At 38.8% G+C, this 64,663-nt stretch overlaps 2 protein-coding genes across 3 annotated transcripts in view; one reads left to right on the plus strand and one right to left on the minus strand.

Annotated features, from left to right (window-relative positions):
- The first annotated feature begins 10,186 nt into the window (after positions 1-10,186).
- Positions 10,187-60,733, plus strand: LOC114473262 (membrane-associated phosphatidylinositol transfer protein 2). Its single transcript, XM_074783823.1, is given in 28 exon segments — positions 10,187-10,314; positions 15,374-15,571; positions 19,560-19,774; positions 23,520-23,641; positions 27,359-27,382; positions 27,385-27,591; positions 29,715-30,044; positions 31,434-31,529; positions 31,608-31,748; positions 35,229-35,234; positions 35,588-35,766; positions 35,768-35,805; positions 35,807-35,830; positions 37,634-37,823; positions 37,956-38,075; positions 38,813-39,030; positions 39,290-39,462; positions 42,828-42,998; positions 44,776-44,916; positions 45,180-45,341; positions 48,024-48,172; positions 48,918-49,034; positions 53,271-53,387; positions 53,453-53,601; positions 53,670-53,819; positions 55,929-56,112; positions 56,177-56,305; positions 58,307-60,733. Coding segments are annotated over 27 exon segments (3,987 nt in total). The 5' UTR covers positions 10,187-10,314; positions 15,374-15,493; the 3' UTR covers positions 58,664-60,733.
- A 3,231-nt stretch (positions 60,734-63,964) lies between these two features.
- The window catches only part of LOC114473567 (kinesin-like protein KIF2A), a 23,470-nt gene continuing 22,771 nt past the window's right edge, over positions 63,965-64,663 (minus strand). For both annotated transcript variants that reach the window (XM_028463284.1, XM_028463283.1), the window contains one exon: positions 63,965-64,262. In XM_028463284.1, the coding sequence (XP_028319085.1) occupies positions 64,177-64,262 (86 nt within the window). In that variant the 3' untranslated portion in view covers positions 63,965-64,176. The remainder of the gene's footprint in view (positions 64,263-64,663) is intronic.

Consider the following 64,663-nt stretch of genomic DNA (forward strand, 5'->3'; position numbering starts at 1 on the left):
AATATTACGATTTAAATCTGTTCAATTGATTTTATTAAGGTTCAACTTAATTGTCATAAAATTACAACTTTAATCTCGTAGTGCCCAAATTTAAATACAATTTTAATGTGACCCTAAAACGTCGTCGTATTTTGACTCTTTTTTTTCTACATTTATTTTGAAGTGAATCACGATAGAGACGTTACATGTTCCTCTCCTCTGATGAGGACTTTGCTTTGGAGCCCCCTTGTGGCTCATGGGGGGGCGTGGTCAGCCTATAGGCAGAAACGGTGATGATGATGAAGGTGATGTCACTGTGTCAGATGTATTGTTGTGGGTACGAGCACTCAGAGTGATTACAGGCTTTGTTCCAGATCATTCAGGCGTCCTCTCATTAAATATTCAACCAGCGTAGAACCAGCGGCTCACCTTCATCACTAGTAGAACCGTTCTAGATCATTCTGGTTCTGTTTGCTCCTCATCATCACAGAGATCATTTCACTCGTTCAATATTAATTCATATTTTCTTTCAAACGGATTTGATTTAAAGTGCTTCACATTTTTTTAAACAAACACTTTATAGAGAAGTTTTTTTCATTGTTTGAATTTGTCCAAATGGAGCAGTTTGTAATCATTTAATTTCAGTCTTGATTTCATGTTTTTTTTGTGATGTTTTCATTCTGTGAAGATTTAAAGATATGGTTTTTTTAATTCCAGTTTTGTGTAAAATCTTTATGTTTTGTCTTTTTTTATTGCCTTTCCTCTCATCGTCTGTGTTTGTGATAGTTATGAATCTTTTAGTTGCAGTTTAATCTGTTTTAATGTTGTTTGGTAACGATGTCCAGCAGATTAAATCACCAAACTTCAGACGTTAGTAGTTTAAAGAACAGGTTTTTAAAGCCAAAAACTATGTTCTAAAATGTGCAAAGCTCTGATTATTATCAATGAATCATAGAAAATAAATGTAGACATGAACATAAAAGCAGAAAAGTCAGTATTTGTGTGATTATTTGATGAGGTTGTGATTTCCTGTGAGCGTGGTGAAGACAGTGTAACGTGATGGATGTGAGTAATCAATAGATCTGTGTGATCAATGAAAGCTTCTCCACAATGACCTTCTCACTCTTTATCTGACACACTTCCTCAAGCTTCCTGATCTACAGCTCATTAACGTTAGCTTCTGCTCATCTATGAAGGAATGAAGAAATATCACATCTGTTAGCGTTTGCTTTAGTCTGTGTTTGAGCTTTTATTTGTTTTGTGTTGGTGCAACAATGAGTTCATGTGATGGTTTAGGTCAGTGATTTTTTAAGAAAATAAGATTATTTTATAAACAATTTCAGCCCGTTTTTGCTTATTTTTTTCCCCTTTTCTACAACTTTACCAAACTCACCATATTTTAACCTATTTTCATCACTTTTTCTTGCCATATTTTTGCTCCTTTTAATGTATTTTTGCTACATTTCTCCCATTTCTGACACTTCTACATCACATTTTAATGACTTTTCTACACATTTTTTTCTACTTTCCAGACATGTTCATCACTTATAAACCATTTCTACCACTTTTACACCTAATGTTACATATATTGATCCATTATTGTCACTTTTAACCTCTTTTCACCATATTTCATGCCTATTTTTGCCAATTTAACCACATTCACCATTTGCCACGCCCATTATTTATCAGTTTAAAGTAATTGTTCCAATATTAACACTTTGAACCCTTTTTAAAACTGTTTTTATCCACTCTAATTCACTTTTAGCCAATTTCTGTGGGTTTTAAATCACATTTCACCACCTTTTCCACCATTTTTGGTCCCTTTGAACCATTTCATTAGTGATTAAAACCAGGAATCTCCTGTAATTACAGCGTTTTGTTACTGTCGCTAATCTGAAGCAAACAAACTAGTGATGCACCATATTATCAACACGTTATCGCTATCGATAAAATAACAGGCGGGAGGCGGGACTAAGCACTGCCATCTAGTGTGGGAGGAGCAAACCACAGGAGTGTTTGTAAACCAATGGAGGTACGAGCCAATCAACGATCTCAGAGTAGAATTATTTACGGTGGTTTATTCTTCATATTTAGTTCTGACACAGAACGTAAAAATACAGTTTTTACCCTTAAATACAAAATGTGAGTAGATAAGTAGGTAGTTACTGTTTAAATATCAATGTAATAATTCAATTAAATTCAATTAAAGTTTAGTCTGTAGAATAATTTGTTAATTCACTACAGAAACTACATAATCTCTGTAATTATGTGTGAAAAATATTAGTATCGCTAACTCAATTATGTATGAAGCATTATTGGAACTAATATAGACGTTTAAAAGTTATTTAATAATTGATCGATTTTTGTTTTGTTTCAATAACAAAAAATACTGTTTTGTTTGTATTTTTAATTGAAAATCAATCAATTAATTTGAATTGTTTTGTAAATAAAGGGGGCAGAGGACTAGAAAAGGGCCACGGACCACAGTGTGTGACCGTCAGTATGTGCAGCTAACTCATTAACTAACCTGACTGTAGCTCCATCACACACACACACACACACACACACACACACACACACACACTGAGCTATAAATAGCCTGGGTGAGGTCAGGGCTGTGCTGCGCTCTGATTGGCTGCCTCTCTCAGTGTGTAGTGATGCTGTCAGGTGATCACATTCACTCACACTGAACATCCATCAATGAACAACCACGATCTCTCTCTTTATTTACCCAGAATGCCTCTGGGCTGAGGTTTCTGACTCGTCGTCGTCGTATGTTCTGCTGCTGACGTGAGGAAGGAACATTTGGAGAAGAAGGTAATTCTGTTTTTATTCTCTATGTTCTCACTGTACTGTCCTTCATGCTTTGATCTGTTTTTATTTTATTTATTTTCTGTGGCAGGTCAAAGGTCAAAGGTCGTTGATGGGAATGAAACACAGGTCAGTGGTTATAGATTTCACTTTAAACTCAAAGTGTTGATGAACTGTGTTTGATGAAGTCATTATTTTTCTACTGTAACATTTAAAACACATCGTCACTATCAGTGGAAACTAAACGTGTTTCACGAGCACATTCTTTAAAAACACATCTAATGGATAATTCTACAAAGACCAAATCTCCATGAAGTGTTTCACATCCAAGCATCATAAAACCTCGTTATATTTACTACATCTTTCACTGCTTCCTTTATTTACAACCATGGAGATATGAAACAATCATAATTAACCTTCAATAATAACTTCTTCTCGTCGTTAAACAGTCGTTGATGTTTCGTTTGATCACGTTGGTTTTTCTCTTTAATGCAAAACATTTTAAATCTTTGTGTATTTGTTGTTAAAGCAGCAAAATAAAACTCTTAATAATAATATAATACAATAGATACTAGAGCTGAGTAATATATGGAGATTCAAGATATACCGAGGTTTCATTTTGGCAAAGAGAAAATTTAAATGATATATTTTTATTTGATGGTTTATTTTAAATATTGGTTTTAGTAATCACTGCTTTTTCTATTTCTGAGAAGAGCATGAAATTATCTTTCTGGTGAAACATTGTTGAGTTAAAAATACCAAGATTTATATCGTATATTAACATTTTGATAAAAAAAAAAAATTGAGATATAAATGTTGGTCCATATCACCCAGCCCTAATAGATAGACTCTAAGATAGATAATCTATGTATAAAGAAAGGAATCACTGTGTGTTGTGTGTTGTGTGTGTGTGTGTTGTGTGTGTGTGTGTGTTGTGTGTGTGTGTGTGCGTGTGTGTGTGCGTGTGTGCGTGCGTGCGTGCGTGCGTGTGTGTGAAATGTCTCTGTAGATCAGGCTCAGACAGTCATGAGACTTTCAACATGGCTGCTGCTTGGTTCAAAGGTGTGCGCTGTTGGATTTATTTGGACTGCAATGATACCATTAAAAAATTACAACTATTAATAAATTATTTCATAACATTGTCCACCGTGAGCGGAGCCAGCAGAGTCACTTGCGCGCCTGAGCCAATCACTGGAGAGCTGGGTCTGATGACATCATCACTGTGGATGAGCCTTTGTTGACTTGCATCCAACACTGCACTGTTAAAGTACTTCACACATTCAGATTTGTACCTGCGGTGTGTGTCATTCTCTATCTATTTTATCAATTTCTGTCTTAAAACCAATTATTCAAAACTTAAAATGTTTGTTTAAACATACTAAAGGTTTGTGTTCATACTTATTACAATATTCAACCCAATAATTCTTCTCAGAACACGTCTAACCAGATTTATTCTTCAAAACACTTTCAAATTTCATGTTGTTGCTTTTTCCAAAGGCTCCGCCCACCTTCCTTCAAACATAACCTAATTTAACCGTCCACGAAAAAGCTTCTGAACCCTAACCCACTCTATTATAGATATACATACCTCCTACGGACACTGACCTACTAACATAGACACTAACATAGACACTAACATAGACAATAACATAGACACTAACATAGATAATAACATAGATACTAACATAGATACTAACATAGACACTAACATAGACACTAACATAGATACTAACATAGACACTAAGATAGATAACATAGACAGTAAGATAGACACAAGCATAGATACTAAGATAGATAATAACATAGATACTAACATAGACACTAACATAGACACTAACATAGACAATAACATAGACACTAACATAGATAATAACATAGATACTAACATAGACACTAACATAGACACTAACATAGACACTAACATAGACACTAACATAGATACTAACATAGATACTAACATAGACACTAACATAGACACTAACATAGACAATAACATAGACACTAACATAGACACTAACATAGATAATAACATAGATACTAACATAGACACTAACATAGACACTAACATAGATACTAACATAGATACTAACATAGACACTAAGATAGATAACATAGACAGTAAGATAGACACAAGCATAGATACTAAGATAGATAATAACATAGATACTAAAATAGACACTAACATAGATAATAACATAGACACTAACATAGACACTAACATAGACACTAAGATAGACACTAAGATAGACCCTAAGATAGACACTAACATAGACACTAACATAGACACTAACATAGATAATAACATAGACACTAACATAGACACTAACATAGACACTAACATAGATAATAACATAGACACTAACAGACACTAACATAGATACTAACATAGACACTAACAGACACTAACATAGATACTAACATAGACACTAACATAGACAGTAAGATAGACACTAACATAGACACTAACATAGATACTAACATAGACACTAAGATAGATAACGTAGACAGTAAGATAGACACTAACATAGATACTAAGATAGATAATAACATAGATACTAAAATAGACACTAACATAGATGATAACATAGACACAAAGATATACTGACACGAACACTGTTTTTAAGTGTATGTTCAAAAATATCCTGTATTGTTATCGTGAGTTGAGTATTGTATATCTTTAGATATCGTCTCAACTCTGATAGACAGATATATGTACAGATAGATGGATAGAACAATGTGAGTGTAAAATGGAAACATAGATCAAAGAGAACATATATCTCAACACTATTCTAATTTATCTCTACATATTTATATCGCTAGAGATGTAGACAGAGAACATAGAGATGTAGACACAGAGAACATAGAGATGTAGACACAGAGAACATAGAGATGTAGACACAGAGAACATAGAGATGTAGACAGAGAACATTGAGATGTAGACACAGAGAGCATAGAGATGTAGACACAGAGAACATAGAGATGTAGACACAGAGAACATAGAGATGTAGACACAGAGAACATAGAGATGTAGACAGAGAACATTGAGATGTAGACACAGAGAACATAGAGATGTAGACACAGAGAACATAGAGATGTAGACACAGAGAACATAGAGATGTAGACACAGAGAACATAGAGATGTAGACACAGAGAGCATAGAGATGTAGACACAGAGAACATAGAGATGTAGACACAGAGAACATAGAGATGTAGACAGAGAACATAGAGATGTAGACAGAGAACATAGAGATGTAGACACAGAGAACATAGAGATGTAGACACAGAGAACATAGAGATGTAGACACAGAGAACATAGAGATGTAGACACAGAGAACATAGAGATGTAGACAGAGAACTTAGAGATGTAGACACAGAGAACATAGAGATGTAGACAGAGAACATAGAGATGTAGACACAGAGAACATAGAGATGTAGACACAGAGAACATAGAGATGTAGACACAGAGAACATAGAGATGTTGACACAGAGAACATAGAGATGTAGACACAGAGAACATAGAGATGTAGACAGAGAACTTAGAGATGTAGACACAGAGAACATAGAGATGTAGACAGAGAACATAGAGATGTAGACACAGAGAACATAGAGATGTAGACAGAGAACTTAGAGATGTAGACACAGAGAACATAGAGATGTAGACACAGAGAACATAGAGATGTAGACAGAGAACTTAGAGATGTAGACACAGAGAACATAGAGATGTAGACAGAGAACATAGAGATGTAGACACAGAGAACATAGAGATGTAGACACAGAGAACATAGAGATGTAGACAGAGAACATAGAGATGTAGACAGAGAACATAGAGATGTAGACACAGAGAACATAGAGATGTAGACAGAGAACTTAGAGATGTAGACAGAGAACATAGAGATGTAGACACAGAGAACATAGAGATGTAGACACAGAGAACATAGAGATGTTGACACAGAGAACATAGAGATGTAGACACAGAGAACATAGAGATGTAGACAGAGAACTTAGAGATGTAGACAGAGAACATAGAGATGTAGACACAGAGAACATAGAGATGTAGACACAGAGAACATAGAGATGTAGACACAGGTGGAACTATGAGTGAATAATGTGTCTGTAGATCAGATCTGGTGTTTATCACCAGAGGAGCACGAGGTGAGGACAGCAGCATTTAACAGCTTCATTTATTAACACACACACACACACACACACGCACACACGCACACACACACACACACACACACACACACACACACACACTGATCATGTTAGCTGAGGCTCTGCTGATGTTCACAGCATCTGTCAACAAGCAGGACTTAACCATAGAGAGAGAGAGAGCTGGGCTTTTATTTTGAAAAGGTTTATTTAGTCATCGGTTCATACACATTAGGTTTTTATTCAATCAAGTCTTTATTTTAATCAAACTCTAACTGGTTGTGAATGTGACTCTGGTGTTGGCGTTTGGCGAGCTGTGGGCTGTGGCATAACGTCTCTGGTGCTGATTGAAACGGCGGCGTGTATATCAGATATTTTTAGCCTGGAACCCACTGAGCTGCGTCGGCTGGATGTAATTTAGGAGACATACGTCTATAAATCAGACATGTGACTCACTGAGTTTATCGTGCTCTGCACTCTCTGTCAGTCACATCAGGCCTTCATCACACACACACACACACACACACACACACACACACACACACACACACGCACGCGGCGTGCACTCTTTATTTACATGCACTAATGTAATAATGTACAGCTTTAATTTTAATAAATAAAGTAAACTCACAAAATGACTCAATAAAACTCAAGTCAACTACAGGTATACACAAAAATAACAGTAAAATTCATTAAATAACAGCAACAGTTACTCCTAAAAATCATGTACCTTCAATAGATAGATACTAAGCTTTCATTTTAATGGATAAGGTAAATGAACAAAATGACTCCAAAAACTCAAAAATAACAAAAAAATACACAAAAAACTGAAAAAGACACAAGTCATATACAGATATAGACGAGAATAACAGAAATACATTAACCAACAACAAAAATGACACCTAAACAAACAAAACAACCAAAAAAAATCCCATATCTCCAATAACACACAAAATAAAAGAAATATAAAAAAAACAAGACCAAAAACACACAAACTAGATAGTAGATAGACACCAGTGTAGATAGGTACAGGTTTACAGGTAAACTGTAAACTGAATTGCCTTTCGGGGATCAATACAATCATCTGAATTTGAATCTGAGATAGATAATAAAATAGATAGAAGTATAGATAGATAGACTAAGATAGATACTACAGTAAAATGGATTTAAGATAGATAATATCATAGATTGACACTAAGGTTGATAAATAAATATTAAGATAATAATTACAGTAAATGAATGGATACTAGTATAGATAGAAAAATAATAAAATAGATACTAAGCTTTCATTTTAGTAAATCATGTAAACTGATAGATTAATTTTACAAACTCACAAATAACAAAATACACACAACAGATGTATTCCAAAATAAACACAGGAAATTGCAAAAGAAATTCACATAACTCCAAAAACAAACACACAAAATGAGCAACAAAAATATAAAAAACAACAACAAAAACACAAACTCTTTGTAGTTTCCTGTGTTCATTCTCTGATTGGTCAATATTCTAATGTTGACATGAATGTAGATCAAAAAATAACTGCAAATACCACACAAAACCACTTAATCACCCCAGCCTGTCATATGATCTGGTTAGATCTGTGAAGATCAGCAGGTCTGGTCCTGGTCAGTAGATGATGGAGATCACTGAGAGTTCCAGGGGCCACAGTAGGGGACAGTCACTGCTGTGGTATCTGTCATTGTGTCCTTGGGCAAGGCACCTCACCCACATTGTCTAGTATGAATGTAGTGTGTGAGTGAGTGAGTGTTGGTGGTGGGAGGGGCCTATGGTTGACTATGGCAGCCTCACTTCTGTCAGTCTGCCCCAGGGCAGCTGTGGCTACAATAGTAGCTTACCACCACTAAGTGTGGAGTGAAAGAATAATGCCTTAATTCTGTAAGGTGACTTTGAGTGTCCTATATAAAATGTATTCATTATTATTATTATTATTAGAAAATGGCTTAAAAATACACAAAACACCCATTCTATTTTATTTTTTTTTCACACACACATGGAACATTTTCACTCAAACACTTAAAGTGGCATGTACTCATGTGAAAGTTAGGGTTGGTCAGGTTTTTTCACGGTTAAACAATTTTTAATGTGAGAACTTAAAACATTTAACATGACTACGTCAAAGTTTCACACGCACTCACACAGGCCGTTAATATCACACAGAGCCACACACCTCTAATCTAACGGCCACATTATTAACACCCGTGTTAGCATTAGAATAATACTAATCTGAGCATTAACACAGCAAAGAGGAAAAGGTTTTCTTTATTTTATTTAACAATTTGAAGGTTTTGTAGTCAATTTGTGTTTTGTAGGTGGTTTTGTGTATTTTTTTTTTTGTGTCATCTTCTGCATTATTCTGTTGTTTTTATAGTTATTTTTTGTCTTTTGGTTCTTTCTCTATTGTTTTGCGCATTTTTCTGTGGTTTTGTGTGTTTATGGAATTATTTGGTGTTATTTTTGGTTCTCTTGGGTATTTTTACATTTTGTCCTTTTTTTCTCGCTTTGTGTGTATGTGGAGTTATTTTGTGTGTTTTTAAGCACACATTCAGTGTTTTTTGGGGTATTTATTTGTTGTTTTGGTCATTTTTCTGTCGTTTTGTGTGTTTGTAATTGTGGATACCGTTTTGGGGGTCGTATTTCTTCCACCTTCTTGAATGTCTGTTTGAAATTTGTTTTTTTTCTGATTTTATTTTCAGTTTTTTGTTTGTGGATTAGGATTTAGTTTCATCCATAAACAAGCCTTTCTAAAGATTATGTTTTGTACATTTTAATTTTTAAAACATGAGTTTGTTGATTTTTAGGGTTATGAATTGAAGTTAAGTTTGAGCTTTTTAACGCATAATAAACACAATATGTAGTTAATTTTATTCCTCATTTATAAAACAACAAACAAACGACAGTAAACGTGTAACATTTCTATCATAAACTGTTAAAGACCGTTAAACTGATGAGGTTTCCTCCTGTCCTTTGATGTTTTGCCTGTGTGTGTGTGTGTAGTTGTAGTTCTTTGTTGTTATTGTATTATTGTGTTACATTCCTGTGTATAACACACACGCGCACACACAGAGCTCAGTGTTACACAACAGTGGATTAATCTGGCGGACTGCACCTCCAGCTCCCTGCATCACAACAAAGCCGACCAACCGGGCTGCAGCCTCGTGCGTCTCCATAGTAACAGCGACTTTGAGAGGCGGGGAGAGCAGGGGAGGGATGAAAAAGGGAGGATAGATGGATAGAGGCAGAGAAGATCGATACGGGCTCTGGTTTCACAGCTGGATTAAAGACGTGCACGAGGCATGAGGTGCACGGACCGGACCCCGTCCCCCCCCCTCCTCCTGGAGCTGAGCCAAGGTAAAGATTTAGATTCACAACGTTTATATCTCTACGTTAGGAAAAAACCTCCCCAGGTGGAGAACGAGATTCATGGCTGGGAGGGCAAGGACCTGCAGTTGGCCACGGCTTTTTAATCTTAATCTGAGCTTTATTATTAACGCACGGTGTGATGTGATGAAGCTGCAACAAAAACATCATAAGTGAATTTCACTCTGAGGCTGGGATATGATGCATAGCTCTGTTCTATGTGTTCATGTCTATGTGTTCATGTCTATCAGCATGTTAGAGCTAAACTACAGCAGAGATGCAGAGAAAGGCCTCACGTTACAAGTTTATCTTAATCTGATGCAAAACAAGATCAAATCAGCTCGTTTTGAATCTACTTTAAGTCGTTCACATTTAATCTGGAAACCTGTGTTAAAATAAATCATCTGAAAACCTAACAATATATCCATTTATCATCTATACTGTGTTCTATATTTACGACATTTCTATATTTACTATAGTTAAATATTTACTGTATTTCTATATTTAATCTATTTACTATATTTACTCTGCTCTTATATTTATTATAGTTCTAATGACCAAATCTATCTATCGTGGGTGTCGGAGGAAGGTGATGGCGTGGACCCAATTGCAGAGAGAGATGGAGGAAGCAGCAGGTGTAGCGTTGATTGTCGTCCATTTAATAATAAAACTAAACAGGGAAAATGGGAGCAGGGAACAAAACGCTGCAGGACACAGGAGGAGGTTGACATAAGACAATGAACCAGCAAACATTCACTGTTCAAGCACTCATAAATAGTGGAGGAGGCCTGATTCGGAATGGGCCACACCTGGGTGGAAACATGAGGGAGCTAATCAGTCACAAACCAAGCACACATACGTCACTGGGGGGTGGAGCCACAAGCAGGAATCCCTGGAACACAGCGACAAGCGTTAACACTAGATAACAGAATAAACAAAGACACAGAGGAACACAAGGGCAAAACACAAACTAAACAGAACCTGACAATAACCCCCCTCCACCTCAAGGAGTGGGTTCCAAACGCTCCTAACAAAAAAACAGAACTTCACAAACACCCAACCAGGGTGGGTGGACGGGGGCCCGGAGGAGGGTTGAAACAGAGGGTCCGGCGGCCTCCCATGAGGCGGCGCAGGCGAGGCCGAGGAGCAGGAGTCTGGCGGCCTCCCATGAGGCGAGGCAGACGATAACACCTCCGGCGAGCCAGACGAGGAGGGATCCGGCGGCCCAGACGAAGGGGACTCCCCTGGCGAGACAGACGGGACAACCTCTGACGAGACAGACAAAGAGGGCTCCGGGAAGCTGGATGTTGGCGGTTGGGTGCGGGGAGACTCAGGAACACTAGTCAGGAAACCAGGTGACTCAGGAAATCTAGCCTGGAAACTGGTAGACCCTAGCTTGGAAGCTAGGAGACTAGCAAAGCTGGGTCTTTTTCTTGGACCGACCCTTCTTTCGCAGGCTCCGATGTCCTCCAAAGGCCAGTCGAGCATGTACGTTATCCTACATTTAAGTACAATTTTCGTACAAACAGATAGCGATACAATTATTTTTTGGGCTAGACTCAGAACACTAGAATTAACTCAAGGAGTGGAGAGTAAGACACTGAACACAGTTCTGATTTTTGGTGATACCTTATATTGTGATAATGAAATTGAAACCAACCAACATTTAGTTTAGTTGAGAAGAGGGGAATGTATGTGATAAGTGTGTGGGCCGTTAATGGGTTGAGAAGAGGGGAAAAAACCAAGAAAAAGAGCGGCTGCTCAAAGGAGCCTCCTACCAGCCCTACCAGAGCAGTGGAGGGTCAGTTTGTTTGGTCCGGGCAGAATCTTCAGCTTAGTGCCCAGACTAGGCTCTAGCTCATCATCAACTGGCCTATATGACAAACAAGTCCAATTAAATATCCAGTGTGGTACACACATTAAAAACATGCAAAAATATTGGTGCTCCATAACACAAGCTGCATTATATGGTTTAAAGTGCTCAAAATGCATTCATTCTCATCAATACAGCCATAAGAATAAACTATAAACCCAACATTTCAGTCAATAGATCATAATTAGAGAAACAAGGCATACAAGATGTTAAATGTGCCAACCAACGAGCAGGGTTAGCAGCTAAGCTAAGCTAACCAATCCTGTGGTTCAGTCATCCTATGGTTGGACATTTGCTGCCTTTAGTTTCAAGATGTTCAATGCTACACTAAACAAACAACACCAGAACATACCTGCAGCAAACATCTCCATTGTGTGACCCTCTCACTCCTACCGGCATTCAGCCACAGCTGTGTTTATACAGTGAGTTGGACGCGCTCCAAATCAGTGATTTGCGACGTAACGTAACACGGTGATGTGGTGACGTAATACGTAAATATGCAGTATTTTATATAAAGGAAGGAAAATTAGTAAATTGATTAAGAAATATTAAAAGTTTCACCCATGTTACACCAAGTACGGGGCCCCTGACAGGATCCTCCCCCAGTTGGGATGCGCTGGGTCCTCGGCTCCTTGGGGCTTTCTCGGATGTGTGTGTGGGGGGGCGGTGGCTGTCTCTCAGCTTGGGATCTTGGAGGCATCTGGGGGGCTGCTTGGTCATGGGGGGTGGCCTGGGGCGTCATGGCCCCCGCTCTTTCTGCTTGTCTGGCTGCATCTCTGCTGCAGTTTGTTCCACTTCTTTGCAGCATAACAACTAAAAGCAGCATCACCATGGTTACTGTGAGCTCTGGGCTCCACTATCTGACCTGTGTCCATAGATCTCAGAGACCTGCTGGGTTCATACCTGACTAACATCTCACTGATATATTCTGGACCAAACCCATTCACACATTTATAACCAGCAGCAGAACTTTACAGTCTCCTCTGAGGCTGACTGGGAGCCAGCGTAAAGACTTTAAAACTGGACTAATGTGTTCTGACCTCTTTGTTCTGGTTCAGACCTGAGCTGCAGCGTTCTGAACCAGCTGTAGATGTTTGATGAAGACCATTACAATAGTCCAGTCTGCTGGAGATAAAAGCATGGACCAGTTTCTCCTGATCTTTCTGAGTCATTAAACCTTTCACTCTGGAGATGTTCTTTAGATGGTAGAAGATGTTTTTGTGATAGATTTGATCTGATGCTGAATGTAAGATCTGAGTCAATCAGGTCTTTATCTTCTAAAGATCCAGACTCAGACACTTGCTGACAGCAGTCCTCTTTTCCTTGTTACCAAAGACAATCACCTCCATCTTGTCATGGTTTAGTTGAAGGAAGTTTTCACTCATCCAGCAGTTTTCCTTTTCTAAACAGTCACACAACACCTCAATGGGACCATAGTCATCTGGGTTCAGTGATAGATATAGTTGTGTGTCATCTGCATAGCTCTGATAATCAACCTTACAGTTGTGTAAAATGTGTCCTAAAGGAAGCATATAAAGGCTAAACAGAAGGTGTCCAAGAACAGAGCCCTGAGGAACCCCACAGGACATTGGTAATCTGTCAGATTCAATGTTTACAATGTTTACAAAATAACTTTGATCCTCCAAGTAGAACTTAAACCATTACTTTAACATTTAGTCCAACCCATGTTTACAATCTGTGCAACAAAATTGTATGATCTACAGTGTCAAATGTAGACTTAGATCCAATAGAATGAGAACAGATACTTTTCCTGAATCAGTGTTCAACCTTATGTCATTGATCACTTTGATCAGATCCGTTTCTGTGCTGTGATGAGAACCAAAACCTGACTGAAATTTATCAAATATTTTGTTGAATGTTAAGAATTCACTCAGTTGGTTGAAGACCACCTTCTCAATGATCTTGGCCATGAATGGAAGGTTCTGATTGGTCTATAGTTAGCCAGTATAGAGGCATCCAGTGTTCTCTTTTTTAACAGAGGTTTCACAGCAGCTACTTTCAGGGATTTTGGTACGGTGCCTGATTGGAATGATCAGTTAATTATCTGACACAAATCAGTGATAATTGACTTTACAACAGTTTTAAAGAAGTTTGAGGGTGTTGTGTCAAGGCAACATGTTGATGGATTCAGCTGCTGAACAGTTTCCTCTATTGTTTTTGGGTTCACTGTAATAAACTCTAACATTGTAGTTGACTCCTCCCTCAGTGGTTGAAGCTGTTCAAGCTTTTTGTGATTTTGCTGTTTGTTCTGATGTTTGACCTTATTGATTGTATTTTTTCATTGAAATATACAGCAAATTCATTGCATTTTCCAGCTGACAGTAATTCAGGGGCTATCTGATCTGGGGGGGTTGTGAGCTTTTCAATTACAGAAAACAACGTGCGAGAGTTGTTGACAATTTTGGCAATAATTTCAGAAAAGTATTGCTGCCTTGTTTTGAACAAGCCATCACTGAATTTTCGCAGACTTATTTGTATAGTTCTAGATGAATTTTAAGTTTTGTTGATCTCCATTTACACTCAGCTCTTCTACAGTCAGATTTCAATTTCTGCATTATCTCAGTCCTCCTCCAAGGTGTTTTCTGTGTGTTTGGTTTTCTCTTAGTTTTGATTGGAGCCACCACATCTATGACATTACAGACTTTTGTATTAAACTCATCCAGAAGATCATCTCCCACAATACACCAGTTATTTAAAGTCACAGGTCGTGACGATCAACCAACGTGTGTCATATCTTCTATATTTCTATAGTTTATGATTCAAGATATAGAAACGTTCTAAAAAGTCCTTTTAATGTGTTTTTTTTTTTAAAAAAGGTAAATATATTTAGTTTATTAGTAATACATTTAACATATTTTTTGTTTTAACATTTACACTACGAGTTCACTTTAATGTGATTGGCTATAGAATAATTGATTGATAAAGATATTGATTTAAAGGACACATTGACTACAATCAGTGTGTCTTGGTGTTCAGGCAAAGCTGGGATTTAGGTTTGCTGGGGATTTCAGGCCTGGTTGCTGGGTCAGTGGATTACCTGGTAATAGATCTACACACACACACACACACACAGACCACGTGTTGTGCTTTAATTCCTGAGACAAACACTGAAGCTCCTCCCCCTCTGCTGTGGTTGATGTATCTTCTCCTCCTCAGGTGAGGACCATGTGTGGTTCTGGTTCTGGTTCTGATTCTACTACCTGAACATGCTCAGCTGACCCTGACAGACCACCACCACCGTCGCTGTAACCATCAGGGACCCAGAGCAGCGTCACCATGCTGATTAAGGAGTATCGCATCCCCATGCCTATGAGTGTGGAGGAGTACCGCATCGCTCAGCTCTACATGATCCAGGTGAGAACTTTGATTTATGTCCACATTATTGTACGCCACATGTGTCAAACTCATGGTTTGGGGGCCAAATCTGGCCCTTTGGATCATCTAATTCAGCCCACAGGAGAAAGTAAAGATGACAGAGAAAACATGAATCATTGTGTAAATGAAACTCAACAATATTTGAAGGTTCTCACAGTTTTCCCATCAATATATCACATGACATTTTTAATGTTAAACTATTGAAAAAACTCATAATTCTTACTAAATCATTAAATTTTCCTGCAATTATGACACAATATTTCCCTTAATTAAATAAAAGTTGGTCACAAATCTAGGAAGTGTAGATCCTGTTGGGACTGATATCTGTCACTTATTGATTGGATATTATTAGTTTCTTACATATTTAGTATTTTATGTATACGTAGAAGTGTAAACTATGGAACAATAATGTTGAATAAACTCGTTTTCTGCATAAGTCTGTGGAAACACTTCAGATTAAACTGCTCCGTATTTGGCCCTTGAACTAAAATGAGTTGACGCCCTTACAGTAGATGTTTTACTTCAGTGTTTTTTCATGGTTTTGTGAATTTGTAAATTTTCTAATACTTTCATGAGAGTTTAGAAATTTGTGGAAAGTAAGATTATGATCTGACCTGAAGTGGCTGCTCCTCCACATGTTGTTGTTTGTTTGTTTGTTTGGTGCTGTCGTGATTCTTTTCCCTACCCCACAATGCCGTGCGTTTTACACAACCTTTGGTTTACTTCCCATGTTTGTTCTGAGTCGGGATGATTTGTTCTCTGCTCAAAAAATACACAAATCATTTACAAAAACACACAAAATGATGAGAATAACATTCAAAATGACAGAAAAATAAACAAAATAACAAGAATACACAAAATGACTCTAAAACACACAAACCTGCAACAAAAATACATAAAACAACAACAAAAACACACAAAATTACTCAAAAACAACACAGAACAACAACAAAAATCATACATAAACTCTGTATTATTTCCAGTGTTAACGCTCTGATTGGTCATTATTGCAACGCTGACATGAATGTTAATCATGTGACCCTCAGATCAGATACAATCACATGTTTGTGGCCCCGCCCCCTGTTATAAAAGTTGCCATCCTGGCTCTAGACCAGTGGTTCTCAAACTTTTTTAGCTCTAGTTCCTCTTTCTCTAACTTTTGAATCCCAGTCCCTCCTTATGTACGACGACTGCATTTTACTCAGAATTCTGTGTAAAAACATCTATAGATCATAATGATGGAATGAATGAGTGATAACACACATTTTAAAGAATCTTTTTTTTGTAGAAAAGTGAATGAAACAGTATTTAGGCTTGAATAGATTTATTTCTATAGTTTTGATCATTTCCAGTCATCTCCTTCCTGATGTAGAACCAATGCTGACCTTTATATTTTCACTTCATGTTCCAATCAAAATCATTTCTATCATCATTATGTGTCATTTACTTGTATTTTGTTGTTGTTTGTCTTTTATTTTTACTATTCAGTATATTTTTTCTCCATTTGTTATGTGTTTTTGTTGTCATTTGTGTGTTGTTGTTTGGTATTATTTAAATTAATCTCTCTCCGTGTGTGTGTTTTTGGTGTCGTTTCTATATTTTTGTGTATTTTGTAGTGATGTTTGTGTATTTTTCTCTCATTTAGTGTCTTTGTTGTCGTTTTATGAGTTGCTGGTGATATTTAGTAAGATTATCAATTTAACTAACAGTAAAACTTTATCAAACCCCACATTGTTAATTTGAAAGCATTGAAATGAGTGCTATCGCGTACTCCTTGGGGTACACGTGTGTGTGTGTGTGTGTGTGTGTGTGGTGTGTGTGTGTGTGTGTGTGTGTGTGTGTGTGTGTGTGTGTGTGTGTGTGTGTGTGTGTGTGTGTGTGTGTGTGTGTGTGTGTGTGTGTGTGTGTGTGTGTGCGTGCGTGCGTGCGTGCGTGCGTGCGTGCGTGCGTGCGTGCGTGTGTCCTACAGAGTAAAACAGATGGTGCTCCATATGTCCATCGTTTGTGTTTCCCTTCATAAATACAGAGCAAACACACACTCACACACTAACACACACTTTAACACACTTTAACAGGGAGTTCACATGTCCCCTGGGTTAGTTTTTATTGAGCCGATCTCAGAGAAAAACACGCACCATGTTTTAGTTACATTAGCATGTGAAAGGTGGAGTCAGCAGCAGGTTAATGATGTCATAATCCACACATGGAGCAGAAATAAGGACTAACTAAAGCCATGTCAGTGATTGGACGTTATTTCCAACAATTAAACAATGAGCAATTACTTATGAAGATAAGCCTGTATGCTACAACATGGGTCGGACGTAGAGATTAAGGATCTGTGGGTAGATCCATTCAGCATTTAATTTTGGATAATTGGATTAAGTCTAATTATGACCTATTATCAACTGCTCACGTATCACTTCCTGTTTACAACAGATGCTGTGACTGTATGTTGCATTGGAAAGAAAAGTGTTTAATACACAACACGTCTACACACACACAACTCAAAAAAATAGAAAAAACTCCCAAAAACAAAAACTTATTGAAAGAAAAGGAAAGAGAGAAAAAAAATGAATAATAAATAAAATCTACCACATGACTAAAAAACAACAAAAACTCACAGAAAATATAAAAATCCAAAAAACAAAACAAAAAAACACAAATAGAGTAATACTGAAGTATATATAAAAAATATTTAAACTTTATTACATTTTTTGTAGTTTACCAAAAACAGTTTTTCTGTAAAAAAAAAAAATAAAAACACCTGTATAATCTTTATATTTAGAGTTTTAAAAACATAGTTGTGCATTTTAAAAAAATGCTTAACTTCATTTTAATCCCAGTTGTAAATGAGCACCCGTTATTAACATCCTTCAGAGCTAGCTCCTCCCCCTTTATGACAACGTCACAGCTGGGCGCCGGTTGCTGCGGTAACCACTGACATCAGCTTGATGTTTATGGAGGGTGAGCAGGTGCAGGTGGCGTCGCCGTGACAACGTGGTGTCCATCTCTCTGACTGACGGCTACACTCATGATTTTATTCATTCAATGTGATTCAGTTTATTTGTATCACAACAACATAAAATGTGTTTCATCTGTTACTGTTACACACAATATGTTCTCTAAAAACACAGATTTAAAGTGCTATTTTATTCTCTACCATAAACTATAATCCATGTGGAGCAGCCATGTTTGGACCGATGTGATGGAGGCAGTGTTTACATTATTTCACACTTGATTTCTTTGATTTTCATCTTTTTTTCAGGTTTATTTTGTGTTTTTTTAGTGTTGTTCTCCACATTTTCTAGAACATGTCTTAATCTATTACTGTTGACAACACTAGGATGTGTGTTAAAGCTCCTTCTGACACGTATAAAGCTCTTATTTTCAGCTGTTGTTGCACATCAGAGCAGCCACAGCCGGCAGTCGCACCCAAACTGATTTTCACAAAAAATATAATTCAAGAAATTCATTTGAGACAAGACAAGACAGAAAAACAGAATAAAAAACTACAACAAAATAACAACAAAAATCATAGTAAATGATTAAAATACCCCAACCACAATATCACAAAAATATACAAAACAACAGAAAAAGACACAAAATATACTACAAATAACAACATAAGCACACAAAGTGAGTTAAAAAAGCACATTTCAAAATACATTAAACCCTTTGTTCTATTCTTCAACAAAAATGCACAAAATAACTGAAAAATTCACCAAAACAACACAAAATACAGAAAAATACATAACAAATTACACAAAACAGTTCAAAAAACACAAAAAAGCAACAGTGTGTGTTGTGTGTGTGTGGGTGTGCGGGCGTTGCGTGTGGTGTGTGTGTGTTACATGTCACGTAGACGGTGCTACATAGTGAAGGTCACCTGATCACTATAGCTTCACTAACAAGGAATTAAAGATGTCTGAATGAAATTGTAATGTTTAATATTTGTGTGTTTTTGCAGAAGAAGAGCAGAGAGGAGAGCTGTGGGGAGGGCAGTGGGGTGGAGATCCTGGAGAACAAACCGTATGAGGACGGCCCTGGAGGATCAGGACAGTACACACACAAAGTTTATCATATCGGTAAACACATCCCCTCCTGGTTCTGTTCCATCCTGCCTCAGGCTGCCCTCAGAGTGGAGGAGGAGTCCTGGAACGCCTACCCCTACACCAGGACCCGGTAAGAGTTCAACTAAACTAAACACTAACCTGAGATAAACTAAACACTAACTAAAGCTAACCTGAGATAAACTAAACTAAACACTAACTAAAGCTAACCTGAGATAAACTAAACTAAACACTAACTAAAGCTAACCTGAGATAAACTAAACTAAACACTAACTAAAGCTAACCTGAGATAAACTAAACTAAACACTAACTAAAGCTAACCTGAGAAAACTAAACTAAACACTAACTAAAGCTAACCTGAGATAAACTAAACTAAACACTAACTAAAGCTAACCTGAGATAAACTAAACTAAACACTAACTAAAGCTAACCTGAGATAAACTAAACTAAACACTAACTAAAGCTAACCTGAGATAAACTAAACTAAACACTAACTAAAGCTAACCTGAGATAAACTAAACTAAACACTAACTAAAGCTAACCTGAGATAAACTAAACTAAACACTAACTAAAGCTAACCTGAGATAAACTAAACTAAACACTAACTAAAGCTAACCTGAGATAAACTAAACTAAACTAAACACTAACTAAAGATGAACTAAACTACATTAGGGAGAAATTGTTTTTTTAAACATAGAAAGAAATAAAAGAAAGAAAAACTTACATAATTCAATGAAAGACTGTTAATTAAATAGTGAATAAATACCTGGTCACAACTCTAGGAAAATATAATACAAATGTTACAAACGTACAAATATGATAAATACAAGTTTCATACAGTGAGCCATCTACCAACTACACTGTAAAATCAAGACTGAGCTAACCTTAGCTGAACTCAGCTAAACTCCGCTAACCTGAGCTAAACTCAGCTAAATCTGATTTAAACTGAGCTAACCTGAGCTAAACTCCGCTAACCTGAGCTAAACTGAGCTAACCTGTGCTAGACTGAGCTAGACTGAGCTAACCTGAGCTAAACTGAGCTAGACTGAGCTAAACTGATCTAACCTGAGTTAACCTGAGCTAGACTGAGCTAAACTAAGCAAACCTGGGCTAGACTGAACTAAACTCAGCCAACCTGAGCGAGACTGAGCTAAACTGAGCTAACCTGAGCCATACTGAGCTAAACTGAGCAAACCTGAGCTAGACTGAACTAAACTCAGCTAGACTGAAATAAACTGAGCTAAACTCAGCTAAACTGAGCTAAACTCAGCTAACCTGAGCTATACTGAGCTAAACTGAGCAAACCTAAGCTAGACTGAACTAAACTCAGCTAAACTCCGCTAACCTGAGCTAAACTAAGCTAGCCTTAGTTAAACTGAGCAAACCTGAGCTAGACTGAACTAAACTCAGCTAGACTGAAATAAACTCAGCTAAACTGAGCTAAACTCAGCTAAACTCAGCTAAACTGAGCTAAAGTCAGCTAACCTGAGCGAGACTGAGCTAAACTGAGCTAACCTGAACCATACTGAGCTAAACTGAGCAAACCTGAGCTAGACTGAACTAAACTTAGCTAGACTGAAATAAACTCAGCTAAACTGAGCTAAACTCAGCTAACCTGAGCTAGACTGAGCTAAACTGAGCTAACCTGAGCTATACTGAGCTAAACTGAGCAAACCTAAGCTGGACTGAGCTAAACTCAGCTAAACTCAGCTAAACTGAGCTAAACTCCGCTAACCTGAGCTAACCTGAGCTAAACTAAGCTAGCCTTAGTTAAACTGAGCAAACCTGAGCTAGACTGAACTAAACTCAGCTAGACTGAAATAAACTCAGCTAAGCTGAGCTAAACTCAGCTAACCTGAGCTAGACTGAGCTAACCTGAGCTATACTGAGCTAAACTGAGCAAACCTAAGCTGGACTGAACTAAACTCAGCTAAACTCCGCTAACCTGAGCTAAACTAAGCTAGCCTTAGTTAAACTGAGCTAACCTGCGCTAAACTCCGCTAACCTGAGCTAACCCTAGCTAACCTGAGCTAACCTTAGCTTACCTGAGCTAGCCTTAGTCAAACTGAGCTAACCTTAGCTAACCTGAGCTAAACTTTGCTAACCTGAGCTAACGTTAGCTAACCTGAGCTAACCTTAGCTTACCTGAGCTAACCTTACTTAAACTGAGCTAACCTTAGCTAACCGTAGTTAAACTGAGCTAGCCTTAGTTAACCTAAGCTAATTTGAGCTAAATTGAGCTAACCGTAGTTCGCCGTAGAAAAACATCTGCTCTGTTCCAACACTTAGATTAATCTACAGTAAACCAAACTCTCACCTGTTCACTAATCAAACACATCTAATGGTTTCATTCTGTGGTTTTCAGTCGCATCAGTTTAAATAATTCACAGGAATTGATTTGATTTTTCAGATGAAGATTTTATTTTTTATTTCAGTTTTATCACATCATGTTGGTTTGCTGCCAGCTTTTTTATTCACTCTGACTCATTTACGACTGAACGTCCACAGCTGGATGTGTTCTTTATTCAGTGCTTTGTTTATCATCACGTAAACTTTATTTAGAAAGTGCTTTTCGCTTTCGTTTTGTTGTCATTTTGTGTCTTTTTGGAGTAATTTAGTGTATTTTACTCATATTTTATGTTTGTTGTCATTTTTTATGGTTTTGGAATAATTATGTGTATTTGGAATAATTTTGTGGATTTTTCATAATTATGGGTTGTTTCAGAGTATTTTGTGTAATTTACTCCTATTATATGTGTTTCTGTTGTTACTTTGTGTGTTTTTGGAGTCCTTTTGTATTATTTTGTTGTCTTTTGTAATTTTTTTGTTGTCATTTTGTATATTTATCCATTATTTTTATGTATGTTTGTAGTGGTCTTCTGTATATTGGTTTTTTTTTGTATTGTTGTCTTTTTGTGTACTTTTTTGTCCTTTGTGTATTTATCTGTAATCGTGGGTGTTTTTAGGGTATTTTGTGTGTTTTACTCTTATTTTATGTGTTTTTGTTTATTTTTTTGTGTTTATGGAATCCTTTTCTATATTTTTGTTGTTTTGTGTATTTTGTGTGTATGTTTGCAGTGGTCTGCTGTGTTATCAATGTAGCTTCATGCAGTTTTGTGGATTTTCTGTAATTATTAGTGTTTCTGGGGTCATTCTGTGTACTTTATTCTTATTTATTTGTTTTTGTTGCTGTTTTGTGTTTATTGTGTGTATTGTCATTTTGTGCATTTTTCTTTTCTTTTTGTGCATATTTGTAGTGGTCTTGTGTATTATTAGGGTAACTTTATTAACACATGTTACTTCGGGGCCACGCAAAATTAGGCCAAGGGCCATGTGTGGCTCCTGAGCCACCAGTTGCCTATGTGTGTTGTGGGTGCAGTAGACTGTAATCAGGAACCTGGATTGAAAGTCACTGTTAGTCTAACCAAACCAAAAACACAGATGATGAAGAACACTGAGCTGTTGGTCAACATTAGAGAAGAAATTGTTTGTTGGTTTTCACCTGTCATGGGAAACATGTGGCCGTTACTTTGCATGTCCCTAAATTCAAATACACACACTCCAAAAATACACAAAATGACTCAAAAACATGAACAATTTCAAGAAATAAAATACACAAAAGGATGACAAATGACATTAAACGGTTAAAAAAAAACACAAAATGACACAGACCAAACTCTTTGTAGTTTCCTGTGTTAATACTCTGCTCTGATCGATTATTATTCTGAATGTTGATCATGTGACATAAATCCCGTTTTTGTGGTCTCGCTGTGATAAAAGCGTGTTCTCACACACAAAGACAATGTCGACGTTAACCACCCAGTCATGTGACGACTCTCTCTCCCCTACGTCCTCAGCTACACCTGCCCCTTCGTAGAAAAATTCTCCATCGACATCGAGACGTATTATAAACCTGACAGTGGACATCAGGTGGACGTCTTCAACCTCTCGTCTGCTGAGAGGAGGCAACGCACTGTGGGTACGCCACGCACACACACACACACACACACACACACACACCACACACACACACACACACTTTCCATGTATTACACATTAAACTTAATGTCACTTCCCAGGACATATGAAGTTATCTTTATTATTTAAATGTGGTAATTTCCAAACTGGGGGCGCGCCCCGGGGGGGGGGGGGGGGGGTTATGTCATTCAGCATGAGAAAAAAGAAAAGATTTTGCACTAAAAGAACTTTAATACCGTTTTAAAATAAGTGTTTTGAAAAAGGATGATGTTATTATTTTTTTTCCCAATAATTACCTATTTGGTTTCCCTCGTATGAATCAGCGCAGATATGGCTTACGACCAGTGTTGTGCTAGTTACTGAAAAAAGTAACTAGTTACCGTAACTAGTTACTTCATTCACAAAGTAACTCAGTTACTATTTTGATTACTTACATCAAAAACTAATGTGTTACTGGAAAAAGTTACTTTTGAGTTACTTAGAATTAAAGAATGTTTTATTTTTTGGGTCATTTATGTCCATACAGCTTCATATTAGTGCTGTAATAATATAATAATCTACTGTTGATCAACTGTGCTCCTGTATTAACATTGTTTTGGATAAAATCCTCTGATAAATGAAATGTTATTGTATCCAACCCTACAGTTTATAATTATTTACATTCACAGTACATTCAAGTATTCTTTCAATACCCGTTTATTTACCTGAGATCAGCAGAAACACAAACACAAAAAAAAACCTTCTAAAATAAATAAATTAAAACAATCTGAATTAACATTAGGAATAAATTTTGACCAACTCTGCTTTACAAAAACTGCTATAAAACAACCATAAATGATGTTCATATAAAGCACAAAACAACTGCTCAAAAATTAAAACTGTAATTGTTCAGCCTTAGCACAGTAATGTAAAGTAAGCTGTGCATATTCCAGGTGCACATGCTGCTGTTGAAAATGCTTATAACAATAAATGTGGAAAAACTTAATTCACAGCATTTTTCTCAGCTACACAATGCTAAACATATCAGGCTAATGAGCTGCTGTTAGCAGTGACTCAGCAGTAGTAACAGACTGCTTATTTACAACAACATACCGTGCAATAGTTTGGCTAATCTGTCCCTGGATAACAGTCATAGCCCGTTAAAATCCATACGCTGTTGTTTCTGTGCAGAGGCTTCCATCACGTCCACCAACGTAGCATTAGCTTAGCTTCACCAATGCATCTTTTGGAGACAGATGAGTAAAATAATACGTGTATTTCCATTCTGAGAAGCACGTCCTGCTCTTGCATTGACTCGCCATGATTGGCGCATGTGATGTAAACAGAGACACACTGACAGTGCTTCTTCTTCTACTGTTTTACCGTGTTTGGCACGGCATCCCACAAAAATATGTAGCGCCACTGTAAACAGGAAGTACACTGCAGCTAGCAAAGTAACGGACCAACGCACCATATTGTAATGGTAACTGCGTTATTTCTTTAAAAAAATATTGCGTTACAGTACTAGTTACTGTCAAAAGTAACGTTGGGGACCCAACACTGCTTACGACAAACTGAAAATACTGTATACATCACTAATAAACATATGTTTCTTCACACAATGATGGCACAGTTATAATTTATCTTTATTCACACAATCAGTGTGAATAATCACAGTTTCAGCTCTCACTAAACTGAACTGATTATTTTTATATCAGTGACTAACACACAATAATAAACAGAGACCAGAGATGGATTACAAGTACTCACATTACTGTAATTCAGTTGCTTTTATGGGTATTTGTACTTGAAAAAAATATATTTCTAAGTCAGTAATCTGTACTTGTACTTTAAGACACACTGTGTAACTTTTGGCCACAAGGGGCGCTAGACCTGTAACTCTCATGTCAAGCGCCCCTAGTGGCCACAACAAACAGTCAGTGTGGCTAGCCTCCCTTGTCTTTAGATTGTGTATGCAGACAGTAGTTGGCCTGTAACTTCAGGAGAAGGATTGGCTCTCAGGGCTGGGTCGGTCGGGCTGGGGTGCGAAGCGGGGCTGCGCTCGCGCTGTGGCTGGAGGAGCAGCAGCTGCCACCGCCCTCCCCGCCCCGCGCACGTCCGGTCACCCATCTGCTCTCTTTAGGTCACAAAGTCCACTGTGTGCCTTTGAAGTAGAACTAAGTAACTTGCGCTTAGCGCTCCCCCTAAAGGTCACTTTTGGTTATGTCACTGTCATAAACACCCCCCACCCCCTGCCCCACCCCACAGATACATGCGCACCTTTGCTCTCCCAAGACAGTAGCAACCGATCACTGAAAAATCCTACTACAACAGTGACACTAAGGGTGCTTTCACACATATACAGTAGTCCATGTGACCATGTGAACAGTGTGAGGAAGAGAGACAAGTAAAATAAATGAATGATGTGGGAGTAATACGGAAGGTAGTGTGGAAATGTGTGTGTGTGTTTGTTTGTTTGTATGCTGACAAAGCGGCTCTGAAGATGGATGGATGTATGGATATTTGTGTGTGTGCTGCCCGATGGAGCACTGGGTTGTGAGTGTGTGTGCGTTCCTGTAGCCGTGACGTGTGTGTGTGATTGCTGTGTGTTGCTGCTGAGCTGTCACTGCATGGAGTTGCTCTGTTCCTCAGACAAAGATCTTCTCTTTTTTTTGCTGGCTCCGCCCTGAATTAGTAGACAAACGTGTGCAGCCACGGGGATGGTCATAATCTATCATTAGTGTGTATTGGGCTGTCATAAAGCAGTGCGTCTGTCATCGGATCGGAGGCAGGAAAGTTGCAAGTGCTGTTTTCTGTCCAGAGACAGTAGGGGGGGATGAAAGACCCCCAATCACCCCATAAACACTTGTATTACCCTCACAGGGACTATGAGAAGGATTTATTAAGGTGAAAAAGTTACTTAGTTCTGCTTTAAGTAAGTTTTAAAAGAAGAAAAGTAATTTGTTACATTTCTAAACCAAACTGTTACTGAGTAAATTATTATTTTTTTTGTCCAAATGTTTTTATTTCTGCACATTGATCATAATCTATATGTTGTTAGTTGTAAAATTTCTAATCAAAGCCACTTTCAACGGTTCAGGTTGTGGTTTCTACCTATTATGTTATGTTATGTTATGTTATGTTATGTTATGTTATGTTATGTTATGTTATGTTATGTTATGTTATGTTATGTTATGTTATGTTGTTATGTTATGTTATTATACTGTTACCTAAGAATTGTTTTATTTTGAATTGAATTTATTGGTGTTATTTTATTTATAAAATAATTGTACATTGTGACAAACCTTTTCATTTCTACAGATGCCTTTGTGGAAAATAAATGAAGTTTGTGGTAGATTGTGTTTTTTCCTTTTTAAGTTTCTACATGAGATGTTTACTGTATGCAACCGTACCAAGATTTATTACCAACAATAAACTAAAGTAACTAGTATTTTTTCCTTTGAGTACTATTTAATTGAGCTACTTTTTACTTGTACTTGAGTATTTAATGTATGTCTTACTTGTACTTTAAGCACAATTTCAATCAAGTTACAGTTGTTCTACTTTTATAGATTTATCAGTATTCCTTAAACCTCTGACAGACACAGACTGTAAATAGACAGTGATGCTGATGCTGGTGCTGATGTTGAGGGATTCAGTGAAGTGTCCTACAGATCTAGAATTCCTGAATACTAGAAACATAAATAACTCAAACTCATAGAGTCGCTCTTTCCCACAGATCCAATCGACATCGTAAAGGACTACACCCCCCTCATGAGTACCTGGTGGAGGAAGACCCCAAACTGTACCAGTCCACTAAGACCAGACGAGGTCCCCTGACCGAGGATTGGATCGAGGACATCAACCACAACCCCAGTCAGAACGCCGTCATGTGTGCCTATAAACTCTGTAAAGTGGAGTTCAGATACTGGGGGATGCAGTCCAAGATAGAACGCTTCATACACGACGTGGGTAGGTTCACCATGTTCACTACATACGATACGATACACTTTATTACTACAGGAACCTAGAACTCACACAGAACAATGGTTCTGGTTCTCGTACTAAGGATAAGAAGATTGGATAAAGTTTATATTGGAGGAAAACTCAACATGAAAACACATTAGTTATGATCTTATCTACAACTTGGCTTTTAGACGCCTCTCTCTAAAGACTCAGTCTAATGAAAATTTGTTTTAATTTGATATAATACATTAATTATAGGTGAATAGGTCACTGTTCATCAACGTAGCGATGAAGGTGAGATGATCACAGAAAAACTAAGAGATGTAACAACATAAAGTCCTTATTTAATGAAACTCAGAAATACACAAACATTTCAACAAAGAACCAAAATAGGTTTAGTACAGTAAAAACAAAAATGTAATGAAGTGCAAATCAAAATAAACGATATGAACCCAAGAAGTTCAACAGACGGGGAAAGGATTGTAGACCACAACAGATGTCTGCTCTACATCTTTTAGGGTGTTTTCACACGATAAAACGCTCTGATAGTCCTCTTTGTTTCCTTTGATAGTCCTCTTTGTTTACTCCAATAATCCTCTTTGTTTTCTTTGATAGTCCTCTTTGTTTACTCCAATAATCCTCTTTGTTTTCTTTGATAGTTCTCTTTGTTTACTCTGATAGTTCTCTTTGTTTACTCTGATAGTTCTCTTTGTTTACTCCGATAGTCCTCTTTGTTTTCTTTGATAGTTCTCTTTGTTTACTCTGATAGTTCTCTTTGTTTACTCCGATAGTCCTCTTTGTTTACTCTGATAGTCCTCTTTGTTTACTCTGATAGTCCTCTTTGTTTACTCTGATAGTCCTCTTTGTTTACTCTGATAGTCCTCTTTGTTTACTCTGATAGTCCTCTTTGTTTTTTTGATAGTTCTCTTTGTTTATTCTGATAGTTCTCTTTGTTTACTCCGATAGTCCTCTTTGTTTCCTTTGATAGTCCTCTTTGTTTGCTCTGATAGTCCTGGTTGGTTTGCGGAGGTGTGAAAGCTCATTTGAATTCTGATGCAAACCAAACAAGTAAAGTCTCGGTTCTCCTCAAGTGAAGCCTGGAACAGTTTTTATGATGTGAGAACGCATTCCTGGACCAAATATAGGAAGTGGGACCAAAATCAGGATATGACGTTCAAACGTAAACATCATGGGGGAAAAGGAAGGAGTATTTCACTCAGACGAAGAATAAAAAAACTCAAGTATTCTGCCTGAAAGGCGAGCGACCGTTTTGCCGACGTGACATGGTTTAGAAAGTTTGGTACGCTCGACAAAGAGCAGCGTGAACACAAACCAGACCAAATTAAAATGCAAGATTCACCTCCTGAACCGCACCTGGTCCACCAAACTATATGTGAGAACACTTTATACCATGGCTGTCCAATTTGGGGCCGCAGGCGATTAGTTTTGGACCGCTGCCCATGATTGAAATGTTTTTTTTATATATGTATATATATATGTGTATATATATATATATATATATATATATATATGTGCATTATTATAAAATGTCTTTGCGTTTTCTTTGAAAATTGCTATATAAAACTTTATAATAATATTAATTATTATTTTTTCAAGGCAGGTTAAATGTAGTGTGGTTTGTAGGCGGGGCATGTTGTGTCCCATTTTGATGAATTTATTTTGAAGACATTTAGATGTTTCATAATTTTATGCCATGAAATATAATAAAGAAAAGTGTTGTTCAATTTCAGAATTACTCGTTTATTTTTCACAGTGATGTCAGTGGCATATTTAATTTCTTGCACTGGAACATGAATGTTTAGTTTATTTTTGGCCCTTCAATGATCAGTATGTGGGCACCCCTGCTCTATACAGTCACGTTGAATAAAGTAACAACACAGACTTTTTAATGTAATGAGTAAAAAATACAGATAGTGGATAACTGTAAGAAATCCTCTAAAATATCACCTAAACCTTCTCCTTTGGACACAGTGACGCCCAACCTGGCAACACAGCTTTTCTACTTTTCTCACACGCAGTCATGTTTTATTTTCCCGAAAGTGTTCATAATTATAACGATACAGGTTTTAAAAATAAGAAGTAAAACTAACAGTAGATGTTTCCTGCAGGTCTGCGTAAAGTGATGGTGAGAGCCCACCGACAGGCGTGGTGCTGGCAGGATGAGTGGTACGGACTGAGCATAGAGGACATCAGACAGCTGGAGCTGGAGACACAGCTAGCCCTAGCTAAGAAGATGGCTCATTACAGCCTGAGTGAGGATGAAACCACCGACGCTAATGGATCCTCAGTCAACCAGGACCAGGACCAGGACCCCAACGCTGAGGCCTCAGCTGGAGAGGCTGAGAGAAAACTGGGAGACTCTCTGGAGACACGAGGAGAACTGACCAAGCAGTGGTCCACGTCCTCCAGGTCCTCCAACAGGTCCTCAAAGAGAGGAGGTGAACATTTACACAACTTTTTACACATGGAGAACAACAGGGAAAGAGCTGGATTTATGGATATATACCAACCATTGTGTAGTCAATCCAAATTAATGATTAAAGGGTCATCCATCCATTTTCAGACCCACTTTATCATTATAGGGTCATTCCACAACATTTCCACACATGTTCAGGACATCCCACTGTACATGTTTAGTTTGATCTGATCAATACTTTAGAGATATGGATAATATAGTGAGGGGGTGTGTCCTTATTGTTCTTCTATGTTCATCTTCTAATATGTCTGTAACTCCATCACATATAAAGGTAAATATGGTATAGTTATAAGCTCCACCCACTCTCTCAGAATATAGAAATAGATCTGCTATACATCCTATCTGGTAGACATGTCAGCTCCTCTAAATAGTCACACAGTCAGTGTGTGTTTGGGTCTGGAACATGTTTGGGTCTTCAGTAAACTACTTAGCATATGTCTCAGCTCCCTGTAATGTGATCAGCTTAGAGCTATGAACATAGACTGTTCACATCACTGATGATTAGTCACAGATATACATTGGTTCTCACACGCTCTGGAAATATGAAAATATACTTTATTTACTATTTTTATTGGTTCATAACTGCATGTGGGAATGTAAGAAAAAAATCTGCTCTGTTTTAATTTATAATATAAATGTTACTCTTTGTTGGGATATAAAACATTTTTTTTTGTGTGCAACATTTAGTTTAGTTTTGGGTTATTTTACTACTCGCAAATATTGAAAATGAGGCCATTGTAGCTTAGCTCTGTGTCTGATAATCATTTATTAGTTTTCACTAGTAACATAAAAATATAAATTGTTGAAACTGTAGAAAATGAGAAATTTGTTCAACATACATGTTTAGATGCAATGGTTTTCATGTTTTTTTTGTTAGCTTAAAGAAAAATAAGGACACAAAACTAGACAAAACCCCCCCCCTCACTAAATAGTCTATATCTCAAAAAGTATTCATCCAATCAAACTAAAAATATACAGTGTATCTATTGAATAATCATGGAACAACTGGTAAAATTTAAAAATAAGTGCGTAGGCCATTTGTTGAAATAACATGGAATGAACAAAGCTAGGAACTTCATTAACTCTGAGGTCTAAGATCAGACTGGTGTGTGTGGTGTGTGGTGTGTGTGTGTGTGTGTGTGTGTGTGTGTGTGTGTGTGTGGTGTGTGTGTGTGGTGTGTTTGTGTTGTGTGTGTGTGGTGTGTGTGTGTGTGTGTGTGTGTGTGTGTGTGTGTGTTGTGTGTGTGTGTGTGTGTGGTGCGTGCGTGCGTGCGTGTGTGCGTGCGTGCGTGCGTGCGTGCGTGCGTGCGTGCGTGCGTGCGTGCGTGCGTGTGTGTGCGTGTGTGTGTAGGAAGCCCGTCTCATCAGAGTATCTCAGAGTGGAGGATGCAGAGCATCGCCCGTGACTCTGAGGACAGCACAGACGACGAGTTCTTTGACGCTCACGGTAAAACAATGTTTTTAACTAAACTAAAGCTAATGTAGAGCAGCATAGATAGATAAAACCTCTGTGTTGATGGTCCAGAGGACTTCTCAGACAACGAGGAGATGTTTCCTAAAGAGATCACCAAGTGGAGCTCCAACGATCTGATGGACAAGATAGAAACCATCGAGGTGGACGAAGCACAAGGTAGGAGAGATGATGATTGCCTTAAAATCTCATTGGGTTTGATAATAATGAACATTTTCCATTTTTATAATCAAAGTAATTTTTCTGAAGTTTCCACAAAGTCTAACTTCTCTTTGAAGGTGTTTTCATTAAATGTTGTTATGGAGCCTGATAACTCTGGTGAAATGGTTTTCTAAACAACACAATGAGATAAAAATACACCAAATAACTCTCAAAAATACACACAATGACAATAAAATGTCTCCAGAAACATACATGACAAAAACACACAAAAATGACTCAAAAAACACAAAATAACAATAAAAAATGCACAAATTGATCCAAAAATGCATACAGTGACAGATAAATACACAAAATGACCAAATATTGACTCTAAAAACACACAAAAGGACAACACTAATACACAAAATGACCAGAATGATTACAAAAATACACAAAAGAACAACAACAATACACAAAAAAATCCAACATAACAAAACAACTAAAAATACACTAAGACTACAAAAACACACAAGACACCCACAAAAATAACAGAAAAGTAAATAAAATTACAACAAAATTATTGCAAAACACAAAATTAAAACAAGAATGCATAAAATGACTCAAAAACACATGTGGTGACAGATAAATGCACAAATTACCAAATAAAGACTAAAAAACACAAAAAAAAAGCAAGAAATATACACCAAAAAATCTAAATAGACAAAGCAAATACAAAAATCTACTAAATTAAAACAAAAATACACAAGATATCCACAAAAAATAACAGAAAACTAAACAAAATGACAACAAAAATAACTCCCAAAACACACAAGGCGATAAATTTACACAAAATAGTCGAAAAAGATGAAACAACTACAAAAACACAACATAATTTAAGTGATATTGAGTGTTTTCTAAATTCATGTGTTTCTATTACCAGTTTTTATTGAGCTGTTTAGATTTTAAATATTTTTAAGAGTAATGGACACAGCTATAGTTGATATCAACGCTCAGCTGATCTGGATCCCAGTTCCATCCACTTACTGAATAAATGGCTTAGAAGGGTAATTAGCCACATGGCTACAGCTGCGATCAATTACCCATGTCAGAGCCACTCCCTGAATCACCCTCTATTATCCCCCCTCTCCCATCTCAGCCAAACTAACCTCCACAATTTCTGAAACATAACCCTTTGATGACCACAGATAGGTGGGGTGTCAGTGATCATAGCTGTTTGTTGTCATGTTGTCATCAAAGTTCATGTTTTAGAAGTAGGAACATGGACAAACCAAGGATCTCCAAACCTTGGCTATGGTAGACGTTTCCTCTCAGGATGGTACCAACATGGCATTTGAACCAGTTCACTTGAAATTTACTGACAACTGAAGACTTTTGTTGGACAAAGACCTGTTTGAGGAGCAATGTCGACATTGGAAACGTGTTCACGTCTCATTTTCATGATATCAGCATTTCAAATGAAGTTTATTGTCTTAAGGTTGGACATAACGTCCTCTTATAAGTGTCCATTATGTACAGATAGATTAATACTCACCAAAACATGGTTTTTTCATATAAACGTAAAACTTTAAAATTTGTATAAAGCAGAAATAAATGTGTGTGTTATGAGTTTGTCACACCACAGAAACATGTGTGACCACTGAGTCAAATTTAAAAGATAAAAACAATCTCTAAGTAATAAAATTTGGTCTCCAAAGACGCTGGAGGCGTGTTCGTTAGAGGCACTGGAACCACGCCCACGCGTGGGAAGGAAGGTGCTGCCTCCGTGTATTAACCCTATGGGAGAGAGCAGTGTGAAAGACCAAACATCCAAAAGTGCTCGGATCAGGCCAAACGAGGTGTCCGTGGAAAGTTCTGCTCTGTCCGAGTCCGAATATGTGCGTCTCTCCCTGGAAAAACTAAAAAAATGTGGCACCAGCGGATGTGTTTTTTCCCCCTGAGTCCCAATATGTGGTTTGTTTTCGGCTGGGGGCCGAATTGTGCCTGCTGGAGGCCGTGGAAGTTTGGTGTGTTTCAGCCATTAAATCCTGAACACAGACATGTGAAACACAGTTTGTGAAGCTTAGCTCCACTATTACATTATAAATGGCTTTTTACATGTTTATGACTTATTTCATGTGTTTAGAAGAAAATGAATTTGCTTTACACGGACTTTAATGAAAATTCATCAACTAGACCTTAAGATTATTGAACACTGTCTAAAAGAAAAAAATAATTAAATATATATATACATATAATCAACCAGTAACAACTTTGTGTGCGAAGAGAAACTCAAGTAATTGATGTTATTTCCAGTTATTTAGACTTAATTGTGCTTGAAAATACTTTTTATATCTTTGTTGAGCATGATTTTTACAAAGAAAACATTTCTAGAAATAGAAGGAATGCCATAGTTGTCGTCTGACACTGTAACAGTTATAAACAGTACCTCCAACCAAAACCAATACTGTTGGTTCTTTGTACAGCTGATCATATCATCCAGAAAACACAGGAAAAAGAATATTCTAATTAGTCCTACAGGTTGAATCTTTGGCTTTTCTTTCTTTTCAGCTGTGCACTGGAGAAAAACAGCGTTGACTGTATTGATCACTGAGTTAAAAGACTGGTATCTACAGGAAGTGCTGCAACTTAACTTATCACTTCCTGTCGTCCACAGAAACCTTGTTCCAGGCGTCAGGAGGAGAGTTCTCCATCCTGAGTGGAGAGGAGGCACAGATGGAGGTAGCGTTTGCTCTGTGTGGCGTTAATTAGAAAGCTCACCGATAACACACTCCTCCTCCCAAATTAACTCTCTGTCCCCGACATAGTGGTGACATCATCCAAAGTCCTCAGAGATCAAATAAAAGCTCAGATTGACTCTCACTCACACATTTAACTTCCTGTTCTTAGTGGGAAATGTGGTATAAAAAGTTTTTAAACAGTTTGTGCAGGATCATTTCTATTTTGTTAGTACAGTATATTAAAGCAGGGCTTCTCAACCTTGGGGCTGTGGGACACTGGGAGGGGGTCGCCAGATGCCTTCAAGAAACTAGGAATAATTTTTTTTTAACAATTTCAGCTCATTTTTGCTTTTTACCTTTTTCTACAACTTCACCAAACTCACCATATTTAACCTATTTTCATCACTTTTTCTTGCCATTTTTTGCCTTTTAATGTATTTTTGCTACATTCTCCCATTTCTGACACTTCTACATCACATTTTAATGACTTTACTACACATATTCCACCACTTTTACACCTAATGTCACATAGTTGACCTATTATTGTCACTTTAACCTCTTTTCACCATATTTCATGATTATTTTTGACAATTTAACCACAGTTAAACCTCAGTTAAACTAATTGTTCAATTTGACACTTTGAACCCTTTTCACTTCTTTTTCTGTCTGTTTTTTCATTAATTCTTTACAACTTTTAACCAATTCTGTGTTTTTAAAATCCATTTCACCTCCTCCACCATTTTTATTCATTTGAACCATTTTATTAGAGAATAAAACCAGGATTTCCATCTTTAAGATGATTATAATAATAATAATAAACGTTCCTGGATAACAGTGGATATTATTCAGATGAATAAATAAATGTGGTTATCACAGATTCATAGAACAATGGACCATCATTTTACTGACTTTATGGATGGACCCCAAAATCTCTCCCCTTATTCCCCCTTATAGATGGTCCTGTCTACACATGACTGTTCTTCAATGTTTCATGTCTTGTGTTCAACCACCTTCAGCTACAGTGGGGGTCCTGCTCTCTGTGACCTTTATTTTGGAGGTCATCGGCACTGTAAAGAAGCCTGTGTTAAAGTCAGTGCTGTTCATTCTGGGTCTGAATATTGATTTTCTTTCTTTTTTTCTGCTCCGTATCAGGACGTTCTTCCAGGCAGTGTCTGCAGACGTCTAAGATCCATGTCCTGGTCCTGTTCTCCAGGGGGGGAACATCCTGGACACCGGCTCTCAGCTGAACAGAGGCAGCAAACAGTGCCGACGTCAACACGCTGAGCGGAGCCTTTGAGACCGTGATGAGGGTTCATTATCCCACGGCGTTGGGCCCGCATCGCCATCAGGATGGTTCCATGTCCGCCGTGTGCGTGGCGCCTTCTCACTCGTCTCCAAGTGAGCACACGGCTTTTACTACTTAGCAAACACAGTCTTTGTTTGGTTTTAAAGGTTCTCAATATGTGAGTGTTCCTAATGTTCCAATGGACAACTTCATTATTTCATATGTTCAATTAAAATAAAAGATCAGATTGCTTTTATCCCACACAGAAAATAATGAAATTACATTTTAGTATTTATTCTCCTTTTGTTTATTTTCCAGATTGTAGATGAAAATTCCTACTTTGTGTTACTACAATGCACTTCTCAGTTGATTAAAGGCTGTTAATTGACAATTAAAAGGACAATTTTCCATATAAAAGATGCGATTTGAGAATTATGGATTGACAAGTTTAATCAAATCAAGATTCAGATTCAGAATACTTTATTCAGTTTCAGTTTCATTCCGTCCAAGAAAACATGAAAAGACAATCACATATTAACATGGGAGTACATGAGCGGTTGTATTGTGGGTCGTAGGCTACAAGGCAGCTCCCCGTATGTCTTAGATGAGAAGTAAAAAAACAGGAGGTAAGAAGAGGGCAAAAAGGCAGGTCCCTAAACTATGCTCCTTTAGTGAGGGGCACAGTGTGGGACAATTCTCCTCAGCACACAGAATTGCCAAGGGAAGGATTGCAGCTAGCGGCTGGGGGGCGGGGTGAGCAGCCAAGGCACATCGCCCCTTATGCTGCCACTACGTAGAGGGAGGGGGATGGGGGGCCAAAGAAGGCATTGAGTCGTGATCCCGTTTGCTTTATCTCTGCCACAGTTCAGTTCGTCGTCTGATGATGTTGAAATGACCTTGGATAGATCTGATTCAGAAAACAAAGTTCCCTGGTGATGGGGGTGATGGGGAGAGGAGGAGGGGACGGAGCGTCATTCTGCACAAACATCCTGGAGAATAGAGAACCAGCCTTGAGGCGGCTGGTTGTCTGGGGGAGCCAATGAGGATAATGATTGTTTTCAGCAGGCTAACGCAATTTTTTTATGTCAGCCTTGCGTCCGGGTTTGGGAGCAATATACAGTATCCAATATGGTGGCCATTAACTTCCAAAGTGAGTTGTCAACTTCTCCAAGTTAGATTCCATCCCAGTTTGTTTATCACCTGAGTCAGCATGTTAAGAATCCTGCACAATCCATCAGTTCATGACAGGCAGCCTTTTCAAACATCTGCCAACGTTATCCAACTTTGCCATAAATCAGAAAGCTGCCAGCTCCAATCAGCATAATACCTGTTATCATAATTTCAATTATGTATACTTTTTTTGTGTCATCAACAGAAAGTATAGACAGACACGATCCTCCGCTTCATTCAAGAGTCCATCGTGTATCCGACTGCAACGTTCTGTCAGGACAGACGAGCTCACCTCTGCACATTCTTTTTGTTGAAAAAATGTGGTTGATCGCATTGAGGGACCAGCTGATCAATTCATAATTTTGGTTTTGGATAGAGATGCAGAGAGAGGCTCCTTTAGATTCTGACAGAAAAACAGAAACAAGACAAAGGAAGCAGCAGGGACAGATAAAGAGGGAGCAGAGAAAAAGGGTTCAGACCCACTGCTATAGATCAGTGCTTTCCATCCTTTTTTGGATCATGACCTCATTTTGATATCAAGAATTTCTGGCGACCCCATTGACATTTTTTTTTTAGAATTAGTTTTTTATCATGTTTGAACTCAGATTATTATTATTTTTTACTGCATTTTAGTTGAACTAGTTTTATATTTCACAAAGTGAAAGTATAGAAATAGTTATTTACGATTGTGTGTTGTTTTAAATGAACTTGAGTTAAACTATTGGTCCTCTTGTGTCTACCTGTAGTCTGAGTCCGTACAGCTATGATGAGAGCTGTCTGTCCAGCAGTCAGGATCACATCCCTCTAGCTGCTCTACCTCTACTGGCTACGTCTGCTCCTCAGTACCAGGACGCCGTGGCAACCGTCATCCTACGAGCCAATCAGGTGTACGCTGACTTCATCAAGTCTCTGGAGGGGGCTTCATTCACCGGCCAGGTGGGGGCACGCCGTGTGGGCGGGGCTTATCTCTGTGTGTCCATGTTTTACGTAGTGTGTGTGTGTTGCAGGTGTGTGTGGGCGGGGCTTATCTCTGTGTGTCCATGGTTACGTAGTGTGTGTGTGTTGCAGGTGTGTGTGATCGGGGACTGTGTGGGAGGAATCCTGGGCTTTGACGCCCTGTGCAGCAGCTCAGTGACCGTCTCTGAGAGCCAGAACAGCAGCAGACGAGGAAGCACCATCAGTGTTCAGGTATGGACCAATCAACCAATCACAAACCAGACATGGGCCACATGTGGCCCTCAGTCTTACTGTGTGCAGTCCCCAAAGAAAACACACAAGATACAACAAAAGGACAATAAAAAATACAGAAAACTACTAATAAAAACACACAATAACTCTAAAAACACACAAAATGACAGAGATATACACAGAAATCACTCAAAAAAGACAATAAAAACTTAACAATGACTTCTAATAACATCCAAAATGAAAGAAAAATACACAAAAAGGACAATAGAAATACACATCGCTCCTAAAAACACACAATAACTCCAAGAATGCACAAAATGATAAAGAAATACATAAAAATTACTACTAAAAACATCCCAACTTGACCTTAAAGATATGCAGAATGACTCCAAAAACACAAATTGACAGAAAAATAAAAAAATTGACAGAGAAATTCACACAAATTTCTCCAAAAAACATCCAAAATGGCAAAAAATAGACAGTAAACATACAAAAAAGTTACAGATTATTTTCTAAAAAGGACATTTTTTTTTTTAAACTACACACAAAGCCACACAAACCTTTCGTTCTTTCTTGTGTTAATGCTCAGAATGTTGATCATGTGACCCTCAGATTGGATGTAGTCAAATGTTTTTGACCCCGCCCCCTGCTATTACAGTTGTCTCTCTGTGTTTGTGTCTCAGTGATATAAATATAAATATTGATAGAATGATTAAACACTGGTGTTCCTCCTCCAGGACTCAGACCTCCTCTCTCCTGGAATCATCATAAACAGCATCTCTCCCTCCTCTTCCTCACTCACGCTGGAGGGAAGTCGTCACCTGAGTCGCAGTAACATCGACATCCCTCGCTGCTCTGGACCTGACGACCCTAAGAAGCAGCTGCTACGCAAACGCAGCGACTCGTCCACGTACGAGCTGGACACCATCAAACAGCACCAGGCCTTCCTGTCCAGGTAACGCTGTAGAACCAGAATCAGAATCAGAATCAGAACCAGAACCAGAACCAGAACCAGAATCAGAATCAGAATCAGAATCAGAATCAGAACCAGAATCAGAATCAGAACCAGAATCAGAATCAGAATCAGAACCAGAATCAGAATCAGAACCAGAACCAGAACCAGAACCAGAATCAGAACCAGAATCAGAACCAGAATCAGAATCAGAACCAGAACCAGAACCAGGTCTGACTGTAGTACGACTCTCTCCAATCAGCCTCCACTCTCAGTGTCCTGGAGAACCCGAGTCACGGCGTTCCAGTAACAGCACCATGTTAGAAGGAGGATCTCTGGGAAAGTTTGACTTTGAGGTGAACGACTTCTTCCTGTTTGGGTCTCCTCTGGGGCTGGTGCTGGCTCTGAGGAAGACTGTGGTGCCTTCTCTGGACGGTGAGGAAGGGACTTTATCTCTTTCTACTGGTTATTAGAACATGTGAAGTCACCACTGTGATTAAACACTGAGACATCATTTTTTATTTTGGCGATATAGAAAATGACTATGTCCCCTATATCGATATATTTTAATTTTTAGCTTATTTTGTATTAAAATACTTGTTTTAGCAGTCGCTGCTTTGTTTTTTTTCATGACAGCGTGAAACGCTCAGATGGATTTCTGAGCGTGTCCTACCCTAGACCTTCCCCTAAACTGCAGAACTCACTCACACGTGCTGTCCCTTAGAGCAGTGGTTCTCAACCTTTTCATCCCGCGAGCCCCAAAATAAAGGTGCCAGCGTCCCGGTTTGTATTTTAAAAAGTAGGAACAGTTAGTTTTAAAAAATAATGAGCATGACATATGGGGAATGTGGTGAAATTGGCAAAAATAATCATGAAATATGGTGAAAAGAAGTTAAAAGTGACAATAATAGGTCAACATATGTGACATTAGGCCTGTCTAAAGGACATTAGGGCCTGGATGGACCAAAATTTTCTTCTTCTCAACTCAGACAAGACTGAGGTCATTGTACTGGGCCCACGACACCTTAGAGAAACCTATGCTAGCCTAACTGCCCTAGATGGCATTACTCTGGCACAAAGCACAACTGTTAGAAACCTTGGGGTTCTATTTGATCAGGATTTATCCTTCAACTCTCACATAAAACAAACTTCAAGAACTGCCTTCTTTCATCTCCGTAACATTGCTAAAATCAGATCTATCCTGTCTCAGGGCGACGCCGAAAAGCTAGTCCATGCTTTTGTTACCTCTAGACTGGATTATTGTAATTCTCTTTTAGCAGGCTGCCCGAAGCAAGTCGCTTAAGACACTTCAGCTGGTTCAAAATGCTTGCAGCACGTGTACTGACTAAAACTAGGAGAAGAGATCACATTACTCCTGTATTAGCCTCTCTGCATTGGCTTCCCATAAAATATAGAATAGAATTCAAGATTCTTCTTCTCACTTATAAAGCCCCTAAATGGACAGGCACCAGTCTATCTCAAGGAGCTTGTAGTGCCATACAATCCCCCCAGAACACTACGCTCTCAAAATGCTGGACTACTCGTTGTTCCATTCATCTCTAAAAGTAGTATAGGAGGAAGAGCTTTCAGTTATCAGGCCCACTTCTCTGGAACCATCTACCAACCACGGTTCGGGGGGCAGACACCCTCTCTACCTTTAAGGTTAGGCTCAAACATTCCTCTTTGGTAAAGCTTTTAGTTAGGAACCAGCTCATAGCTCATAATTAAGATGCAATAGGCATAGACTGCCGGGGGGGGGGGGGTCTTGGCATGCTCGGTTGGAGAGAGAGGTTGGAGAGGGCGTTAAGAGAGAGGTCATTTAGGTTAGAGAGGGACCGGAGAGGGTCCCATTCCTCTTTCAAACACTCCCTCTATGTCTGCTTACTCCCTTGTGTGTTTGCTCCTGTACTCCTTCTGGCTTTTGTCTTGCAGGTCCGTGGGATCCTCAGTGTGGAGTTACAGAGTCTCAACCAACTCTGTCTCCACCCTTTCCTCTGCACACCACCCAACACAGCATAACGTGGATGGCTGTTCATCATAGGAATGGGATCCACACAAGGTTCCTGCTGCTTAACAGAAGGTTTTCCTTGCCGCCATGATGAATTCATGTTGGGTGTGGGATACATATGTATGTGTATATACGTATATATGCATATGTGTGTATCCATAAAATGAAGAGTCCGTCCTTAAGACTGCTCTACTGTAAAGTGCCTTGAGATACCATTGGTTATGATTTGGCGCTATACCAATAAAAGATTGATTGATGATTGATTGATTGATTGATTTGATTGATTAGGTGTAAAAGTGGTTAGAAATGGTTTATAAGTGATGAACATGTCTGAAAAGTGGAAAAAATGTGTAGAAAAGTCATTAAAATGTGATGTAGAAGTGTCAGAAATGGGAGAAATGTAGAAAAATACATTAAAAAGAGCAAAAATATGGCAAGAAAAAAGTGATGAAAATGGTTTATTTAAAATATTGTGAGTTTGGTTGAAGTTGCAGAAAAAGGGTAAAATAAACAAAAATGGGCTGAAATTGTTCAAATGATAATTTTAGTTTCATCAAGGCATCTGGCGACCCCCCCTCAATTTCATAATGTCTGCAGGACTCAGAACTCTATCCTGTGTCTAGAGCAGAGATATGGTTGTTCAATACAAGGGCAACATTTAGAACAATGACCCAATGTTTGGATTCATTTTGTGAATTTTTGTTGTAGTTTTTGTGCTTTCAAGTCATTTTGTGTGTGTTTGGTTTGGTTTTGGATACATTTTTTTGTTTCTGGGTCAATTTTGTGTATTCTTCTTGTTGTTGTTTTGTGTGTTTTGGAGAAAATGTGTGTGCTTTTGGTTTTTATTGTGTAATTACTGTCCTTTGTGAATTACATACTGCAGCTTTAATACTAAATCAATGTTTCACATCCTTAAGTTCTGTTGATTGGTCGAGCAATTCAAGCAAATGTTGCCACGTCTGTTTGATTCTCAGTATTTGGTTTTACTACAGACGAACAGATTCCTGTGTTGTAGTTGTTGTTTACAGACTGGTTCATTGTGTGTACATTGTGTGTACATTGTTTGTTCCACTGTGTGTACATGGTGTGTTTATTGTGTGTACATGGTGTGTACATGGTGTGTTTATTGTGTGTACATGGTGTGTTTATTGTGTGTACATTGTGTGTACATTGTTTGTTCACTGTGTGTACATGGTTGTGTTTATTGTGTGTACATGGTGTGTTTTATTGTGTGTACATGGTGTGTTTATTGTGTGTAACATTGTGTGTATATGGTGTGTACATTGTGTGTTATTGTGTGTACATGGTGTGTACATGGTGTGTTTATTGTGTGTACATGTTGTTTATTGTTTGTTCACTGTGTGTACATGGTGTGTTTATTGTGTGTACATGGTGTGTTTATTGTGTGTACATGGTGTGTTTATTGTGTGTACATTGTGTGTATATGGTGTGTACATTGTGTGTTTATTGTGTGTACATGGTGTGTTTATTGTGTGTACATGGTGTGTACATGGTGTGTTTATTGTGTGTACATGGTGTGTTTATTGTGTGTACATGGTGTGTTTATTGTGTGTACATGGTGTGTTTATTGTGTGTACATTGTGTGTATATGGTGTGTACATTGTGTGTTTATTGTGTGTACATGGTGTGTTTATTGTGTGTACATCGTGTGTACATGGTGTGTTTATTGTGTGTACATGGTGTGTACATGGTGTGTTTATTGTGTGTACATTGTGTGTACATGGTGTGTTTATTGTGTGTCCATGGTTCTGACTCTCTCTCTCCTCCATAGTGTCAGCGCTGCGTCCCACCTGTAATCAGCTGTATAACCTGTTCCATCCAGCCGACCCGTCAGCGTCTCGTCTGGAGCCTCTACTGGACAAACGTTTCTACCTTCTGCCTCCGTTCAGCGTTCCTAGATATCAGCGCTTCCCCCTGGGAGACGGACACTCTGCTCTGTTGGGTATGTGTTTTTTTTAACTAAACAGGCCAATTATTTCACTTTACGGAGCACATCCATCTCTCTCTCATATCTGCCATGATTCAGCACCAAGGACAGCGCTACATCAAAGCTAATTTAGCCATGTTTCTCCCAGAACTTTAACCGTGGTCTCCTTCTCTTCTCTCTGTCCCTGAGTCCCCCTCATGTTCCCTGGATAGTTCTCATCATCGCTACAGGGGCTGCTACTAGCTACGCTAACTGCTGCTATGCTAACTGCTGCTACTAGCTACGCCAATGGTTCCTAAACTTTTAGTGCCCAAGGTACACAGAAAAACAAGAATAAAAATCTGAAACCTATTGTGTAAAATAGCCTTTATAACACTTGTCATCTCTTATATTATGTTCAAATATCTGTACATGTGCATAATTATTTACTAATGCCAAATAAAATGTGACAGCTATATTACTCATAAAATATTTATTAATGAAATATAAAAAATTATTTTAGATATAGAGTTTGCCTCTGTATTATGAAATGAGTGCATACAAAGCAGTAAATTGAAAAAATATTTTGTGTACTTGTATAATGCAATAATTAGGGCCCTATAAAATCAGCTTTATTTTTTTTCCAATTTCCATGTTCAACACGTTTTTTTTTTTTTTTTTTTTAAATATTAATCAATTTTTTCATAAATTATTAGTTTTTAATTCCTGTGAGGAAACAAAATAAATACTAATAAATAAAAAAAAAACTCTTAATTGAACAAAAATGTATGTCAAAAATAAAGTAAGTTATAGTGACATGGATTATTCTGACTGTTCATTTTTAATTATTTATATATCATATAAAGATGTATGAGAGGAGAAGCATTTATATCACTTGATTTCCTCTCAGGGATCAATGGTTTACTGAATCTGATCAGGTTTATTGATTAAGTTTTGATCCTGATGACATCATTCCGGACTTTAATGATTAAACAAAAGTAAACAAAAATACATCAATTTTTTCACCACTAGGAGTCAGAATATTTGAAAGTATCAGAAGTAATCAATAATCTATGATGTTTCAGACTCTACAATATCTGGTCTTCTGTAGCTCTGATGAGATTTAATGCTGACTCATGTTTTCACAGAGCGATGCAGCGGTTGACTAGAAACGGACGGAGTGTCACAGGCACAGTAAAGTTAGGCAGGCACTGGTGGCTCTGATTTAGGAGTCACTGATGATTTGTGTAGTGTTTTTGTAGTTTAGACGGTGTTTAATGCAGCCAGGACGGCTGCACCTAATAAACATTTCCCCATAAATAAACCTTCCTTTTTTCACGGTGACAACGTTTTATGCTGGTTCTGTCCATTTCCACGTTCAACAGTGGATTCTGTTTTCATTGGTCGATCCCGTGATTTCGTTCAGTTTTTATTCCGGGCTCCCGGACTCCTAACACCCCTCACTTTCTTCTTCTTGTGTACACTAGTTAAAATCACTACTTCTCTGATATTTGTTAATGGATCAGGCTGAAATGTGGTAGGTTTAATCTATGGATGTGTACACATCAACGCTCAGAGCTCGATTTTTGATTTGGAGTCCAGGGGGGCCCCTAGGGGCCCCAAAAGAAAAAACAAACAAAGTCGATTTATCATTTAGTTGCGAGTCAAATATTACGATGGTTCGAATCACTGGCACATACCAATTCATAAATGGATCCTATTTTTCAAATAACTTCTCCACCGTTAATGCTCATTGAATCGGGCTGTAATTTGATGTGTGTGTGTGTGTGTGTGTGTGTGTGTGTGTGTACAGTGGACACCGTACAGAGTAATCCTCATCTCCTGAATGAGCCTATCAGCTCCGTCCATCGTTGCCAGGACAACAGTGTGTGTGAGACGTCCATCCCTGTCCCCGTCCTCCCCCCTCAGACACAGACCCTCCTCCACACAGATGGTTTGTATTCTTTAACTCCTGGTTTGAGACTTTAGCTACGTTTGAATCATGACCACGTGAACTCTCTCTCTCTCTCTCTCTCTCTCTGTCTCTCTCTCTCTCTCTCTCTCTCTCTCTCTCTCTCTCTCCCTCTCTCTCTCTCTCTCTCTCTCTCTCTGTCTCTGTCTCTGTCTCTGTCTCTGTCTCTCTCTCTCTCTCTCTCTCTCTCTCTCCCTCCCTCTCTCTCTCTGTCTCTCTCTCCCTCTCTCTCTCTCTCTCCACAGCTGACTCTCTGCACTCACACAGCTACGTAGACGCTCCGTGCACATCCTCCACGTCACCAGGATTCCCTCATCGCCGCTGCTCACGCAGAGCAAGTGAGGCTAGCATCGCTAGTCAGGTGTCAGGGTTAGCAGACTCCTACACAGCCTCCAACATCGCCACCAGTGAGTAGAACTGTGGAGAATCACTCTGGTTCAGGGACCAAATACGGTCCAGTTTGTCCTCAGATGATGTCAGTATGATTAGACAATGATGTTTTATAATTGATCATTTATATATATTTAATAAGCTGTGGTACATTATAGGACTTTAGGGCTAAACAAAGAACTGTGCAAATGTAGAGAATATCTACAGCTGAGTCACATTTGATCTTCTGAAGCAGAGATGAGCAACTTTTATCACAGGGGGCGGGGCCGCAAACGTGTTTAATATCAGAGATGATCCTGCAGATATTGTAGATACAGTATCCAGAAGAAGTTTTGATCATACTGTGGATGTTTAACTGGTTCTACAGCACCACCTGCTGGTTTTTTTGTCATTGGTCTGTTCTTTGGCTTTTTGTGCCATTTTGTTTTTCTTTTGTGATTTTTTGAAATCATTTTGTACATTTTTAATCCATATGTAGTTTGTTATAGAGGTTGACTGATATGGGATTTTCAAAGGCTGATACCAATTAGAGAAAAAAAATAAAAATTCAGCCGATGGCCGATACCTAAAGCTGAATTTTGAGGCCGATATACTTTTTTTTAAAGCACATTGATTATGAAATACAATTGAAACACTCATATGAAATAAATGTATATATTAGAAATTAAATAAAATACACCAATAGAATTCTTAACATTTATTGAACTTTAAATATACCCGTACACAACCAAGTAAAACTAAAAGTACAGGACAGTAAGTAGCAGTAAAACATGACTACAATATATAAATAAATACCTGTTCTTGGTAGAACCACTCACTCCTTCCCTCTGTTCACAGCTTCCACCATTATACCTAAGCTTCACACTGGTCACCATATGCACAACTACATCATCACCCTTTACATGTCCCACCCTGACTCTCTTCCCTGTTCCCTTCCCCCACACCCAGGTGTAACACTGCCCTCTCTTTTTATATTCTCCCTATAATAAAGTGTGTCTTACCCTTCCTTAGGGAGGGCTGGTGATGGTAAAAAAAAATATATATATATATATACAGTATATATATATATTTATTTATTTATATTTTTTGACCAATAGTCGATCTTGAAAAAGTGCATTAATCAGCCCAATATATCGGTCGACCTCTAGTTTGTTATCATTTTGTATGTTTGTGTGTTTCTGGAGTTATTTTTTGTATTATAATGACATTCTTATTAATTCCAACTTCTTAAATTACAATTTTTCAGGATTTGTTTTTGAGGGACCACAAAAAATTAGCCTGAGGGCCTTGTGTGGCCCCCGGGCCGTGAGTTTGACCCCCGTGCTGACAATTGCTGTGCGCCCTCAACAGACAGAATGAGGGCGAGCCTCAGTAAGAGGCCCAGCCTGCTGTCGTACGTTCGTCTGGTGGTGCGGACCCCGTCCACGCGCTCCACCTGGAGAACGTTCCAGGTGTTTCCCAGGCCCGGTAACGGAGTGGAGTCTGAGTCTGAGCCCAGCTCGGACGTCTCCTCCGACCTGACCTCTGACCTCACCCACGTCACGTCTGATGTCACCAGTGTCAGGTCGGCCCCCCCCATCACCGGGGGCGCTAAAGAGCGTAGAGCAAGGTACCCTGGGAGCTGTAGTGAGAGGACGTGTTGTGTGCTTCTCCTTCCTCCTCGTAGTCTTCCCAGGGCTCGTCTGTAGTCTCGAGAAACTACAAACGTAGAAAGAGTCTCAGCTCCGCCCACTCAGAGACAAACAGCACCACCTACAGGTCGCTAACGACATTAAAACAATAATTACCTACACCAGTGGTTCTCAACATGGTCTCACCCTGGGACCCACATTATGTCACGGTTTTTAAATCACGACCCACTTTTTTTTAAAAAATCCAAACAACCAAGTGTTGTTTTTCAAAAATATATAAAATATCATATTAATATTTTTTTTCCTGTGCAACATGCGTTTCACAGCATGCCTGTCAAAATAAAAGTTTTTTTCAAAATAAAACACAAATCCAACATTTATTTATTTTTAACCAGCTGTTTGCGACCCACCCAGTACAGGTCTGCGACCCACTTTTGGGTCCCCACCCACCAGTTGAGAATCATTGATCTACACAATGATCCAAACTTTTTCATAGAACATTTTATTCAATAATTTCATTTTCATTATTGTTAAACATCATTTTTAAATCTTTTTCAAATACGTTATTAACTTTAATTTAACTTAAATGTTTATTTCTATTGTTTGGTGATTTATTTATTATTTTCATTTATTTATTATTTATATTTTTTAAATAACCTAAAAAAAATTTGTATTAATAAAATTTTAATCATTTAAAAATGAGTTGTTTGTCTATGCTTGTGTTCACATTAAATATGTATAAAACATACATTATTTATTATCATATTGATACTGTAATTAGTAATGTATGTATTTAAATATTTTAATTTCAACTTTTATTCAGTTTTTTCTGCTCTTTCAATTTTTGATACTAGGTTTTTATTCAGAGTTTGTAACATTTTGTATGATTAATGAGATGAGAAGATTTGAAGTGTTGAGTAATAAAATAATCATGTAGTTTTATGTGATTAATAACTATTTATTGTACCTGTAGCTGCTGCTGTTTGAACATGTGGTTAGAAAGATGCTGACTCAGTGGATCACAGCGATGGATCCTCTCATCCTTATCTTTGTGTTTCTCGTCTCCAGTCGCGTCCCGGTGGTGGGGCAGTAAGAGGATGGACTTCGCTCTTTACTGTCCTGACGCTCTGACGGCGTTTCCCACGGTTGCTCTGCCTCATCTGTTCCACGCCTCGTACTGGGAGTCCACGGACGTCGTCTCATTCCTGCTCCGACAGGTACGAGGTTCACTTTAAACACAAATACAACTTAATATTAGCAGTTATCAGGGTTGGGGTCAATTTCAAATTGTAATTTAAAATTACAATTACGTCTTCAATTATCCATGTTCAATTACAGCTGAATTAAAATTAATGACCAGCAGTTTTCCCAATTACACGTATTATGTTTCCCCTGGAAGTCAATTACAATTACGTACTCAATTACTAAAGTTCATTTACAATTAATCACAATTACTGAGCCTTTAATAAATAATGTAACCTTCTGTTAGCATCTTTCTGTTAGCATCTCTAATGCTCACGAGTCAGTTTGACTCATGTCTTAAATCAGCTGTAAAATACATTACATTATATTTATATTTTAATATTCAAATGATCCTGAAGAGAAGTGACAGGTAGTGGGAAAAGTTGGTATGAAACATATTTTAATAATTATTAACTACATATGTGTAAGAAATAAACCTGTAACATGGTTCACCTGGTTTAAGTTTGATTAAATTGACAGTTTTTATAGAATTTTTTGTGACAGTTACAATTACAAAGTCAATTAACTGAATTCAATTACAATTAAATTATAGTTACAACATCAAACGGTCTCAGTAAATCACACAGTAATTCTCACTCATTGTCAACATTATGAACAGCTTTAGTCCTTTACTGTTGGAACACTGTAATAACGTTTATGCTGCTGTAAAAACAGGTGAGATCAACATGTAATAAATCCTTGTGTTATTTTCTGTTCCAGGTGATGAGACACGACAGCTCCAGTATTTTGGAGCTGGACGGTAAAGAAGTGTCAGAGTTTACGCCGTCCAAACCTCGGGAGAAGTGGCTCCGCAAAAGGACACACGTCAAAATACGGGTTAGGAGTTTGATTTGTGTTCACACTGCTGTAGCTCAGCCAGATCAAGCCCAACGCACACACAGTCAAAATCATGACTCAGCTGTTTACTCGGTATAAGATGGTGCCTGTGACTGGCAGTGCCATGACTCGTCTCCTGCTGTGTAGATTTTTAATGGTCATTGTTCTAGCATATGTGATCATATCAGCCCTGATAACAAATGATGTGTCTTTGCTTTACGGACTCTGTGTTAGGATCAGAGAGTCGATGGATACACGGGACAGGTACAAACAAGCGTTTCCTCCCCTTTTATCATCTGAACAGTAAGAGGTTCATGGTCCAGAGTCCAGGTCAGGCGAAGGCGTGCTGCATCACGTTTGGGTTGCACCATCTTTGGCCGCCGGAAACGCGCTCGGTGCCTGCGCCGGATTCCTCTCCTCAACGTGCGCGACAGCGTGTTCATGCTGCTGCCTGCTCGGACTTCAACGGGTGCCGTGGACCCTTCACAGCGCTGGAGTGGTGGTCACGATCCTTTGTCGTCATCTTCCACTGCCGTGTTTACATCGACTCTAACCGCAAGGACCAGCTGGATCCCACGTGACCGCTTTACGTGTCTTTGACCAATCCCGCTGCGCACCACGAACACTGCCTTCGTGACGTCATCCACATTCCACATGAAATTGTTAAATGCTCATTCGTTAGCGAATAAGTTTTTTTTTTAACGACCTTTTCTTTAGAGAACAGCTGGATATTATGTGTTTTTCTGAGACTTGGCAGAAAGAGGAAAAGTTTATTCATTTAAATGAACTCTACCCAGCTGGCTGTTCTGCTGTCGGGAAGCCCCGCCCCTGCCGCCATGGTGGTGGTTTGGCTATTGTGCACAGGGACGACTACACATGTATAGTGATCCAGTCTCAAGACTTTGCTTCTTTTGAATCACAGATGGTCAAGGTGGGTTCTTCAACTCCTTTCTACTGTGTGTAGATCTCCGTCCTCCTGGCCCTGATGTTGTCTTCTTTAAGGATTTTAGTGACTTTTTATCTTCTATGATAAAGTTGGATTCTGTTTTAATCCTCTGGGATTTTGATTTTGAGCAACATGTTTCTGAGCCCACTCACCAAAAAGAAAATATTTCAGACTTAGTTTTTACACTTGGCCTAGACATTATAAACGTGTCTGTGAATGACGTCCATTAGATTGATCATAGTCTGGTTTTGTGTGATCTGAGCCAAAGCCTTCAGAAGTCTGGTCTCAGAGGAGTGTTATCACTGTTAACACTACAGAGAGATTTTCTGACATGTTTGACGCTCTTTTATTCATGGAGTGCTGCGATGTGGACAATTTCATTCACTGTTTTAACAATCAGTGTGTAACTATTTTGGATCAGGTGACTCCTGTTAAATCCAATCTATCTACACAAAAAGAAGCGTTCCCATGGATTAATGGAGATATCCTAATTCTTAAGTCTGTGTCAAAAGAGGTTCACAGGCTTTATCTCAGAGATCTTGTGTCATCTCACAATGAAATGGTTGTGAACACCAGATCTGTTTATATCATCAACTGGTAAAACTGAACAAGAAAAATCCCAAAGTGTTGTTTGACAGGATAAATTCTGTGTTTATTGTGAAGCTGACAGTAATGCCTTTGTGAGATGTTTTAGTGATAAAATGAAGATGATAAAGGACCATGTGGTACCTCTGCTGTCTCTGAGCCTGTCTCCAGCACGTGGTCCTCATTTAGGACCGTGACATTTGCCAATATTTCTGCTCTGGTGACTAAGATGAAGCCCTCCTCTTGTTCATCTGCTGTCCTTCCTTGTAGGCTCTTTCGAAAAGTGTTTGAGGTAATTGGCCCTGGTGTTACCAAAATGGTTAACCTCTCTCTGTCTACTGGTGTGTTTCTAAATGTTTTCAAACATGCCATAGTGGAGCCACTACTTAAGAAAGCAGATTTAGACCCCACGGACTGCAATAGTTTCAGGCCTTTTTCTAAACTCCTGTTCCTGTCTAAGATCTTTGAGAAGGTGGTCTGTGACCAGCTGACATTTTTACTGGATCAAAGTAACGTCCATGAGACGTTTCAGTTTGATTTCCGTAAAAAACACTCTACGGAAATGGCCTTACTGAAAGTGTCCAGTGATATCATGATGTCTGCTGATTCTGGGAAATGCAATGTTCTGGTTCTCTTGGATCTGTCCTCAGCCTTCTACACCGTTGACCATCAGGTCCTGCTGAGAAGATTGACAGGATCAGTTCTACAGTGGTTCTTCTCTTATATATCTGGGCGTTGCTTTAGTGTGACAGCTAACCAAATAAGGTCTGAGTCAGCGGATTTGTTGTGTGGAGTCCCTCAAGGCTCTGTTTTGGGTCCTGTCTTATTTTTGTTGTATTTGACCCCCTTGAGAAAGATCATCCAAAGTGACGTTTCTTACCACGTATTTGCTGATGACATCCAGCTTTACTGCTCCTTTAAGCCGTCTGAGATGCAGAAGCTAAACTCTTTACTCCATTGTTTAGTGGAAATAAAACGATGACTCAGCGACAACTCTCTGCAGCTCAATGCAGACAAAACAGAAACACTGATTATTGCCCCGATGACTCAATTCCAGGGTTTAAACAGTACTTGGGTGACGTTGGCCAGTCTGCTAAACCAATCCTTAGAAACAGGCGTTATCTTTGACAAAGACCTATATTAGTGCAGCACTGTGAACATCTGATGAGGAACTGCTTCTTTCAACTAAGGAAAATATCTAAACTCAGGAAAATGTTGTCACAGAATGATTTGGAGCTTATCATCCATGTTTTTGTGTTTTCACGTTTAGACTATTTTAATAGTTTATTCACATGTCTGAACAAGAAGAAGCTGTCTCGTCTGCAACTAGTACAAAACTCTGCAGTGAGAATTCTGACCTGTACTAATAGGAGGACTCACATATCTCCTGTTCTAAAAGAACTTCATTGGCTGCCAGTGTCTTATAGGATACATTTTAGATTCTGGTTCTAGCGTTCAGAGCCTTGCAGGGTCAGGTTCCTTCTTACATCAGTATCTGATCCAGCCTTACAGCCCTGCTCAGGCTCTGAGGTCTGTGGATCAGTATCTGCTGATGGTTCCTGACACTGGTTTTAGGACCAGAGGAGACAGATCCTGTTGCTCAGGCTCTGGAACCATCTTCTGTTCTCTCTGTGTTCTAGTGACTCTGTTGACACCTTTAAAAGCTGAAGACCTTTTTATTTGTTCAAGCTTTTCATTAGCTTCTGTTGTCATGGCCTTTTATACTGTTTTTACTTTGAATCTGTGCTGTGAAAACTGTGGCTTTTTGTCTGAGAAAGGTGCAGTAGAAATAAATGTTACTGACTTACTTACTTTACTGGTGACGCTGTTGGGCAGGCAAGACAGTTTGTCACGACCTTTGTAAATGAGTACATGTGCTGATTGTCACAGCTAAACCTTACAATTCCAACCCCCAAAATGTTCCTTTTCATGCTCACAAAGGGCAAAATTCTGATTACAAAAGTATTTATTTAATCTACAATTAAAATTACAAGCAAACTAGACAGATAACCAAAAGTTAGATTGAATCCTGGACATGCCCCCAGTTTGTCATAACCTGGCTGATGATTCAGCTTCAAGATAGTGGTTTAATAATACAAATAAGAGTAATTAATTATGGGATGGGGTTTGCGTTATTATCAGTATTAATGAATATTGATGTGACAATACGAGACAGCACTAGAATGGCCTTGCATAACCTTGAGCGTGAAAAATAGAAGATGTTGTTCTTTGCGCTTTATTATAATAATATAATTTTATGGTATTTTTATGAGATTTGAACAAGAAAAGTAAAAAGATATATATATATATATATATATTTATATATATATATATATATATATATATTTAAAAAAGGTTCCTTTTTTTGCCCATTTTTCTTTTCCACGCTCACAAAGAGTAAAAATGACAGATAACTAAGTTAGATTGAATCCAGGACGAGCCCCCTGTTTGTTTTAACCTGGCTGATGATGCAGTGCTAAAATAAATAGTTTAATAATACAAATAAGAGTAACTATTGGAATGTGGTTTTCATTATTATCAGTAATGATTAGGGATGGGATGATACACCAAGTTAACGATATGATACGATGTGATAGACGATGTTGGGCTCTGGATAACATAACAATACATTGGGATAATTTTGGAAGGGAAGAAATTACCCAAAGAAGTGCATGGTGTCTAAAACTGTTTGTTCTCTCCTACAGAACGTGACGGCGAACCATCGTGTGAACGACGCCGTGTTCACGGAGGACGGCCTTCAGACAGTGACGGGTCGGTTCATGTACGGCCCGTTGGACATGGTCACCCTGACTGGAGAGAAGGTGAAGAACGACACATGGAGCCCAGAGGAGGAACGCCGTTAAACTTCCTGTTTACTTTCCCACAGATCGACATCCACATCATGACCCAGCCTCCGTCAGGGGAGTGGGTTTACTTCACCACTGAACTGACCAATAGCAGCGGACGCGTCTCCTTCGTCCTGCCTCAGAGCAGACGACTCGCTATCGGAGTGTATCCTGTTAAAATGGTGGTCAGGTGTGTAGTTAGTGTAGCCCCCCCCTCACATGTTTAATGGTGTTTACATGAACCTGTGTCCCTCACAGAGGAGACCACACGTTTGCAGACAGCTACCTGACAGTCGTACCGAAGGGAACAGAGTTTGTGGTGTTCAGCATTGATGGGTCGTTTGCTGCCAGTGTTTCTATCATGGGGAGTGATCCTAAGGTTAGAGCTGGAGCTGTAGATGTGGTCAGGTAAGGACACAGCTATTATTTATAGACAGGGACTCATTTTCAGCCCTGGAGCTTCATGTCTCAGACCAACTTTAAATCAAGACATATTATAAAATCATGTTCCAACCTTACATGTTGAGTCTATAATAGTATGCTGTTCTATAAAGATTGTTCTAAAATTTTTGTAATTCAGTTTAGATAAGGGTTGCTTCAAAATGTACAATTATTTCCACATTAGTTCACATCTCATCATCTTACAACAAGTCATTTTCAACATTAGCAGAATCTACACTGATCAATGAAGGCAGTGGTTCTAAACTGTTTCTGCTGTACCCCCCTTTGAAAGATGAAAACCTCTCAGGACCCCCCCATTGTGACAAAATGTAAAAAAAAAAAATTAAATAAAAGTGTAACGATTTTTGAAAAATAAAAATAAAAAATAAATCTCATAGAAAATAATGTACATTATTGCAATCACATATTTTAGAACAGTAATACAGCTCTTTATTAAAAAAGTGCAAAGAAAAAACATTTTCTATTTTTCATGATTCATTGAATTTATTTTATAACAACATGCACTTATAAGAGAACTAGAATGGATGAATACAACATCTTTAATGTTAAGAAAATAAAACCATCATTTTTCATTAGTTGCTTGGAAAAAACCTAAAAAAACATGAGTCACATGACCACAACACTAGCTTCAGCTGTAGTTAATCACATGCTTCATTTATTAAAAACAAGACGGCAAATCACATCAAAAGCATAGATAATGCATTAATTATTTAATATTAATGATTCAGACAAATGAAGTTTTAATTTAGATTCTTTATTTTATGTTTTAAGTGTAATTAAGTAGGGATTTAATGGGTTATGGGGGTTCAAATGTAAGGGGGTGCATCTGTAGTTCCTACGTCTACTGACAGAGCACAAAGACGTAAAAAAAAGGAAAGAGCTGCCAGCGGAGGCGGAGCCTCTTAGAGACCCAGTGACAGCAGTAACAGCATGTTATGATGCGTGGGACCAGTCCCCCCGATTAGCCACTCTGGGCCTGGTCTCTGTGATCCAGCTGTTATTTACTGTATTTAGCACCAAAGTAGCTGAGAAATGTATCTAGCCTAGCAACACACCGCTACTTCTACTGCCCAACACTGTGGCATCATGGGATTCCCAGAGTGAAGCTTCATGACATCATCAACAGAGGCTTTTTATTCACAGTGATTATTAAGGAGGAGTTTTACCTGCGGACTGAGAATGTGGCTGATATGATAAAGGGATTTGAAAATAATAATAATAATAATAATAATAATAATAATAATAATAGTAAGTATAAGGTATTATTAAGGCAGTTTAGAACCACTGCCTTAATAATACTTCAGTTTTATAGTTGTATAGCACTTTTAAACAGGAAGCAGCTAGAATAACTTCTGTGGTTATTAAAGTATAAATCCACCCTAAAACCACTTTGTTCTGATGAATCTATATCTGACCAGACATTAACTAATGTAGTTTATTGATCCTAGTTCCGAGTATTTAAATGTAGTGTATTTAGTTATAAATAAGTAACTGCCCTCTATGGGTTGAACGCTGCTATTACAATATGATGTTTTTATTGGCTGAGATTAGATCAGTCGCTGTTTGCCCCACCCCCTCCTATCAAAGATGGAGGAGGGCCTGTTTTCCTCAGTGATCATTGATTGACAGTTCCATGTTGAACTGTGCATTGCTGTGGGGGCGGGGCTACTGTGACTGGGCATGTCTTAACTACTCTTGGAGCCACACCTATAATTATTAATAATAATAGTAATAATAAGGCTTTTTTTAAATGTCCCCCTAGTTGCAGATCAGTGACAACCTGGGGTTGGAAGAATACTTTTTACACCTTTGGAGTGTTTTTTAACTTGTTTTGATTGAAAACACAAGATAAACCACAGGTTTGTTGAAGAATGGATCCACTGTTGGTACAAAAACTGAAATAAACACCATGACTTAGACTTTATGACATCATCATCTTCAAACCACATCGTCCTCTGAATGAAACCAGACTTTGTTTTAGTGATAATCTGCTCTTGTATTTAAACGGTTTCTTGAAGGCTCTGATCTTCTTGTCGTTCTGTGCTCCATCTCCAGGTTCTGGCAGGACTTGGGTTATGTGATCGTGTACGTCACAGGTCGTCCTGACATGCAGAAGCAGCGTGTGGTGGCGTGGCTCTCTCAGCATAACTTTCCCCACGGTATCGTGTCCTTCTGTGATGGCCTGGTCCACGACCCGCTACGACACAAGGCCAACTTCCTCAAGACACTGATTGGAGAGGTAAGGACAGGTGGGGGGAGGGTTAATGTCTGTGACCTCTGAACTCTGACTCCTCCCTCATCAGGCCCACATGAGGATCTTTGCAGCCTACGGCTCCTCTAAGGACATCTCTGTGTATGTGTCCATTGGCCTCCCCCCCTCACACATCTACATAGTAGGACGACCAACGAAGAAGATGCAACACCAGTGTCAGGTAACATCCATCCTTCATCTGGAACAGTTGATAGTAACGTTAGTCCTTTTTATATTCCACTCAGCTTTAACTAGTAGGTTACACTTAATGAAAATAAAGCTACATTATCTATGGCAGGGGTTCTCAACCTTGGGGTTGTGAGACACTGGGAGGGGGTCACCAGATGCCTTAAAGAACCTAAGAATATTTTCTGAACAATTTAAACCATTTTTGCTTATTTTTTACCCTTTTCCTGCAACTCCCCCAAACTCACCATATTTTAACCTATTTTCATCACTTTTTCTTGCCATATTTTTGCTTCTTTTATTGCATTTTTGCTATGTTATTCTAATTTCTGACACTTCTACATCACATTTCAATGACTTTTCTGCTCATTTTTTCCACTTTCAAGACATTTTCAGCACTTATAAACCCTTTCTACCACTTTTACATCTAATGTCACATCTGGTGGGTGGACGAAGGGGGCTCAGGCGTTGACACCTCCGTTGGGCCAGACAAAGAGGGCTCTGGCGGGCCAAGCAAAGGTGGCCTGGTGCGGGGGGACTCGGGAAATCTAGCCCGACAGCTAGGCGACTCGGGAAATCTTGCCCGACAGCTAGGGGACTCTGGAAATCTAGCCCGACAGCTTGGGGACTCTGGAAATCTAGTCTTGAAGCTGGAAGACTCTGGAAATCTAGTCTTGAAGCTAGGGGACTCAGGGACGCTAGCCTGGAAGCTAGCAGACACATAAATGTTAGCCTGGAAGCTAGTAGACTTCGGGACGCTAACCTGGAAGCTAGTAGACTTCGGGACGCTAACCTGGAAGCTAGTAGACTCCGGGACGCTAACCTGGAAGCTAGGAGACTCAGGGACACTAGTCTGAAAGCTAGGAGACTCTGACTGGGAACTGGACTGTAACTGGGGACTGGATAAAGGCTGCATACTGGACTCCAACTGAGAGTTGTGTGCTGAGGAGGGACTTAGCTTTTGATGGTGCATGGATTCTGGTGACGAGGAGGATCTGGGGGCTGAGGTCGTCTCCGGAGGTGGAGAACACGGAGAGCCTAGCAACCTCCTTATCTGCTTCTTTGTGTTCTCCAATGTCTTCACCACGATGGGAACTCTCTCCAGAGCAGGCCGGAGACGAATGGCCACACAAACTCCCATTGGAGTGTCCAATATCACCTGGGGAAAGATGGTCTCCTTCAGTCTGGAGAGCAGGGGCTCCAGCTCGGCAAGAAACTCCTCTAACTCGCTGCAAAATGAAAAATCCTGCATCTAGGGTCCCGCTGGGTCTGCTGGTGGCTGGGTCATTCTGTCACGTACAGGTGTAGGTGCAGACCCAAATGCAGGGACAGAGCTCAGGTGCATTATACCGATATTTATTGTTCGTTTAGGCATGGTCAGGCAAGCAGGGATTTGGCACGCAGGTGGTCAGTCCAGGGAGGCAAAGGTAAAAACACAAAAAGGCAAAACCAAGAACAAGGGTAAACAACAAGAATGTCCAAACGCAAAAACGCTTGTTGTAGATCATGAAACCGAGCCCAGGTCACAAGTGATAACGTAGTAAATGTAAATGACCAATCATCAGATGCTGGTGCCCAGCAGGAGAAAGGGAAGGAGGCCAAGAGTTCCTGCCTGCCCTACAAATAAAACCCCATCCTGACACATTATGTGATGTATTGTTTTGTTTTTAATAACTCCAACTTTTTTGTGGTATTTCACTTTTTCATTTTCAAATCTTTACTTCATTTTCCAACCACTTCATATCTGTTTACTGTAATTTTTATATTTTTATATTATATATATTTGAATATTTATCTATCTACATTAGTATCCAGCAGAGGGAGATGCTGCCTTGTGATTGGTGGATTATCTTTTTCCACCAATAGTGGTGTGTTTCGGCTCTACATCCTCACTTGTATTTTCTTCAGGAAATGCTAAATATTCTATTTCTTCTTCTCTTCTTGTTTCCTGTATTTATTTCTGATGTTACACCATATTTCTCCTGTTTTCTTACAGTTCATCCCAGACGGCTACGCCTCCCATCTCTCCCAGCTGGAGTTCAACATGCGGTCCCGTCCCGCTAAGTCTCCCAGCACCCGTATGGTCCTCCGTAAGGGCAGCTTTGCTCTGGGGGCCTCCGGTGGAGATTTCCTCCGCAAACGCAACCACATCTTTCGTACCATCTCCACCCAGCCGCCCTCTGGCTCCGCCTCCCCCATCACGCCGGGTCGGACCGAGCGCACGCTCAGCCAGTGCGAGGTGGAGCGGGATCGAGTGGCGGCCACGCCCAGAAGCATGAGCATCGCCGCGGGATGCTGGGGACGCACCGGAAGCGCCAGGGAAGGTAGCGGAGGGTTCATGGGCCCTAAGTGAGGCCTAACAGGCTCCAGGCTCAGCATTAACCATTGTGTAGCATGACTCTTTTACAGTAATCCTTTTCTAGAAAATATCAGTAACTATTTAACGGACACAAGGAAGCGTTGAATGAATTGTTGTAAGCCTTAAATTAATCTCGTGCAACGGGAGTTTGCCTCTCCTCTCCGTCCCTCTCCGCCGCAGTCCAAACTTTTCCACCTCATGAGCTCAGGACGGGCTGCAGACTCCTCACCACACCTCAGCTCCATGCCAAACACGCTCAGCGACAACAAGCCAATCACAGACTCAGCAACGACCGGCAATAAAATCAAAGGAAATGAGCGATCAGTTCATCCAAACCTTTACCTCCATCCAAACCTTTACCTCCATCCAAACCTTTACCTACGTCCAAACCTTTACGATTACCGTAGTAGGTCTTTCCACATTATCGTCTTCAATGGTTTGTAAATAATTGGATTTGGTTAAAGAACGACGTTTAGAACCAAACGTTGTGTTGATGTAAATGTCCCTCAGAGTGTTTGGATGAACTGATCATTAGAATCATTGATTATTGGTTTGATAATGTTTGATTTGTGGGACTTTCTGCCTTTGGTCGTCTGAGGCCTTCACTTTGTACAGTCCACAGCAACGTTCCCTTTATAGCTCCATCTGCTGGGATTACCTCTGGTTCCATTGGTTCCTCTGGTCCCACTAGTTCCTCTGGTTCCTCTGGTTCTACTGTTTTCTCTGTTTCCTCTGTTTCCTCTGGTTCCTCTGTTTCCTCTGGTTCTACTGGTTTCTCTGATTCTACTGGTTCCTCTGGTTTCTCTGGTTCCTCTGGTTCCTCTGGTTCTACTGGTTTCTCTGATTCTACTGGTTCCTCTGGTTTCTCTGGTTCCACTGGTTCCACTGGTTTTACTGGTTCCTCTGTTTCCCCTGTTTCCTCTGGTTCTACTGGTTCCTCTGGTTTCACTGGTTCCCATGCCGGGCCACAACCATGCGGCGTTCCCATGTTTTCTGCTCCTTTGGTTCTTTGTGGGACAATGAACAGGACCAACTCTGATGAGTCTGAAGAATTATCTCTTAAACTGAACAGTTTGTATGAAAAGGAGCTAAAAGGGGAGGAGCCTCAGCTCTGAATGTTGAACATCTACAAACTGAACCCAGTCACTGAGCTCCAACGGGTCCAGGGTCACTACAGAACCTGGTCCAGGGTCACTACAGAACCTGGTCCAGGGTCACTACAGAACCTGGTCCAGGGTCACTACAGAACCTGGTCCAGGGTCACTACAGAACCTGGACAGAAACCTCCAGTGATGCTTCAATGCAGGGTGTGTCAAACTCATTATAGTTCAGGGGCCAAATACAGACCAGTTTGACCTTAAGTGGGCCACGAATTTTTGATGCAAATTCAACATTAATGTTCTATGTTGTGCTCTTCCACGTAAAAATGATACATAATTGATATATAAATGATATAAAAAAAGATATATTTGATATATAAATCAGACATTCTTTATTTATCCCAGGGAGAAATTACACACAGAGGCTCAAGAAATATTACAAATGAAAAGAATAAACAGTGTAAAGAAAGAAAATGTACATAATTACATAAAAGACTATTAATTAAACAAGGATTAAACACAAGCGCACATATTACAGTATAAAATGAAATAATATTCATAATAATACAAATAGACAAATGTACAAATGATGTGAGTATATCAGCCCTGCAGGATCTTCACCTAAATTTCACCAATTTGGAGAAATTTTGTGGAAAAATTTGAGGAAAATTTGCCAGATTTTGGAAAAATGTTTGAGATAAAAAAATGACTACTGTCATGTGTTAAAAGAACTGGAAAATAATTTTAATTACAGTTTTTACTTTCTCGAGTGGACCAAATTTGATGCTCTAAACGGCCGGATTTGGCCCCCGGGCCTTGAGTTTGACACACGTGCTTTAAAGGATTTGTCTGCACTTCTTAAAGGTTTTTAAACCCAATATTCAAACATGTTACCTGGATTCTTTGTACTAACTCCGCCCCCTGTTCAGGTGAACAAAGGCGGAGCTTTGGTTCTGCCTCTAACTATTAGATTAAGATTAAATCGGGCTTTCGCCTTTAATTGACCATGTAATGTTAGTACATTTGTCTTCTGCACTTAACCCATCCCTGAGGAGCAGTCGGCAGCCATTTTGCGGCGCCTGGGGAGCAGTTCGGGGTTAAGGGACTTGCTCAACATCCCACAGTGACGGCCCCGGTGAGGCTTGAACCGGCAACCCTCCGATTGCAAGCCCAGCGTCCTTAACCACTAGGCCACCACTCCCCATAGGGCTGTTCCACTACCGATACGATACGATACGATACCAATATAGATCCAATATGATATCAGCACCAATCTATCATACTTTCATGACTTATGTTGTTGTGTTTAATGTTAGAAAAGGTTTGATCAGGTGATGTTAATCAATAATCAGTAAGAATGAGAAAAACCAAAAGCTTAAACAGGAGAATATTCTACACACCAATAATATGATATAAAACACAAAATAACTTTAAAAAAACCCACAAAACAAGAGGAAAATATAGAAAAATACACAAAACACACACTTTAACAAAAAGACAAACAAATGACAGGAAAAATTGTCATTTTCATGCCAAAGACGAGCACCTGATCACCAAAATAAAACTACTACGACTCATATCAGCATCACCAAGAAATGAAAGAAGATGATTTTACTGATTCTCAGGAGTTTTTGTTCCTAAAAAGTGTGCAGACGTTTCCTTTAAAGCTTCATTGTTTCTGACCTTTGACCCCTGGACACGTGTGTGTGTGTATGTGTGTGTGTGCGTGTGTATGTGCGTGTGTATGTGTGTGTGTGTGTGTGTGTGTGTGCGTGTGTATGTGCGTGTGTATGTGTGTGTGTGTGTATGTGTGTGTGCGTGCGTGTGCGTGCGTGTGTTGTCCAAACTAAAGCTGAGTTTATTCCAACAGGGGCTTTAAAGTTATTTTTTTCTTTATTTTTAATAATGCATCAATATTTCTTCAACTGTTCTGTTTATTATTAAAAACCCAACACGTCCCCAAATGTTAAATCTTCAAACTAACCTTCAAAAGTAAAAGCCATATTTTTGGCATTAAACTGTTTTATTTTATTTATGTATTTTAAATTGAGTCCTGCAGAATTTTGATGCTTTTTAAATGTCAACTGAAACTAATCTTTACTTTGAAGGAGTAGATGCTGTGGACTTCCTGTTGGACTGCAGGTTCAGTTGAATGTCATGGAGGATGTAGATAGTGTACAGATGTGTACGTATAGAGCCAAAGGACTTATTTATTTATGATATATTGATCTATACGAACTGTCTATGTAGCATTGATCAGTGCACAGCCACACACAACATCTTTGTGCTCGTGAAATGTTTCCATAAACAGCAGGGACACACACACACACACACACACACACTAGCTGTAAGCCATCCTGCTGCCATGTATGGAACGATGTGAAATGTGTTTTTTTCAGCAGCGGCTGCATGGAAACGCTTCAACCTCCTCCAAAATAAAAGAACTGATGTTTAAAAAGAAGTCACGTGGTCTGATTCAGTGAGTGAAGAGGAGAGAGAGAGCTCTGTGTGGGAAACAAATCAAGGTTTTCACATGCTTTTATTTTGAAATTTCCTCCCTCAGCGCCTGCACCTCACACAACGGCTCTCTAAGCCCCTCCCCCTCCCTCCCTCAGAAATCATAGAGATGCACACGCAGACACAAGTGTGTGTTTGTGATTTTATTCTCATTTTGTGTGTTTTTGTTGTGTTTTTACCGACTCTTGTGCGTGTTACATCATCTTTGTGTGTCCTTATTGTAGGTTTGTGTGTTTTGTTGCTTTCTTGTGAATTTTTCTCATATTTTGATGTATTTTTGTTGTCATTAACTGTTTTTGTTTTTATTTTGGTTATTTTTGCTGACTTTTTTTGTGTTTTTGTTTTGTTTATTACTTTGTTTTTGGCCTTTTTTGTTATTTTGTGTGACTTGTTATTTTGTGCATCCTTGTGTGTTATTGTATGTTTTGTTGTCATTTTGTGTGTTTTTGTTGTATTTTGTGCGTTTTTTATTTCATTTTGTGTATTGCTGTTCATTTGTTGACCTTTATTGTATTTTTTGTCATTGTTTAGTGTATTCTGTTTGTGATTGTGTGTATTTTTGTGCATTATAGTGTGGTTGACGTTTCTGATAGATCCATTTGTTTCTGTATTTGTGTCATCGTGTGTGTTTTTGTGTTTTGTATTTGTTTGTACAACATGATTCTGTTATATTTGATTGTCTAACAGTGTATTGTCATTAAGATGATAGTCACTAAAGCTTTATTTTGAAATACTGCACTTGTGTTACTTCCTGTCTCACTGCAGGTTTGTCGTGTTGTAAATGTTTATTTATTGTGTGCATGTGATGATGCTCCTGTTTGTTTACATGGACAGAAGCTGGTTGCTATGGTAACTCTACAGCAGCCATAGGACAAACATTCTGAGTTTGGACAGATGAAGAACTTTGTTTCAGATCATCACCATCATCATCATCACCATCATCATCATCATCATCATCACCATCACCATCATCATCATCATCATCATCACCATCATCACCATCATCATCATCATCATCACCATCATCATCATCATCATCACCATCATCATCATCATCACCATCATCATCATCATCATCATCATCATCACCATCATCATCATCAAACGCTGAACCACAAAAAAGGTGATGTTTATGAGTCGTTTGGGGTTGTGGAGTCATTTTGTGTATTATGTGTGTGTGTATAGAGCACATGAAATATGCTTGAGCCAATATTACACTTAAAATTATCAATAATTAAGAATATTATTATTGTTACTGTTACATAAATTTTTTTAAATAATATTTATTACTAAATATTTTTTCCCCATTGGGCTAATATATATAATGAATTACCTATTGGAAATATTTTCTCCATTATATAGGTGTAATAGAGAATACACACACGTATGTGTGTGTGTATCACAATATTATGAGTTTATAATCAATAATATACTTTTATAAAAATAACTGTTATTACCATTAATTATTGGGGGAGTGGCTACTGCTCGGGGGCGGCGCATGCATCCCGGGTCGATGGGTGGCGGCGTGTTGCTGTGTTGCCGGCCCGTTGAGGAGCTTTGGTTTCTCTCCCCCCCCTCCCCCCCCCTTTGTTGTAGACAAGGTAAAAAAAGAAAAAAAAACAAATATTACTGGAGGTCGAGCACTGATGCTGCTAATGATGAGTCAGCTATTTTAGTGTCTCAGTCAAAGCTTTTATTCAACATTTTAACACAAACACAGGCTGGAACAGGAGAACGTTGAGAAAATGAAACCAAATGTAAACCATGTGAACGTGTTACATAAAGAACGTTTTACAGTGTTAGAACGGGAGGAGGACGAGGAGGCGTTACAGATGGAGAACAGGAAATGGTTTCATCAGGGTTAATCTGTAATGTGTAGTTTGCAGGTTCTCAGAGCGCTCGAGGCCTCCTGGGAGTGATTTGTTGACTAGCCTGTTCTTCTTCCTGCAGCGTGCAGCGGAAAGACTTCACTTTGTCTGAAACAGAGAGTTTAGAGACGTTTGACCAAACAGGAGGACATTAGACAAACGACCAAATATGGATTGTACAGCATGAAATCTTAACATTAGAGGTGGGACTTGATTAAAACATTTAAGTTAAATAATTAGAGACTTTGTAATTAATTCATCTAAATTAATTTCCGAACAATATTTGACATGAGAAGCAAAGTTTTCCAATTTAAATGTGTTTTGGTAAATGACTGAATCAATGAAAACAATAAATTAGCTTAAACAACTCAAGTGTTTATTATTTCCATCACTGAGTGCTAACAATGTGTAATATGAATAAAGAATATTATGATTGTTCACAAAACACTAACTTACATTTAACTAAGATATATTCATGCTTTACTGGGTTTTTTGTAAACTTTCTAACT

This window comes from Gouania willdenowi, chromosome 12 (genome assembly GCF_900634775.1).
Source record: "Gouania willdenowi chromosome 12, fGouWil2.1, whole genome shotgun sequence".
In the NCBI taxonomy this organism is placed as follows: Eukaryota; Metazoa; Chordata; class Actinopteri; order Blenniiformes; family Gobiesocidae; genus Gouania; species Gouania willdenowi.